Source organism: Coregonus lavaretus (genome assembly GCF_964263955.1).
Source record: "Coregonus lavaretus genome assembly, chromosome: 13".
Lineage (NCBI taxonomy): Eukaryota > Metazoa > Chordata > Actinopteri > Salmoniformes > Salmonidae > Coregonus > Coregonus lavaretus.
Genome location: NC_140000.1, coordinates 41326785 through 41387732, shown reverse-complemented (window position 1 = coordinate 41387732; position 60948 = coordinate 41326785). Strand labels below are relative to the sequence as shown.

General features: G+C 43.0%; 1 protein-coding gene across 2 annotated transcripts; it reads right to left on the bottom strand.

Moving 5' to 3' along the window:
• Nucleotides 1–9211: 9211 nt before the first annotated feature.
• On the bottom strand, nt 9212–18614 carry LOC311140310 (uncharacterized protein). 2 transcript variants are annotated; one of them, XM_084175316.1, is made up of 3 exons: nt 14016–18614; nt 13810–13875; nt 9212–10248 (listed from the first exon to the last, which is right to left on the bottom strand). In XM_084175316.1, exons 1-3 carry the CDS (start codon nt 18253–18255, stop codon nt 10064–10066), a joined length of 4491 nt encoding a protein of 1496 aa, XP_084031442.1. In that variant the 5' UTR covers nt 18256–18614; the 3' UTR covers nt 9212–10063. The 2 variants fall into 2 exon arrangements, with proteins under 2 accessions (XP_084031442.1, XP_084031443.1); XM_084175317.1 differs by having other exon boundaries at nt 14055–18614.
• Nucleotides 18615–60948: the final 42334 nt, after the last annotated feature.

The window sequence follows — 60948 nt, the reverse complement described above, 5'->3', positions numbered from 1 at the left end:
GATCACCTACACAACATCTACCTTGTTCCCACTCTTTCCCCACCTTGGCCTCCCCTTACCACCCCTACTCTGGGCCTACCTACTTTACACTGGGTGGGTGTGTGGGTGGGTGGGTGTGTGAGAGTGATCAGTGTGCATCAGTCCAGACCAGGGGTGTCAAAAATAAGGCCTGTGGCCCAGATCCGGCCCGCAAGCCCTTCAATCCGTCCCGCAGGAGGTTTGAATCTATAAAAATATATAAATACATTCGGGGAAAAACTCATTTGACATTCAAAATTACTAAAGCCAAATCAAAACTGTGTAGAAATGATCATGAACCTACATTTATATTCTTCACTCTTTCCAGTTTGCTAACAGTCATCGAAACAAAATCTAGACAGTCAGTGAGCATAGAAAAATCCAAAAGTGATTTAAAAACAATTTCTTTGCTAATTTTGATGGCAAGGAAATATAATCAATTTTAAGAGCGATCCTCCGGACCTCGGTGGAGACCGAATGTGGCCCACGGGGCAAAATGAATTTGGCACCTCTGGTCCAGACCATTACTCATGATCAATTCCTACAAGAAAGGGGAAAAACACATTTTCCAAATGGGCCTTTTCAACTGCGTAATATGGAAGGTGTTTGAGTTCAGGGGTTAGAGGTCATCATGAGACCTGAGTGACAGGGCACTGATCAGCCTCATCCAGGAAGAGTGTTTGGAACATGTGGTCGTAGAAGCCAGGGGTGATAGAGGCAGGCCCGGGCACAGTCTGGACTGAAGTTCACCTCCAGGATCTGAGGCTTCATCACACATTCACTTAATCCAGGAACAGATCATAGAGGGTTGGATCATACACTGGATATTATTAGCAGGGGTTAATAATGGATGACATATAATACAACTAAAATGAGATTTATGAGAAATTAAGAAATACAAATTAAGTGTGAGAAATTTGATTAAGTATATGGTATTTCGTGTACAACAGTCTACACTGGTAAAACTCTGCAATAATATCACTATTGGTTTATAGATGAACAGTGCTATTGTACCTATCCCCCTGGGGGAAACTATCACTAAGATATATAGCAGTTTTCCTACACGCTGAGGTGTTCGCAGTTTAGTGAAACTAAACCTATGTAGGGATCAATATCTGTGTTATACATCACTAATCAACTGTTAAGCCATCCAATCTTCCTCTGACAGATTTGAGAGCATAGCGTATGCTATTTAGCAGACACTTTCATCCAAAGTGACTTAGTCATGCGTGCATACATTTCACGTATGGGTGGCCCCGGCGGAGATCGAACCCATGACCCTTGGCATTCCAAGGGCTATGCTCTACCAACTGAGCCACACAGCACCACATTTGAAATAACAGAAGACAACTAACCTACTGCACTCTCACCCTCCTAGCCTGTTGAGTCCTAAATTCTTAATGCCCTCTAAATTGTTGTTGTAGCATCTGTGTGACCTCTGAGGTTAGGAGTACATAATGACTGGTTTGTCCTTCAGTTCTTCGGCAGATTGGTACAGACCTTGCAGGGAACGTGTCTGTCTCCCCATATGTGTATCTCTATTAAACCTTGAAACATATCAAACATGTTCACTTTATCCTTTAATCCAGCATTTCCCACACCTTGAACAAATATATTATTCCCAACAAGCCCCAGTAGCCATACATGAGTTTTAGGTCTGTAAATGTAGGGACCTAAAAAATACAGAGTAACAACCTTACGCCTATGCATGTTTTGCTGTTTCATGCAGCTGCTGCTGGTCCTCCGCTGCTTCCCCTCCTTACCTTCTGCTCAAGTGGGGCACTGGGGACAGAGGTGAGGCCTGGGTGTATTAATACATACGTTTGTGTGTACGTTTGTGTACCTTTACGTGTGAGAGCTCTACATTCCTCACAGAGTTCCTCACACATTCACAAGATAGGCTAATTGTATACACTGTGGGAACAGGAGGACAGCTGGTCTGGCCTTGAACTGGCTACAGTCTCAGAAACAATAGATCAAATCAAATGTATTTGTCACATTCACCGAATAATGCTTACTTACAAGGCCTTATTGATCAATAATGCGTAAGCACAAATCTGTGTGTAAACCATGCGTGGGATCATTTCCATGCAAAGTGTGAGATTATCAATAAGAATGTGGACAATAACAGTTGGCCTATCTATTGTTTCTGAGACTGTAGCCAGTTCAAGGCCAGACCAACAACACAATTAGACCCAACCAAATCATGAGAAAACAAAAAGAGAATTACTTGACACATTGGAAAGAACAAACAAAAAACAGAGCAAACTAGAATGCTATTTGGCCCTAAACAGAGAGTACACAGTGGCAGAATACCTGACCCCTGTGACTGACCCAAACTTAAGGAAAGCTTTGACTATGTACAGACTCCGTGAGCATAGCCTTGCTATTGAGAAAGGCCGCCGTAGGCAGACCTGGCTCTCAAGAGAAGACAGGCTATGTGCACACTGCCCACAAAATGAGGTGGAAACTGAGCTGCACTTCCTAACCTCCTGCCAAATGTATGACCATATTAGAGACACATATTTCCCTCAGATTACAGCGATCCACAAAGAATTCGAAAACAAACCCAATTTTGATAAACTCCCTTATCTACTGGGTGAAAAACCACAGTGTGCCATCACAGCTGCAAGATTTGTGACCTGTTGCCACAAGAAAAGGGCAACCAGTGAAGAACAAACACCATTGTAAATACAACCCATATTAATGTTTATTTATTTTCCCATTTGTACTTTAACTATTTGCACATTGTTACAACACTGTATATATACATAATATGACATTTGAAATGTCTTTATTCTTTTGGAACTTCTGAGTGTAATGTTTACTCTTAATATTTATTGTTTATTTCACTTTTGTTTACTATCTACTTCACTTGCTTTGGCAATGTTAACATACGTTTCCCATGCCAATAAAGCCCTTAAATTGAATTGAATTGAAATAAACAAGGGGAGGAGGTAGACAGAGAAAGATAAGAGAGAGAGGTGGAGATATAAGGGATAGAGAGAGAGAGAGAAAGAGATAGAGGAGGGGCTAGAGAGAGAACGATAATACAACTGTATTATGTACTTACAAAAGTTTCAAGTTTTATTAGTTGTATGTACCTGATACACATGGTCTATACCGTCCAACTAAATGCTTACTTACAGGTTCCTTTGACAATACAACGATAAGAAATAATAAAAGATAAGAGTACAAACATAAAGTAAATGGCTCAGTAGAATAGAATAAACATTTTAGCATCAGTATAATACAGGAAGGCACAATTTATAGTCCAATATTTATACGTGTTTGAAAAAAGTAAGGTGTTACGTAATCAGATTACTTTTATGATTAACAGAGTAAAGTTTCTTTTTCAAATTGGGTAATATTATTACAGTTACTTTGTCAAACAACGCGTTACTTTCATTATCATCTCTCTACCGGGAGAGTGTTTACATAATCCGATCTCGACTCATTTCCTCAATTAGTTCTCCAGCGAGCGGAGAAAGGCTGTTTGGAGAAATGTCATGACAGCTACATTAATTAAGAACACCTTCCTAATATTGAGGTTCGGGGCATCTCCCCCTTTTGCCCTCAGAACAGCCTCAATTCGTCAGGGCATGGACTCTACAAGGTGTCAAAAGCGTTCCACAGGGATGCTGGCCCATGTTGACTCCAATGCTTAATCCTTCTTTAACCGGTCTCCTCCCCTTCATCTACACTGACTGAAGTGGATTTAACAAGTGACATCAATAAGGGATCATAGCTTTCAGCTGGATTCACCTGGTCAGTTTGTCATGGAAAGAGCAGGTTTTCTTAAATGTTGTATATGGCTTGTACGTTATGATATTCAGCTGAAGCATCCAGTTTGGTGAATAAATCTGGTTTGAGCTTTTACCGGTGTCTGTCTGGTCTGTACCTTGAGTAGAACCTAACAGTAAACAATGTTGTTTAATCAACCTTTATTAACTTTATGTAATAAACATGTTGGATTCAAAACAAAAAGAATACAGACGTCTTGCTGTTGCGCCAGATAGCATATGTCGGGTCTCCGGTCACAAGGAGTACACTTCCCCAAACATTCTCACTAACATGCAGCAACCCTTTTCTCTTCTCATACTATGACTTTATACATCAAAACATCCCAAAGGCTTAAAGCATAACTGCACTTAAAGTTAAATCACACTAAAGCAATTATTTACAATCTATCAGTATATATGGCAAAGTAAGCATCCCATATATAGTGTAGCACTTTTACATTTTTATATTTACGTCATTTAGCAGACGCTCTTATCCAGAGCGACTTACAAATTGGTGCATTCAACTTATGAAAGCCAGTGGGACAACCACTTTTCTTTTTTAATGGGGGGGGGGTGGGTAGGATTACTTCTACCCCCACTTGTAGACTAGCACAAGAAAGCAGCGCCACAGATGAAAGGAGAAACGAGTGATCATGTCGTGGAAATTCTAATCAATAATGAGGAGAGACAAGGTCAATCACCAATCAGGATATTACTTTATTCAAAACGAATTAATAAGGCAGCAGGTCACACCACCCACACACGTAAATGGAGTGAGTGCTCTGAAATGTTGAGGCTGGTCGACATACAAAGATCTGACATACAAAGAATACAAATATATTTCATAGCAAAGATACACCCTCTCAGTCTACATGACAAACAGCAGATGTGTGGAATGAGTCAAAAGGTGAGACTTGATATATGAGAAAGGAGTATCCCCCAGCCAGATAGCATTTGCTGTGAAGACTGTTCTTATTGTATGGAAACCAGAGTTTGGCCCCTAAGACAAGGTTCCTCTCATCATTATCCATACCTGAGCCATCCCTCCCTGGTATCTTACATTACACTAACACCAACTCATTCTATGGAATGCATGCTGTAGGTTTTATCACCAAACCATTCATAAATCAATTGTCAGCTCCAGATACCACTATCTCGAGTAAAACCCATGTCCTTGACCACACGCCTAGACTAGCTGCAGGGAGCTGGAGTAGAAACCATCCCTTTACAAAAACACAGCATTAGTAGAACAATTGTTAACTATTAATATTAAACAAAGCAGGTAAACATGTTACATGTTAATTTCTCTATCACAATCATCAAACCTGAGTTAGTAGTACTGCATTCTGACGCCACACACACACTCACCACATACACTGCTGCTACTGTCTAATATCTATCCTGTTGCCTAGTCACTTTACCCCCTACCTATATGTAGATAGCTACCTCAAAATATAGCCATGTTATTTTCTACTGCCTGTATATAGCCATGTTATTTTCTACTGCCTGTATATAGCCATGTTATTTTCTACTCCCTGTATATAGCCATGTTATTTTCTACTCCCTGTATATAGCCATGTTATTTTCTACTCCCTATACATAGCCATGTTATTTTTACTCTTTATTTTTATTTGTTATTCACTGTTTATTTCTTCCTTGTGTCACTATTTATATTTGTATATTATTTTATCTTATCTTTAACTCTGCTTTGTTGGAAAATGATCCATAAGTAAGCATTTCACTGTTAGTCTACAAGTTGTCTATGAAGCATGTGACAAATAAAATTAGATTTGAGTAAGTAGCCTCTCTTTCGTAGTGTCTCGCCTCGCCTGTAAACACAGCACATAATTTATTACCTTAAGAGACTGTAAAATATGTTCCAAATAAATGATATGCATTGATAGTGTCACTAAGATTAATGTGTATTAGTTTAAAATGAAATCCGTTGTTTTCTTATAGGTACCTCACAGGGAAAAGGTTAATTTAAATAAATAGAAAGTATGTAAGTAATCTTACCGGCTAATTCGTCCGGTTCCAGCCCAGTTTCGGTGTCTATTCCGCATATCACAAAGTAGTGAGCGAAGCCGCAGGGCGCCGCTCCAGACAACGCGTTGGTCCCACTCATCTTGGTTCACAGATCAGCGTCTTCCCGTTCCTAGTTTTCCAACAGAGACATCTACATAGCGAGAATAAACCTGGTTTAAAAACATTTCTTTAGTCTTTGTAAATGGCAGAATGACAGTGTTCCCGACGCACAATTAAAATAGTTTCCTGTTCTTCAAAGACATATTTAACTGTACTGAAATATCGAAGAGAATACTTGCTGGTTGTCGGCTCTTGGTCGCACTGACAATACAGAATCGAACAGTGTGGGAAGCGCGAGCTCGGGTGGGTGGGGTGTGTGTGCTTGCTTCCATGCCACGCTCGTCGCGTGGCAGGGCGGGACATTCAAATCTGATGCATAAATTAAGTGAATTGGGTGCATAATGTGCACTGTATGTAGTCTACATGTTAATCAATATTTTGCATGCTGCAGGCTATGTTTAATTTTCTCTGAATTTATTAAGTTAATTAAAATGTTTATGTAGACATTATCTCATGAGATAGGCCTAACATACAGCATCTAGTCTGTTATTTCCCCAATATTCCTATCCTATGCAACAGACACAATTGACTTCCTCAGGTTAATGACTGGTGAGGTGAGGTTAATGACCATGAGAGTTTAAGCACTGTGTTGGGAAGGGCCTTCCCTCCACAGCCCAGTGCCTCTCATCTGACACCTGTGCTGCTGAGATCAAAACACACACAGCTCATTTACAGCCATTCAGAGGACAGTGTGATATTATGACCCCTTGCTGAGAACCTGCCTTCCTGTCACAGAGACCGAGGAATAAGAGGGGAGAACAGGGAGGAGGATGGAGGAGAAAGGCTCCTATTACATTGGCTGACTCCATAATTCTCTCTCATGGATTGCTTGAATACTGGCTGGATATTAATCCTCCGATCCCCCAGGCAAGGTCAGTCATGTACAGAATCCTATATGCTATTAAGTAAAAAACTGGGGTTGAGGAAAGCGATAACAGAAACAAAAGCAAGCTGACCTCAAGTATGTAAGGTTAGGACTTTTCAACTCGTGATGAGATACATCAGTCCTGAATGCTGATTGGCTGACAGCCATGGTATATCACACTGAATATCAGGGGTATGACAAAACATTTATTTTTACTGCTATAATTACGTTGGTAACCAGTTTATAATAGCAATAAGGCACCTCAGTGTTTGTGGTATATGGCCAATACACCACAGCTAAGGGCTGTATCCTGGCACTCCGTGTTGCGTCATGCTTAAGAACAGCCTTTAGCCGTGGTATATTGACCATATACCACACCCCTCGTGCCTTATTGCTTAACTATACATTCTCAACAGGCCTCCACCACTCTTGTCCTTGTAGGCAGCAGTTTCTGCTTGGCTTTCTCCAATAAATATACAATAAATGTTGTGTAGAAACAGAAAACATGACTGAAGATCCCCCTCTGTTATCTGTTCTTATCCATTCACCTATGTGAGTCTCTCAAGTCTCAACAAATAGGAGAACCTAGAAGCCTTGCACAAGTGAGCGACTGAAATGATATGAACATTAACATTGTACTTTGCTTCCCTCTGGTGGTATAACTGTGTGTGTCTCAAATAATGTCTGCCTGGTGGTGTAATACCACAACTCTCTTCATTGGATGCTGTGTAGTCTGAGAGGACATTTCCTGTATTGATATTAGTTCAGTGCCATAACAATACAGTAAACATCAGAGGTAAAAAACAATACAGCATCAAAACTGACAAAAACGGACAGATATTAAAAACAAAACATGGCATTTCGACCAATTTTTAAGACAAGGTATAAAACCAGTGACCTGTGAAGTACAGTTGAAGTCTGAAGTTTACTTACACCTTAGCCAAATACATTTAAACTCAGTTTTTCACAATTCCTGACATTTAATCCTAGTAAAAATTCCCTGTCTTAGGTCAGTTAGGATCACCACTTTATTTTAAGAATGTGAAATGTCAGAGTAATAGTAGAGAGAATGATTTATTTCAGCTTTTATTTATTTCATCACATTCCCAGTGGGTCAGATGTTTGCATACACTCAATTAGTATTTGGTAGCATTGCCTTTAAATTGTTTAACTTGGGTCAAAAGTTTCGGGTAGCCTTCCACAAGCTTCCCACAATAAGTTGGGGGAATTTTGGCCCATTCCTCCTGACAGAGCTGGTGTCACTGAGTCAGGTTTGTAGGCCTCCTTGCTTGCACACGCTTTTTCAGTTCTGCCCTCAAATGTTCTATAGGATTGAGATCAGGGCTTTGTGATGGCCACTCCAATACCTTGACTTTGTTGTCCTTAAGCCATTTTGCCACAACTTTGGAAATATGCTTGGTGTCATTGTCCATTTAGAAGACCCATTTGCGACCAAGCTTTAACTTCCTGACTGATGTCTTGAGATGTTGCTCAATATATCCACATAATTTTCCTTCCTCATGATGCCATCTATTTTGTGAAGTGCACCAGTCCCTCCTGCAGCAAAGCACCCCCACAGCATGATGCTGCCACCCCCCTGCTTCACGGTTGGGATGGTGTTCTTAAGCTTGCAAGCATCCCCCTTTTTCCTCCAAACAGTTCAGTTTTGTTTCATCAGACCAGAGGACATTTCTCCAAAAAGTACAATCTTTGTCCCCATGTGCAGTTGCAAACCGTAGTCTGGCTTTTTATGGCGGTTTTGGAGCAGTGGCTTCTTCCTTGCTGAGCGGCCTTTCAGGTTATGTCGATATAGGACTTGTTTTACTGTGGATATAGATACTTTTGTACCTGTTTCCTCCAGCATCTTCACAAGGTCCTTTGCTGTTGTTTTGGGATTGATTTTCACTTTTCGCACCAAAGTACGTTCATCTCTAGGAGACAGAACGTCTCCTTCCTGAGCGGTATGACGGCTGCGTGGTCCCATGGTGTTTATACTTGCGTACGATTGTTTGTACAGATGAACGTGGTACCTTCAGGCGTTTGGGAATTGCTCCCAAGGACGAACCAGACTTGTGGAGGTCTACAATTATTCTTGTGAGGTCTTGGCTGATTTCTTATGATTTTCCCATGATGACAAGCAAAGAGGCACTGAGTTTGAAGGTAGGCCTTGAAATGCATCCACAGGTACACCTCCAATTGACTCAAATGAAGTCAATTAGCCTATCAGAAGCTTCTAAAGCATGACATCATTTTCTGGAATTTTCCAAGCTGTTTAAAGGCACAGTCAACTTAGTGTATGTAAACTTCTGACCCACTGGAATTGTGATACAGTGAATTATAAGTGAAATAATCTGTCTGTAAACAATTGTTGGAAAATTTATTTGTATCATGCACAAAATAGATGTCCTAACCGACTTGCCAAAACTATAGTTTGTTAACAAGAAATTTGTGGAGTGGTTGAAAAACAAGTTTTAATGACTCCAACCTAAGTGTATGTAAACTTCCAACTTCAACTGTACATACATTCCTCAATACCTGAAACATTAGCAGTATCAGTTGAATATAACTACAAACAACATCTATGGCCACAGATAACTATAAACCCATTGCAAGGAACCACATCAAACAAAGTGACATAATGGCTTTCAAACATCATTTGATGTCGGATATCCATGATACATTTACCTACTTTACCACCAGTGTTAAAAAACACAATTGAAACATTTTTGTGTGTATTGTACAGCAGAATCTCATTAAACAATAAGTTCAGTCTGGTTTCTCCCCTTTAGCTTTGGTTCTGGCTGCAATAGAAATAGTCTATAAAAAAATACCGTAAACAAACAAAATCCAATTTCCAATACATCACTATGATTCAAACACTATGATGCCCTAACAATGTAGGCAAACAATACTATAGGAATACGGGTAACCAAACACCAATCACCCTTAGATGTCAAGAGTTACAATAACACATATACATAGTATATAAAACACACTTCTGACTGTTTCAAGCACAGCTAAAGAACCTGTTATAGAGAGAGAAATCAGACATTTATTTATTTAAAAACTTGTAGAAAAGTAAACTTCATAATGTAGCCAAAATATGGCTTTATAGGCACAGTCTGTAGTGTTTCAAGTTTAAAAAAAGAACAGCATATGCACAATGTCAGGTTTGAGGGAAAAGTATTGTCTTTGCTAGTTGCCATCAACTACTGTTTTGTCTGGTGTATCCTGTCAGGGCCGACTGATTGGCTTACGAATCAGTTCTGTCTCCTGACCACCGCTCGTTCCATTCGTTCATGGGAGAGCTATGGTGCCTGGCTGTTGGCTCAACTCTTCTCAATTGGCTGGAGGATGAATGGTGACCCCGAGGGGGGCTTACATTCTGAGAGGAAGCTGGATGGTTACTGTGAGTGGGCCTTGCATTCGGAGAGGAACCTAAGAGGCAAACATAAGCAAGCAGGTGAGAAATATTTACATTAGCACTGTAGGAAATAGCCGTCCCCCAGCTACTGGCTTTCCAAGTGGAGATGAAGGATCAGTAAGGCAACTTTTCAGTTCAGAAGTCTATTTATTCACCGTACACAGGATCCTGGGAACACTGCCTCAGAATATACTCAGAGCATGGCTAGAACATGTTCCAACCCAGTCAAAACAAGTTGCACTTATATAGGTTTCAGTTACCTAACAAGTTGGTTATCATCGATAAGGTACAAAAAGTCACTTTCTGACATCTTCTACCATGGCCAATATGTATGGGAAGTTTTTGTACACTCTGAACAAGTACATCAATATTTTCCCCAAGCTTTCTCATTTACTTTATGGGTCATTCCATTTCACTTTTTGACTGCACCCCATTTGATTGGAACGAAACTTTCCATACATATTTGCCCATGGTAGAAGGGGTCAGAAAGTGGCTTTTTGGACCTGAATGCAAAAACATTCAAAGTTGACCCATTTTGCATATCCCATTCAGGATACGCACAAACGTGTAAACTATTTATACAAATTTATGTTTTTTTAACTTCAACATCACTTATCAAAAACGTGTAAACAATATTTTTTTTAGCATATGTTGTATCTTAAACCCTCATTTACATAATCTGAGGTGTATGTGTTGTGCCAGCCATCAGTTGAGACACAGCATAATCTTGCCAATATTTCTTTGTAAGCTTTTAAATGATATCAAACTCAACCGTTAATCTTTTCCAGTGATGAAGATATGGATGTATGGTAGGGTATGCAAAATGGGTCAACTTTGGGCACCTCTATCTCCTGAATGTTTTGGCATTCTGGTCCAAAAAGTCACTTTCTGACATCTTCTACCATGGGCAAATATGTATGGGAAGTTTTGTTCAAATCAAAAGGGGTGCGGTCAAAAAGTGATTGAAATCAAATGGAATGACCCTCATCAATTACATATGGTAATGAATTGAGTCACATCCTGTGTGAGTTGGGAAAAACACCTGTCTGCCCACCCCTATTCTGTGTCATCCCTCTCACTTTGACTCCCAACTTTACTTAGGTCATATTGACCCAGGCTCAAAGGCCTGTGTACAATAGCATGATACATTTGCATTCACTACTCAGCTCCTATAAATAACATAATAACCTGATATGATGTGACACAATATTCATTAATGTGTGTAAACTCCTAAGCTGAATGAGTGACAATTAACAGGGACACACCATGTGTTAGTGGTATCACAAGTGAGGAAAAGAAGGTCAGTGTGCCAAGATAGATTGGGGGCCACTGGTGCTAATCTTAGGATGGGTACGTGATGGAATGGCCTGGCTAGAGTGCCACATGACACCAAGGAGAGGAATGATATGTAGGAAGTGAGTGGCAGTTGAGTAATAGTTAGCAACTGGGTATGACAAAAGTAGGTTGGAAGGGCATTATATACAGTGAGGGAAAAAAGTATTTGATCCCCTGCTGATTTTGTACGTTTGCCCACTGACAAAGAAATTATCAGTCTATAATTTTAATGGTAGGTTTATTTGAACAGTGAGAGACAGAATAACAACAAAAAAATCCAGAAAAACACATGTCAAAAATGTTATAAATTGATTTGCATTTTAATGAGGGATATAAGTATTTGACCCCCTCTCAATCAGAAAGATTTCTGGCTCCCAGGTGTCTTTTATACAGGTAACGAGCTGAGATTAAGAGCACACTCTTAAAGGGAGTGCTCCTAATCTCAGCTTGTTACCTGTATAAAAGACACCTGTCCACAGAAGCAATCAATCAATCAGATTCCAAACTCTCCACCATGGCCAAGACCAAAGAGCTCTCTAAGGATGTCAGGGACAAGATTGTAGACCTACACAAGGCTGGAATGGGCTACAAGACCATCGCCAAGCAGCTTGGTGAGAAGGTGACAACAGTTGGTGCGATTATTCACAAATGGAAGAATCTCCCTCGGCCTGGGGCTCCATGCAAGATCTCACCTTGTGGAGTTGCAATGATCATGAAAACGGTGAGGAATCGGCCCAGAACTACACGGGAGGATCTTGTCAATGATCTCAAGGCAGCTGGGACCATAGTCACCAAGAAAACAATTGGTAACACACTACGCCGTGAAGGACTGAAATCCTGCAGGGCCCGCAAGGTCCCCCTGCTCAAGAAAGCACATATACATGCCCGTCTGAAGTTTGCCGATGAATATCTGAATGATTCAGAGGAGAACTGGGTGAAAGTGTTGTGGTCAGATGAGACCAAAATGGAGCTCTTTGGCATCAACTCAACTCGCTGTGTTTGGTGGAGGAGGAATGCTGCCTATGACCCCAAGAACACCATCCCCACCGTCAAACATGGAGGTGGAAACATTATGCTTTGGGGGTGTTTTTCTGCTAAGGGGACAGGACAACTTCACCGCATCAAAGGGACGATGGATGGGGCCATGTACTGTCAAATCTTGTGTGAGAACCTCCTTCCCTCAGCCAGGGCATTGAAAATGGGTCGTGGGTGGGTATTCCAGCGTGACAATGACCCAAAACACACAGCCAAGGCAACAAAGGAGTGGCTCAAGAAGAAGCACATTAAGGTCCTGGAGTGGCCTAGCCAGTCTCCAGACCTTAATCCCATAGAAAATCTGTGGAGGGAGCTGAAGGTTCGAGTTGCCAAACGTCAGCCTCGAAACCTTAATGACTTGGAGAAGATCTGCAAAGAGGAGTGGGACAAAATCCCTCCTTAGATGTGTGCAAACCTGGTGGCCAACTACAATAAATGTTTTTGCAACCAAGTACTAAGTCATGTTTTGCAGAGGGGTCAAATACTTATTTCCCTCATTAAAATGCAAATCAATTTATAACATCTTTGACATGCGTTTTTCTGGATTTTGTTGTTGTTATTCTGTCTCTCACGGTTCAAATAAACCTACCATTAAAATTATAGACTGATAATTTCTTTGTCAGTGGGCAAACGTACAAAATCAGCAAGGGATCTAATACCTTTTTCCCTCACTGTAAGTTGAAAGATGTGGTAAGGAAGTCAGTCATATGATAAGAGGCAAAGTACGTTCGTCTTATTATATGATCCAGTACTGAAATAAATGTAAATCAAACTTCCAGCTGAGTGTCGACTGCTCTCTTGCATCCTGAACTTCTCAATACCAGAAACTCATCATAACATAACCTTTCATCCAGATCAGGGATTACCAAAGTCCGTCCAAGGGCTCTCGCTGGGTGCACGTTTTGTTTTTGGCTTGAGTACTACACAGCTGATTCAAATAACCAACTCATCAACAAGCTTTGGTTATTTGAATCAGCTGTGTAGTGCAAGGGCAAAAACCAAAACGTGCACCCGGGGGGCCCAGTCCTGACTTTGGGAGACCCTGATCTAGTTGTTTCCAATCAGAACCCAACATTAAACTGTCTACGTCTGACATTTTTCTAAAAGGAAAAATACATATACAACTTTGTTTGAAATACTGGGAAATCATTGGCGCAATTGTAAAAGTAGCCTACCATGTGAGGCTAGCATAGCCTGCAACTTACCTTCAATTTCATTTGGCCTCTTTGTCTGCTTCTCTGACCACTTGTAACCAACTCCATTTTTTTTTGCTGTAACCAGAAGAACTTGTCAATGACTGGAAATCCAATAAAATGTAACTAAATATTGACCTGTAGGGTGTTATACTGTGTGTTCGTTTTTCATGCCAATGCTAGCTATACATATACACAAAAACTGAGGGAATACATACCATATTTGTTTGCCAGTGGCTTGTGATCGGTGTCCTTACCCGAGTGTCTGGAGTCTTTTGGAGGTTCACGATGGAGAGACTTCATCCAATGGTTTGCCTGAACAATGCTCTTCTTCATCAAAATGGCAGTGGGCTCCTGCATTTCACGCTTCCTTTTGAAGCTCTTTTCACATGCACCGCTTGGTCCAGGCTTCAGCTCCCCTATATCTTGCCGCTTCTCTTCCCTAACAGGGGGCTGTTCCTTCGTGTTCTGGCAGTTCACAGGAGCATCTTCCTCATCCTCGTCAGAACGCTGTGCATCTTCAGGATCCATGTAAGACCTGTTGAACATGACGTAATTTTCAGATTCACGGGGCATGAAGTAGTGCACCGTCCTTGGATTCAAAGCGAAGCTGATGTTCTGCTTGGGTTTTGGCGGAGCATCGACACGTTTTAGAATGGGTCGGATGATCCTGGTCTCCAAGCTGGACCTGGGACTGGCCTGTGGACGTTCCACTTCCTCTGGAGGACACCCTGATCGTCTGCGAGTCCGGGGGGTTGGAGTCGGGACAAAGCTGCTCTCCCAATCAGAGAACACCTGCTGCCTCGCAGAGACTTTTTCCCCAAAATGTCCATTGCCATATGGCGGCGATACCCTAGCCGGATTAGGGCAAGCATGACTACCTGGGCTATTACCATTGGAACTGGCAGGCTTGATAAAAGGTTTCGGCTTGTGTGCCACTCTTGCAGGTTTGTTCAGCGTTTGTGATTCAGGTGAAGCACTGGGAGATGTCTCTTCTCTGTTCTCTCCCTCATTCCCATCCTTTGAAACCTCTGGAGTCCTCGGAAGCTTGGGAATCCTTGGCAGCTTTGGCTTGGGGGGCGGCGAGTCGTTCTCACACTCGTTTTTTGAAAACCATCCTTTCTCATTCCTATTCAACTCCTTCGGAATCTTTGTCAACGTCTGTTGGGATGTCAAGTCGCTCTCTGCCTTACGTTTTAGTTTCATGGACGAGTCAGCATTCTTAGAAACCTTTACCCCTAAACCCCCAGGGTCTCCTCTATCCTCCACCCTCTTCCGGCTTGGTGGAGAACCTTTCCTGACAAGATGTTTGGAAAAGGACAGCTTTTCCAATCTGACTTCCAGGCGTTGCATTTTTTGCTTGTGTTTGACGCCATTCCTCTGCCTCTCTTTGACAACAGGAGACACTGACTTTGCAGGGGAGCGGTGCCTGCTAGTTTTGTTCTGGGATTTATTCTTTGGATGTTCCTTTGTCATTTTGGGGACTTCCTCAGTATGTTTGGATGGTGAGCCATTTGTGGAAGGCTTTTTGGGGACATTTATGGAGAGTTTGAGAGGAACGGTGGTAGTTGATGATTGCTGCACATGGAGGGTTTTCACCCCAGGGCACAGCGGTGCGTTTCCACTGCCGCTGTCCCGCTCTCTTTCCACCAACTGGCACTGCAACTCTTTGGAGTCACCAGAGTTCCTGCCTTCAGTTTCAGTTGAAGTTCTCCTCATCTGTGACATATTGTCCCTAGATTGACTGCCCTCACCCACATTTTCAATTGAAGGTCTCCTCTTCTTGTCCCTACTTTGATTGTTCTCGCTCTCTTTCTCAGTTGATGATCCCCTCTTCTTGTCTGTGCATTGATTTTCATCACTCTTTGTCAAATGTCTCCTCTTGCGTGACGCATGTGGCTTCTTGTCCCTGCGTTGATTATTCACAGTTGCCTTCACCCCAGAGCTCTTAGGGGGTTGGGATAGTGACTGTCCCCTCTCTGCTTTCCCATGGATTTTCTTGGGCTTTTGTCTATCAGATGACTTTGGATGGAGGGTTTTCTCCTTTTCCATATATATAATTTTTTTTTTCTTTGACTTGCAGGTTTTGTATTGGGTGACAAAGTCAGCAACTTTGTCATACTTATATACAGGTGAACCACAGTCCTCTATAGGTGAACACCAGTTGTCTGCTATGATGTTAGATCTTAACTTAGAGGGGGTTTCAACCTTGGGAAGTGGTGATGTACTCATCCTACAGTCTTGGTCCTTCTCTTGCCGTCTTTCCCTATCCTCAGAACCAAGACTGACTTTGCTTTGGGTATTATGTTCTTGGGCTGACTCACATGGTGCTTTGGCATCAGTTTCAGGCTCTGTCCTTTTAACATTAGAAGCATGAGCCTCAATCTGAGCATGTAGTTCATTAGGGTTCTCCTCTGTCTCCTGATCTGAATCCTCACTTGTATCTGACCAGAAAAAAAAGTCAGTGATCGGTACGACGCTTGTACATTTCTGCATTTCTCCCTCTGTTTTATTGTCACTGGATTGATTGTCATCACCCTCTTCTTCAGTTGATTGTATCTGCTTCTTGTCCCTGCATTGATTGTCCACAGTCGCCTTCCCCCCAGAGTCTGTTTCAGCAAGCAGTCTCACAGCATCCTCTGATGTGAGGACGGTCAAAATCATTGGGGAAAGGGGTTCTCTCTCTGAGAATGCATCTGTTGGGAGGTCTGTGTCTGTTGGGGGGTCTGCGTCCATCATGAGGGCTGTGTTTGTTGTGAGGTCCGAGTCTGTTGCTTCTGTCTCCTGATCTGAATTTTCGCTTGTATCTGACACGGTAAAGCAGTGAGCGATTGTTATACATCTTGTACCTTGCTGCAATCCTTTCTCTCTCTGACAACTGGAGCATAGGCCACTTTCAAACCCATTGTCAGTTTCAATAATACAAGGACAGTAGCAGGACTTATCTAAGCTGCCACTTACTATATTCTCTAGTTGCTTTGTCTGTGTCTTATCTTGGTTTTCAGAGCATGGTTCAGGGGACCCGAGTTGGAGGTCAGAGCCATTTTCGATCTGGCAAAACAGTCTCATGTTATCCTCAGATGTCAGGATGGTCAAATTCATTGGGGAAAGGGAGTCTGTGTCCGAGTCTGTTGTGAGGTCTGTGACGGTTTTGAGGTCTGCATCTGTTGGGCAGTTTGAGTCTGTTGTGAGGTCTGCATCTGGTGCCTCTGATTCAGCAAGCAGTCTCACAGCATCCTCTGATGTGAGGACGGTCAAAATCATTGGGGAAAGGGGTTCTGTCTCTGAGTCTGCGTCTGTTAGGGGGTCTGCGTCCATCATGAGGGCTGTGTTTGTTGCGAGGTCAGAGTCTGTTACTTCTGCTTCAACAGGTTGTCGGGCAGGCAAGTCCACAGTCTCCAACTTGCTGTGGAAGGTGTCATCCATTTTTACTCCCCCAACCACTTTGGAACTCTCCTCTGCTTTATCTGGTATAAACCACAGAGACCAAGCTCTTCCAGATTCTTTGTCAATGTCATACAGCTTCTCGTTGACATTTAACCATGATGACCTGTAACCCAACTGGGAAGAGCTGTCAACATGTGCTGGAATGGGAAAGTTCTCGACGACTTCTCCCAGTGATATACCACTGACTGCAAAGACAACCACTGTCTTCTCATCCTCTGCAGCCCAGGCAGACACATCCTGCATTATTTTCTCATCCCTTTTGTCTTTTAAAGCTTTTACCAGGTTAGAGGTATCCCCGCCCCAATACATCTCCAATATGGCCTCTAGACAACCATCCTTTGCCTCTGTGATTGTTGCTGCACTCTCCAGATAACTAACCAGTTGTTGCAGCGTACTTAACTTAAACTGAACTTCATCAATTGTGGACAAATCAAGAGTTCTCTCATCTGCGCCATTAGCGCTAACGTCCACAATTGTCTGGGTACCACAAATGCGTACAATATCAGTTGCCTGAGGGTTGGTGTGGACAAATGGTGAAGGTGAACTCTTGTCCATCTGTGGATTGACCTGAAGGACCTCATCAATGTCCTCTCCAGTAGATGCCAGTGAACATGTTGCAGATGCATCTACAGGCTTATCATACTCCATAACACTCTCAACTTGAACCGTCTCATTTAGGACAGTTAGAGAACTTGCATAATCTTTAGCTCTTTCCCAAAGGCTTTCTGCCTGTTGTTCGTTGATGGACCAGGCATGTAAAACCTTAAATGGCACCTCATTGCCTTTATTCTCTGTCTCCATGGGCTCTGGGGACTGCTGTGGACTCATTGGAGGGACGATAGCCACGGGGGGCGGAGCGGTGGCGACTGCCGTCAGGGTCATACACCTGGGGGTGGACGTAATCTCTAGCCGTACAGTGGAGTCCTCAGCATTAAATCTCTCAGTGGGCCTCGCCTGGTCGTTTTTGGTGTTTAGATGTCGGTGCGTATTGCCTGCTTGTAAAACATCCATCTTCTCTGTGCTGGATTGTTGGGACTGAGAGAGGTCTTGTGTAGAGTTGTTTCCATTTACGGGTCCATTTTTAGATCTTAAAACATTCTGGAGCCAGTCCTGTATTTCATTGAGTGAGATCTTATGTTTATGAGGTGGTTTGTCCTGATGTGTCTCAGTGAGAGGTTTGGGAGAAGGAAAGAGAGCATGTTGCTGTTCAGGGGTGGCAGAGGTCTGGGTGTGAGAAACCAGAGCAGCATTGCCAGGAAGATTATCGGTTTGTTGTGTTATGGCTTGGGAAGGAACACTACGTCCTAGTATACCATGGGTGTTTGCATTTGTTACCTGGGCTGCTTTTAGGTAAATGACACCAGATTCTCTACCTCCCGTGGAAGGGAGATCCATAGAAACACACTGTCTGCTGTGCAGACGCAGTGAAGGCCTGCACAAGTGATGTAGAATCTCTCACAGGACCTGCTGTTCGTCCTGATGTTATTTCACTGTGTTCATTGTTGACCACAGGAACAGTTGGAGTGATGTTGGCGTTCTGAATGTGTGGAGAACTGTTGGTCGTAGTTTGAGAAGGGTTGACATGCTTAGCCTGGATGTCCAGCCTGGGAGACTTGCTGGAATGGGCCCTAGAACATCCACTAGACCCACCCCTCGAACATCCACTAGACCCACCCCTAGAACGTCTACTAGAACCATCCCTAGAACGTTCACTAGAGCCACCCCTTGACCGTACACTAGAGCCACCCCTAGAACATCCTCTTGAGTATTCATTAGAATGTCCCCTTGAATGTTCATTGGAATGGGTGGGATTGAACATCTGCCATTTGCTTTCCAAGTAATGGAGATTGTTATGATTCACTGTCCGACCAACCATATAATCACGGTCAGCGTTATGGTGAAGAGAAATGTCCTCATGCCCTCTTTCGACAAAGATTGGGGGTAAAAACTCATAGCTGGGGAAGTGGGGTTCATACTTAGTCCATGCTTCTGTTCTTTCTCCACTGCGGAGTAAGGTTACATTAGGGGGTGACTGGCCTCTTAAGGGTCCAGAGAGATTGGGCCAATCCCTTATGTTCTGACTCTGAGCCATTCTGTGATGGCCCTGATGATACAGAGGAGGCGGCTGGATCTCTTGTGCCCCATGTCCACGGAAGTCCATTTGAGATATTTGTCTATGGGAGTTGTAGTGGGCCCGCATGGCAGCTTCTTCCTCATGGTTCAGCCACTGGCGTTCCCTTTCCCAGTGGGTGAGGTACTGTCTTTCACCAGCAGGTGGAGCACTTTCCCAGTGAGCCATATTATGGCGGCTGCATCCGTCACCATCGCTCCAAGTGTTATCCATGTAGTGTCAGTTCTATCTGACCCAGCACATTGAGCTGGGCAGCATTTCAAGCATATGGGGCACCATCCTCAATAGTTGAATTGTGAGAGGTCAATTCTGCAGAAAAAAAAGAGAGAAACAGTTGTGAAAACTATGCAATTGTTATCAATCAACCAAGTTATAGATTTTTCTAACATACACTGCAACTCTGAAACATGTTTAGGACATGTGACTGCCAGTTCAGACATTATGGGTTGAAAGTTAGAGTTAGAGAGCCGCACACAATTCACAGTCAACTAACACCATCAACATAGTACACACTCATATAGGAGGAGCCTGTGCTCCACAAATAGCAGTCTGGGCAGGAGGAGAGTTCGAACTCAGGTCAGGTTGACTCTCCAGAGGAATCAGGGAGGGTGTTGGACCCTTCACATCTGTTTGGTGTATAATATGGCATTGTTGATATCCAAGGCCCTTTCTCAGGATTAAACCAAGGTAACTTGTATCAGGCTAATCATTATTATGACAATTGACCACACAACAACTGTCTCCAGCCTTGAAGTGATGCAGAGATGCAACCTTGAAGTGAATGAATCACAATGGTTAAACGGTTAGCATAACAATGGAGCCTATTCATTCCATTGTTCAGAACCTAATAGTATAAACAGTGTAACTAAAATGCAATGTACAGTAGTAGAGATATTAGAATGAGCCATATCAAGAATACAGTATTTAAATACAGTGTGAAACGGGAAGTGTCCAGTGTTTTAATGTCTCTATAAAATGGAACAGCAGCATTGGTTGTGTGTGTTGGTGTGTGTGTGATAGCATGTGTTTTTTTTCTTCTGTGAGTTAGAATCACTTCGTAGACGGTTAGTGATGGCTGTTCAAGAGTCTGATAGCCTGGCGATAGGCCTGAAAAAAGGACATGATGGCGCATTTCCATTGAGGATTTACCCCAGTGTTCTACCCAAAAGACTCTGACTTTTCTGTTTCCATCTACATAAGCTGGTGTGGTGTCTAAGCAATTTATGACTTTGCTAATGTTTGCAGATGGTGTTTTAGAGGATGTTGACTCAGCTTAAGGAAGCATCAGAAGAGCAGTTCTATAGGGGCACCCTAAAACAGAGGAAGTCTGTAATATGGCGTCCTGGGATTGGTCTGTAGGGGAAACCACCCATATCATGTCACAGATTATAAATACCTTGGTTGGGACAAAGGAGGACAGAACAACATATTAAGAGATTGGGTTGGTTGTTCTCCAGATGCCTGCAGATGTCTGTAAATTGACGCTGAAATCTTTTGATATAATAAACCTTTATAATCAAAGTACAGCGTCAGCGGATTCCTTGTTCTCACAGTATAATTAGCATCATATGTTTAGATACCACACTGGCACCCGTGTCTCACTGGGCCATGGCTCCAGTGGACCTGCTCTGACTTGGAGCCAAGGTTAGGCCACTGGTACTTTCCAGCTTCAACTACATAACAATGGCTAACTGTGGAAATTGGTTTACACCTTCGACGGTTAACACCTTCTCACAAAGCAACTGTCTTAATTATGCATAGGTTGTTGATTATTCTCTTCACAAGTCTACACTCTCAGCCCTAACTATGGAAACACAATTTTCCTAGTATAACATCAGGATGTATACAGTAGGGTAACACTGGTGTTACAGTTGGAAGAAAAAAACATTTAGATTACAATAATATTAGTAGTTATAAGCAGGAAACACTGAGATTGGAACCGTGAGAGGGACGAGTTAATCAAGTGGTGTGGAGTCACAGGGGGGTTGGGATGTAGAGTAGAAACTGTGTTTCCTATCTAAGATCACAGGTAGGTCTAAAGGCCATCAGCTCTGCAGAGGAGAACCTTGAGACTGACAGGCCAACCATTGTGCATATGCCAACATATTGCTCCACCGTGCCACGCAGCCAGTAGGGTGCATTAAGCATCATATGATGCTAAATGCATCATCCAGCTGTATTTTGAAAGTTATATAATCTTGAAAACCTGATGCCTGACATATCAACAATCGACTAATGAAACAAATACCAATATATCGTTTTTGGGTGGAATTTTTCTTGAAGTGTATGAAGAAAACCACACTATTATAATACTCAACAAAATGTGCTTAACATCCTTACTGGAGAAGTCATTAATAATTATTGTAACTGTAGGGGTAATGGCATTAATATTAAAAACACCACTAAAATATGAGGATCTCAGACTGGGAAAATACGTTTTGAACGGTCTTCCAACTCGGGAACTCTGGACTCTTTCTAGAGCTCCGACCCAAAGATCACTGACATCATGATTCAACTAGTTTTTACCCAAAGTTCCCAGTTGTCTTGAAAGAACCATAAATCCAGACAATGCCAGACTTTGATGACAAAGTTTCATGACAAATTCTGCCCACAATAAGGACCGCCGAGCCACCTTCCTGTTCAAGTGAGCACAGCACAACTGTGAGTCCAAAAACGTCTTGTATGCTGTTGCAAAAATGATGTAATATGCCAGGGAGATATGCAGGGGCACAGATTTCTCTGGGCATCAGTTTTATCATTGGAATGTGATACAAGACTAGGCAATGGTGTGCTTTAGGACCATGCGGATGGCTCCGAGTGGTTGGGTAGGCTGTTTGGAGTGTTTATCTGACTAGATAGATAGAGATATATATAGATAGATCTATCTATTGTATTATTATGTCCCCCCCACTTCTAAAACCAAAGTTGCGCCCCTGGAGATATGTATACTGTAGCTAAGAAAGTATTACTAAGTGTATGTTGTGTAGTAAGCTGTTAGTAGCCTATGTGTCTCACCCTAATAATCTGGTCCCTTTCCCCCTCATAACTTAGCCTACTGTTCTGACTTGGTGATGAAATGTCTTCTTCAAATATTGTAAGAGCTTTTATTGTCTGCTTATATGCCCCCTTTATTTATCCTACAGTTCCGACTTGGTGTCCGAGGAGAATACTGTTCTGAATTCTGTCGCTGTACATTTCAAAAGTGCTTAACAAATAGTTATATTGACTACGTCCATCTTAGCTCGCTTATTAATGTCTTAATACAAATTACGGAGTGCCTCTTATCTGCTCATCATTCCATAGTTTGTACATCTCAATTGTCAGTAGAAACCACATTTGTTTAAGCAAGTGAGCCATATCAGGCAGTACATGAGGATGAATTAACTGTTTCGCTGCCAGACAAGGCTCCGCTGATAGCCAGGTGTAGCGTTGGTAAGGATTCACTCCATGGTGCTGAAAAGAAAGCTCTGCTGTTGGGACAGTTTTATGTAGGCCCTAACAGTTTGCGGGACAGAGGTAAAGACAGTTTCAGGTTGGATATTGTGGGGAATTTTTGGTTAACTACTCTATCTCACTTAGGGGCGCAACATAAAAACCAATTATATGAATTATGCATGTTGTAGAATGAAACGCCTATATGCCTTGAATTCTTATGGATTAAGAACCAATTAAAGGGTTAAAACAGAGCAGAGACATTTCTTTAGTGCAAATGCTGTGTTTCTGATAATGGATGGTTCCCTCTAGCTCCCTGCAGCTGGTCTGGGTATGTCAATGACATGTGATGGAGATAAAACTTCAGGAACAGATAAAGACCTGTATAGACCCATGTTGTTTCTCGTTGCAGCTGTGTGGAGATTGGAGTAACAATGGAACTAGTGTTATCACTTGTTTGTGCTTATGCCCTGACACACATAGCCACATGCACATAGTCACAAGGAAAAACCATAGTGGCTCAAGGTCCAGGGAGGATGGCTGTTGGGAAAGGCTTAAATGTATGTTATGGACATGACATGTGTAAACCATGTTTAAGAATTAATTAATATGTTTTATAATGTGTTATGAAATGATAAGGGTAAAACAGAATGAACATGATTGATACTTTGTACACCAGATGCATGCCTGGATAGTGAATATAGTCAATACAGAGTCTGATTGTTCTTTAACGTACGTATGTATATAATTCTTTTGAGTCACGCCACCAATTTAATGAGATAAGAGACAGAGGCCCCATTTAGAGAAACGCACGTAGCCCTCGTGACTAAACAACATGTGACACCGAAGGATGTTAATCATGTACATATAATGGAGTAACTGTGTAGATTGTATAAGCATGACTATGCATTGAGTCTGTATAAAAGGAGAGCTCAGAGTCAGGGCAGGCAGTTGCTCCATGGACCAGCTCGGCTTTGTTGCGCTTTAATAAAGTCTATATTTGAATTCATAAGCTCCGTTTTTTTTAGAGATACTTTTGAGTTAAGTATTTCTACCACAATATTTGCGCTTTCAAACCTCAATAGTTTTCAAACCACAGACTCCAAATAAGTGTCATGATGTTGGAAAAATTGCGCACAACATTGCACAGGTCTTATTTTCACGATTTGGACATTAATTTGCTTTCCAAAGCTAATAAACGTGGAAATGTGAGCAGCTTTCCATATTCCTAGTTGAATTAGTTAGGGAGCGTAAACATTTACATTTGAATTTCAATAGCTCCTTGGTCATGTGACCTACTGACCTCAACCAAGGTTCAGAATGTCTGGCAGTCTGACAAAAGTGCCAGAGGTATGAGGAGAGACATCCTCCTTTCCATTTATGGGAACAAATATTTCCTAACACTTTGGATCCTCTTCTTGGACAGTTAGTAGACAATGTGTGATATAACGTATTTTTATACAGTATTGGTTAATGTCGTTGATCTCATATAGAGAGGATAAGGACACTCCATGTGTTCGTTATGTCACTGGTGGGTGACAGAAGGTCTGCATGCCAAGATAGATTGGGGGCCACTGGTGCTAATCTTAGAAGGAGTATGTGACGGAATGGCCTGGCTAGGGTGCCACACGATACCATGTAGGGGGATCCTATTGTAGGAGATGAGTGACACTCAATAATGGTTGGCAACTGTTGGATGGAAGTAGCTCGGAAAGCATTATATAAACAGAGAGATTTTCTATGTAAGTCATTCGGATGACAATAGGCTACGCCCGTACCGCTTGTCATACGAATCCAGCACTGTAACTATTAAATAACTATGAATCAACTCTCCATCTACAGTGAGGGACAAAATTATTTGATCCCCTGCTGATTTTGTACGTTTGCCCACTGACAAAGAAATGATCAGTCTATAATTTTAATGGTAGGTTTATTTGAACAGTGAGAGACAGAATAACAACAAAAAAATCCTAAAAAACGCATGTACAAAAATGGTATCAATTGATTTGCATTTTAATCAGGGAAATAAGTATTTGACCCCCTCTCAATCAGAAAGATTTCTGGCTCTCAGGTGTATTTTATACAGGTAATGAGCTGAGATTAGTAGCACACTCTTAAAGGGAGTGCTCCTAATCTCAGTTTGTTACCTGTATAAAAGACACCTGTCCACAGAAGCAATCAATCAATCAGATTCCAAACTCTCCACCATGGCCAAGACCAAAGAGCTCTCCAATGACGTCAGGGACAAGATTGTAGACCTACACAAGGCTGGAATGGGCTACAAGACCATCGCCAAGCAGCTTGGTGAGAAGGTGACAACAGTTGGTGCGATTATTCGCAAATGGAAGAAACACAAAAGAACTGTCAATCTCCCTCGGCCTGGGGCTCCATGCAATATCTCACCTCGTGGAGTTGCAATGATCATGAAAACGGTGAGGAATCAGCCCAGAACTACACGGGAGGATCTTGTCATTGATTTCAAGGCAGCTGGGACCATAGTCACCAAGAAAACAATTGGTAACACACTACGCCGTGAAGGACTGAAATCCTGCAGCGCCCGCAAGGTCCCCCTGCTCAAGAAAGCACATATACAGGCCCGTCTGAAGTTTGCCAATGAACATCTGAATGATTCAGAGGAGAACTGGGTGAAAGTGTTGTGGTCAGATGAGACCAAAATCGAGTTCTTTGGCATCAACTCAACTCGCCGTGTTTGGAGGAGGAGGAATGCTGCCTATGACCCCAAGAACACCATCCCCACCGTCAAACATGGAGGTGGAAACATTATGCTTTGGGGGTGTTTTTCTACTAAGGGGACAGGACAACTTCACCGCATCAAAGGGACGATGGACGGGGCCATGTACCGTCAAATCTTGGGTGAGAACCTCCTTCCCTCAGCCAGGGCATTGAAAATGGGTCATGGATGGGTATTCCAGCATGACAATGACCCAAAACACACGGCCAAGGCAACAAAGGAGTGGCTCAAGAAGAAGCACATTAAGGTCCTGGAGTGGCCTAGCCAGTCTCCAGACCTTAATCCCATAGAAAATCTGTGGAGGGAGCTGAAGGTTCGAGTTGCCAAACGTCAGCCTCGAAACCTTAATGACTTGGAGAAGATCTGCAAAGAGGAGTTGAACAAAATCCCTCCTGAGATGTGTGTAAACCTGGTGGCCAACTACAAGAAACGTTTGACCTCTGTGATTGCCAACAAGGGTTTTGCCACCAAGTACTAAGTCATGTTTTGCAAAGGGGTCAAATACTTATTTCCCTCATTAAAATGCAAATCAATTTATAACATTTTTGACATGCGTTTTTCTGGATTTTTTTGTTGTTATTCTGTCTCTCACTGTTCAAATAAACCTACCATTAAAATTATAGACTGATCATTTCTTTGTCAGTGGGCAAACGTACAAAATCAGCAGGGGATCAAATACTTTTTTCCCTCACTGTAAGTGGTCAACTATTCTCTTACATCCTGAAGTATGAGATACCAGAGAAACTCGTCATCATTACTGTCCATGAGTGACCTCAACCTTGTGGGTCTGTGTGTGGTTGGACCAATAAAGTGCCAACTCAATTCTACCACTGACTAGTCTCTCATGTCCCTCTGACCAGAGGCAATAGTTTCTCTTCTAAACCAGCCCTTTTTTACTGGAGTACACTAACCCCTAATTGGGGCTCCTTTCTTGACACACAGTAGCAGTTTACCAGATAAGAAGTCAAAAGAGTAGATTGTTGTAAGGGCTTATTAGGTCCTGTTCTGGCCCCATTGTTATATCCGTTCTGGATTCTGAGAGGTAAAAACGTAGCTGAAAAGTGCCTCTTTGTATGTGTATACTGTATGTGGGAATGTCCATCCTACATGTAGTGTTGGTACATGGATTATTCATCAACTGCATATATCATAAATTGCTATGGCAAATAGAAGTATTATGTTCAACAACTGACATTTTCAGATCGTATTTTGACAAAACACACTTTAAATTGGTGCTTACAATTAATTATATATTGTCATAGACTTGGTGGGCACTGTCATCTGTGATCTTTGTGATATTACTTTCTTTAAGCACGTTCTGATGAAACTGTCACTTAATATTGTTTTCTTAAAGTCTACAAACGCTCTACATTTATTAACTCTGTGATAGGGTTGGATCCTATATGCTACTTTTATTATTTTCCTGTAAATGGTTCAGTGCCTATAATTTAGGCTGTGTGTAGAATGGGGCATAAAGGAATTTACCTCTACTATATTATGCGGATAAGGAAAACAGCATACAGTTTTGGCCTGTGTATTCATTTGCCTATAACTAATCAGAATTCCATTATGTTTACATAAAAAAGAGAATACTTCAACATAATAAGATCCTGCCATGGAAAAGACGACTGGGTGGACATCGTGGAAAGGAGGGGAAATAACTCACACCATGCAGCAGGACACCTTCAGCTGCGGGTTCTTTGTAATGCAGGTTTGATAGTTATATTTTCAATAATGAATGGTGTCCTGTTATTGTCGTAGAAATATTTGACTCAAAAGTAGTCAACTCAAAAATATCTCTCAAGACACTGGAGCTTGTGAATCCAAAAATTAGACTTTATTATTGCATAACAAAGCCGAGCTGCTCCATGGAACACCTGCCTCTCATTGGCTCAAAGATCTCCTTTTATACAAATACAAATGCATAGTCATGCTTACATAGAATATACAGTTACCCCCTTAAGGCAAATTATTAACTTCTTTCAGTGCCACATTGCTTTACTCACGAAGGCTACTTGCGCTTCTCTAAATGGGGCCTCTGTATCTTATTAGTGGCGTGACTCAAAAAATGATGTACGTACGTTAAAGAACAATCACACTCTGTATTGACTATATTCACTATCCAGACATGCATCTGGAGTACAAAGTATCAATCATGTTCATTCTGTTTTACCCTTAAACTTTCATAACACATTATAAAACATATAAATTAATACTTAAACATGTCATGGCCATAACCCATTCTCAACCACATACATTTAAGCCAATCCCAAAAAGCATCCCCCCAGGACCCTTGAGATTATGTGTATGTGGCTATGTGTCAGGTCATAAGCACAAACAAATGATAACACTAGTTCCATTGTTACTCCAATCTCCACACAGCCACCACGAGGAGTTGTATCTCCATCACATGTCATTGACATACCCAGACCAGCTGCAGGGAGTTATCAAAAGCACAGCGTTTGCACTAAAGAAATGTCTCTGCTCTGTTTTAACCCTTTAATTGGTTCTTAATCCATAAGCATTTAAGGCATACAGTGGGGAAAAAAGTATTTAGTCAGCCACCAATTGTGCAAGTTCTCCCACTTAAAAAGATGAGAGAGGCCTGTAATTTTCATCATAGGTACACGTCAACGATGACAGACAAATTGAGAAAAAAAAATCCAGAAAATCACATTGTAGGATTTTTAATGAATTTATTTGCAAATTATGGTGGAAAATAAGTATTTGGTCACCTACAAACAAGCAAGATTTCTTGCTCTCACAGACCTGTAACAACTTCTTTAAGAGGCTCCTCTGTCCTCGACTCATTACCTGTATTAATAGCACCTGTTTGAACTTGTTATCAGTATAAAAGACACCTGTCCACAACCTCAAACAGTCACACTCCAAACTCCACTATGGCCAAGACCAAAGAGCTGTCAAAGGACACCAGAAACAAAATTGTAGACCTGCACCAGGCTGGGAAGACTGAATCTGCAATAGGTAAGCAGCTTGGTTTGAAGAAATCAACTGTGGGAGCAATTATTAGGAAATGGAAGACATACAAGACCACTGATAATCTCCCTCGATCTGGGGCTCCACGCAAGATCTCACCCTGTGGGGTCAAAATGATCACAAGAACGGTGAGCAAAAATCCCAGAACCACACGGGGGGACCTAGTGAATGACCTGCAGAGAGCTGGGACCAAAGTAACAAAGCCTACCATCAGTAACACACTACGCCGCCAGGGACTCAAATCCTGCAGTGCAAGACGTGTCCCCCTGCTTAAGCCAGTACATGTCCAGGCCCGTCTGAAGTTTGCCAGAGTGCATTTGGATGATCCAGAAGAGGATTGGGAGAATGTCATATGGTCAGATGAAACCAAAATAGAACTTTTTGGTAAAAACTCAACTCGTCGTGTTTGGAGGACGAAGAATGCTGAGTTGCATCCAAAGAACACCATACCTACTGTGAAGCATGGGGGTGGACACATCATGCTTTGGGGCTGTTTTTCTGCAAAGGGACCAGGACGACTGATCCGTGTAAAGGAAAGAATGAATGGAGCCATGTATCGTGAGATTTTGAGTGAAAACCTCCTTCCATCAGCAAGGGCATTGAAGATGAAACGTGGATGGGTCTTTCAGCATGACAATGATCCCAAACACACCGCCCGGGCAACGAAGGAGTGGCTTCGTAAGAAGCATTTCAAGGTCCTGGAGTGGCCTAGCCAGTCTCCAGATCTCAACCCCATAGAAAATCTTTGGAGGGAGTTGAAGGTCCGTGTTGCCCAGCGACAGCCCCAAAACATCACTGCTCTAGAGGAGATATGCATGGAGGAATGGGCCAAAATACCAGCAACAGTGTGTGAAAACCTTGTGAAGACTTACAGAAAACGTTTGACCTGTGTCATTGCCAACAAAGGGTATATAACAAAGTATTGAGAAACTTTTGTTATTGACCAAATACTTATTTTCCACCATAATTTGCAAATAAATTCATTAGAAATCCTACAATGTGATTTTCTGGATTTTTTTCCTCATTTTGTCTGTCATCGTTGACGTGTACCTATGATGAAAATTACAGGCCTCTCTCATCTTTTTAAGTGGGAGAACTTGCACAATTGGTGGCTGACTAAATACTTTTTTCCCCCACTTTATAGGTGTTTCATTCTACAACAAATGTACTAGAAAATCATCCATATTATGTGACCAATAGGTCAAAAACTCTATTTTCTTTTTTGGTGTAGATGGCCAAGGAAGTTGCACAGAATTTCCCCAATATCCCCTCCCAAATGGATATAGAACCTTCACAAAAACACATGGAGCAACTGAAAATAAATGGCTGAGGATATTCTAAAAATGTCTGGTATGTAATGGAATGTCATTCAAAGTAAATGTAAATGTCTTATTTTTATGTAGTTGTGTGGGACAACCATATGTTCAGTTCATGCCTATGATTTCAGAGTTCAACAAAGCCAACAACTGCTTAATGTGTGCCACTGATAAAGAACCTGGATGTGGACCAAAGACTGACTGGGTTAGTAACTTTATTTAACATGTTTATATAATCTTTTGGCAACAGTGACGGCATGTAAGAGCATGAAAAATGTATGCACTCACTAACCGTAAGTCGCTCTTGATAAGAGCGTCTGCTAAATGACTAAAATGTAAAATGTAAATGTAAGACAATTTATGATATAACACAATGGATGGCTAATTTGTCATACTGCATTGATATTGGATATTATTTATAACGTGTTACGCTTGCTTCTATTTTAGATTGAATATTTTGCATGCCAACGGTGGTTCCATGTGCTACAAAAGAGTTCAACAGAGTGAAGAACACAAACTGGAAGTGCTGTCTTTGTTGTTGAAATGGTACGCTATACCCCATCCACACTGAAGAGGCCCTGATGTTCAGAGAGAAAGAGAAAGTTAACACTGTGAAATGTTTTGTACTTATTTGAAGTAAAGTGTCTGTTGACATGTTGGAAAAAATTAAAGGTCTACAATTTATGTTTAATTTGTCAACATTCAATTCATTGATTATCTAGCCACCATTATTGTGGTTACATGTTCAGTATATGTATCGACCAGCAAACCCACTGCAGCCTACCTTACTGGCCGTGCAGTTCACTCTCCATCCATACTTTGGACAATTATTAACATGACTCTCATACTTTGCCCTTTTCCTTTAAGGTTGGCAACAGAGCCTCTTCAACCTCAGGAGGCTGAAGAAATTCGGCTTAGCACCTAAAACCCTCACAAACTTTTACAGACGCACAATTGAGAGCATCCTGTCGGGCTGTATCCCTGCCTGGTATCGCAACTGCACCGCCCGCAACTGCAGGGCTCTCCAGAGGGTGGTGCGGTCTGCCGAACGCATTACCGGGGGCAAACTACCCGCCCTCCAAGACACATTCAGCACCCGATGTCACAGGAAGGCCAAAAATATCATCAAGGACATCAACCACCCGAGCCACTGCCTCTTCACTCCGCTATCATCCAGAAGGCGAGGTCAGTACTGGTGCATCAAAGCTGGGACCGAGAGAATGAAAAACAGCTTCTATCTCAAGGCCATCAGACTGTTAAATAGCCATCACTAGCACATTAGAGGCTGTTGCTGCCTACTGAAATCACTGGCCACTTTAAGAAATGGAACACTAATCACTTTAATAATGTTTATATATCTTGCACTACTCATCTCATATGTATATACTGCATTCTATTCTATAATATTCTACTGTATCTTAGTCAATGCCGCTCTGTCATTGCTTACTAGTTTTGTGTGTTTTAGGTATATATTATGAAATTGTTAGATATTACTTGTTAGATATTACTGCACTGTCGGAGCTAGAAGCACAAGCATTTCGCTACACCCGCTATAACATCTGCTAAACACGTGTATGTGACAAATAACATTTGATTTGGATTTGATATTAACGATGAAAGGAGATATTCTCTTTCTCTCTCCTATTGTGTACCGCTAATAAATACTGTGGCAAAATAAAGACTTAAGGAAAGGGAAAATAAGTACTCAGAACTACCAATTATTAGATAAACATTAAAGAAAGGGGTAAAGAACACTGGACTGAACCCCCTAATTGTCAAACTAATATTAATGTACAACAATATGGCGTAGCAGGCAAGATGGCGTAGCAGTGCAGTCCTGTTCTTGTCGTGTGTCTGTAAATACCCTGTTTTTTTGTATTTTTCGTACATATTTCCCTATCAGACTTTTCATCCTTCTACAAAATATACTTTCCTGCAACCCGCCTCACTCAATGTGGAACGGATTCTATTATTGACTTACCTTTTATCTAGAATCTCCAGTTGAAACTAGCTAGCCAGCTAACTAGCTACTTGCTATTAGCCACAGTTAGCGGTATTTCCCCCAGAACATTGGATTTTTCTGCCGGAATAATTTAATCACTGGACATTAATCACCGGATCGCAACTAGCTAGCCACAACCGAATGGATGTTGCTGTTTGGCTAATCACCACTGCCCCAGATGCAAGCACCAGTTAGCCTCGAGCTAGCCTAGAGCCAGGCCCATATCCCGGCTATCTACCTCTCAGTCTACCGGACGGGAGTAGCCAGCTAACTAGCTAGTTGCTATTAGCTACCGTTAGTGGTTTTTCACCATTGTCCGTGGCCTGCACCACCTACCAGCCAGCTCTAGCCTGGACTATTATTCGGCCAGTCTGCACTGTCTGCACAGCGCGTTATCGACCCAGAACATATCAGTTTCTCTGCCGGAATCACTGAATCACTGGACCTTTAACACCGGATTCATCGCTACCAGCTAGCTGCAACAAAATGGACGTTGTGGTTTGGCTAATCAGCCTGAGCTAGGCCCATCTCCCGGCTATCTACCTCTCTGTCAACCGGACGGGACCACCTAGTGTTGACACGGAGCCCTGCCGATCCAACACGACTGGTCTGCCGACGAAATCGTCTGATGTGGTTACAACAGGCTTCCCGTTATGACGTCGACCACGAAGATTCCATCTGCTAGCCCCGGCCCGCTAGCACACACTAGCAGTGGCCTCTTGCTCGCTAGTGCTTTAGCAGCCCCCAAACTACCTCCGAACTATCCTATTGCTGTTCACCGGACCTTATGATAACTCAGCTATACAGCTGATGCCTGCTGGACTGTTCCTTTTTACGGTACCGCATCCTGTTTATGTTTAGCCTCAACCCAAACTGTGTCGCCATTACCAGCTGTTGTCTTAGCTCTCTCAAATTACACCTGTGATTGCTTTATGCCTCTCTCCCATGTCAATATGGTTTGCTTATTGCTGTTTCGGTTATTTCTTATTGTACTATTTCAATGTAGATCCCCCAGCCCAGCTAAACCTGCCTTAGATAGCTCCTTTGTCCCACCCCCCATACACGCGGAGACCGACTCAATCGGTGCCTCCAGTGATGCTATCTCTTTCATTGTTACCCAACGCTTAGGTTTACCTCCACTTTACTCATATCCTTCCATATCCTTGTCTGTACATAATGCCCTGAATCTTTTCTACAACGCCTGGAAATCTGCCCCCTTTATTCTATGTACCCAACGCACTAGAAGACCAGTTCTTAAAGCCTTTAGCCGTATCCTTATTCTAGTCCTCCTCTGTTCCTCTGGTGATGTAGAGGCTAACCCAGGCCCTGCAGCCCTCAGTATCACTCCTACTCCCCAGGCGCTATCGTTTGTTGACTTCTGTAACTGTAAAAACATTGGTTTCTTGCATGTTAATATCAGAAGTCTCCTTCCTAAGTTTGAGTTATTCACTGCGTTAGCACATTCCGCCAACCCTAATGTTCTAGCAGTGTCTGAATCCTGGCTTAGGAAGGCCACAAAAAATTCTGAAATTTCCATCCCCAACTATAACATTTTCCGTCTAGATAGAACTGCCAAAGGGGGTGGATTTGCAATCTACTGTAGAGATAGCCTGCAGAGCTCTATCATACTATCCAGGTCTGTGCCCAAACAGTTTGAGCTTCTACTTCTAAAAATCCACCTTTCCAGAAATAAGTCTCTCACTGTTGCCACTTGCTACAGACCCCCCTCAGCCCCCAGCTGTGCCCTGGACACCATATGTGAATTGATTGCCCCCCATTTATCCTCAGAGATGTACTGCTTGGTGACCTAAATTGGGATATGCTTAACACCCCGGCCATCCTACAATCCAAACTAGATGCCCTCAATCTCACACAAATTATCAACGAACCTACCAGGTACAACCCTAAATCCGTAAACATGGGTACCTGACTAACTTACCCTCTAAATACACCTCCGCTGTCTTCAACCAGGATCTCAGTGATCACTGCCTTATTGCCTGCGTCCGTAACGGGTCCACGGTCAAACGACCACCCCTCATCACTGTCAAACGCTCCCTAAAACACTTTAGCGAGCAGGTCTTCCTAATTGACCTGGCCCAGGTATCCTGGATGGATATAGATCTCATTCCGTCAGTAGAGGATGCCTGGTTGTTCTTTAAAAGTAATTTCCTCTCAATCTTAAATAAACATGCCCCATTCAAAAAATACAGAACTAAGAACAGATATAGCCCCTGGTTCTCCTCAGACTTGACTGCCCTTGACCAGCACAAAAACATCCTGTGGCGTACTGCATTAGCATCAAATAGCCCCCGCGATATGCAACTTCTCAGGGAAGTTAGGAACCAATATACACAAGCAGTCAGGAAAGCAAAGGCTAACTTTTTCAAACAGAAATTTGCATCCTGTAGCACTAACTCCAAAAAGTTTTGGGACACTGTAAAGTCCATGGAGAATAAGAGCACTTCCTCCCAGCTGCCCACTGCACTGAGGCTAGGAAACACTATTTAAATCTACAATAATCGAGAATTTCAACAAGCATTTTGCTACGGCTGGCCATGCGTTCCACCTGGCTACCACTACCCCGGCCACCAGCTCTGCACCCTCCGCTGCAACTTGTCCCTTCATTGGACACTGTGTTAACGAACCTCCAAACGAGCTTCAATGCCATACAACACTCCTTCAGTAGCCTCCAACTGCTCTTAAACACTAGTAAAACTAAATGCATGCTCTTCAATCGAACGCTGCTGGCACCCGCCCACCTGACCAGACTCACATTAAGAATCTCCAATCCAAAGTTAAATCTAGAATTGGCTTCCTATTTCGCAGCAAAGCCTCCTTCACTCATGCTGCCAAACATGCCCTCGTAAAACTGACTATCCTACCAATCCTTGACTTCGGCGATGTCATTTACAAAATAGCCTCCAACACTCTACTCAGCAAATTGGATGTAGTATATCACAGTGCCATCCGTTTTGTCTCCAAAGCCCCATACACTACCCACCTGTCAAGGGTTCTGATGCGACGGTGTGGTGGAATCAAGTGCAGGACACAGGAGCTCAGTCAAACTTGACTTTACTGGCAAAGCACAAAAATACACGGGTAAACTAACCCGGAGGTAAACAATACGCAACAGTGCGTAAAATACAAAACCCGACTACGCACGAACAACAGTGTGACGGTAAACTAGCGTCTGTCCCAAACAGTAGAACATCAACAGACAGGAAAACAATCACACACAACACCTGACAAACACAACGAGAACTTATAGGACACTAATGACACTAAACGATAACAGGTGTACAATACCAGACCAGAACAAACGAACATAGAAACATCCAACGGTGGCAGCTAGTATTCCGGAGACGACGAGCGCCGAAGCCTGCCCGAGCAAGGAAGAGAGGCAGCCTCGGCCGAAACCGTGACAGTACCCCCCCCTTGACGCGCGGCTCCAGACGTGCGCCGACTCCGGCCTCGGGGACGACCAGGAGGACGCGGAGCAGGGTGCGTCGGGTGACCACGATGGAATTCCGTCAGGAGAGACGGGTCCAAAATGTCTCTCCTCGGCACCCAGCACCGCTCCTCCGGGCCGTACCCCTCCCACTCCACTAGATATTGGAGACCCCCCATCCGACATCTCGAATCCAAGATGGACCGCACGGAGTACGCCGGTGCCCCCTCGATGTCCAATGGGGGCGGAGGAGTCTCCCTGATCTCATTTTCTTGGAGTGGGCCAGCTACCACCGGCCTGAGAAGAGACACATGGAACGAGGGGTTAATACTTTTATACTCAACAGGTAGTTGTAATCTGTAACACACCTCGTTCAATCTTCTCAGGACTTTAAATGGCCCTACAAACCGCCGACCCAGTTTCCGACAGGGCAGGCGGAGGGGCAGGTTTCTGGTAGAGAGCCAGACTCGATCACCAGGTGCGTACACCGGTCCCTCACTGCGGTGGAGATCGGCGCTCGCCTTTTGACGACGGAGGGCCAGCTGCAGGTGGACGTGTGCAGCGTTCCATGTCTCCTCCGAGCGCCGCACCCACTCATCCACCGCAGGAGCCTCGATCTGGCTCTGCTGCCAAGGTGCCAGAACCGGCTGGTAACCTAACACACAATGGAAAGGGGTTAGGTTAGTGGAGGAATGGCGTAGGGAATTCTGGGCCATTTCGGCCCAGGGAACGTACCTTGCCCACTCCTCCGGCCGGTCCTGGCAGTATGTTCTAAGAAACCTACCCACATCCTGGTTCACACGTTCCACCTGCCCATTACTCTCCGGGTGGTAACCCGAGGTGAGGCTCACCGAGACCCCCAACCGCTCCATAAAAGCTCTCTCGACTCTGGAGGTAAATTGGGGACCTCGATCAGACACAATATCCTCGGGTACCCCGTAGTGCCGGAACACATGGGTGAATAGCGCTTCGGCGGTCTGCAGGGCAGTAGGAAGGCCCGGCATAGGGAGCAAACGACAGGCCTTAGAAAACCGGTCCACAACGACCAGTATAGTGGTATTCCCCTGTGAAGGAGGAAGGTCAGTGATGAAATCCACCGAGAGGTGAGACCATGGTCGTTGTGGAACGGGCAGGGGTAGTAACTTACCCCTAGGCAGATGTCTAGGCGCCTTACACTGGGCGCACACCGAGCAGGAGGAAACATAAACCCTCACATCCCTCGCCAACGTGGGCCACCAGTACTTAGTACTAAGGCAGTGCACTGTCCGGCCGATACCAGGGTGTCCAGAGGAGGGTGACGTGTGAGCCCAATAGATCAATCGATCCCGAACCTCAAGCGGAACGTACCTCCGACCCTCCGGGCATTGAGGTGGACTAGGGTCGGTGCGTAACGCCCGCTCGAGTTCAGCATCGACCTCCCACACCACCGGTGCCACCAGACAAGACTCCGGCAGTATGGGAGTGGGCTCCACGGACCTCTCCTCCGTGTCATACCGCCGAGACAGTGCGTCTGCCTTACCGTTCTGTGACCCAGGGATGTACGTGATTTTAAATGTGAACCGGGTCAAAAACATATTCCACCGCGCCTGGCGAGGGTTCAGTCTCCTCGCTGCCCGGATGTACTCCAGGTTACGGTGGTCCGTCAAAATGAGGAAAGGGTGTTGAGCCCCCTCAAGCCAGTGCCTCCACACCTTTAGGGCCTGTACCACGGCTAACAGCTCCCTGTCCCCTACGTCATAATTTCGCTCCGCCGGACTGAGCTTCTTGGAATAAAAAGCACAGGGGCGGAGTTTAGGTGGCGTGCCGGACCGTTGCGAAAGCACGGCCCCTATACCGGCCTCTGACGCGTCCACCTCTACCTGAAATGGTAAAGAGGGATCCGGATGCGCCAGCACCGGAGCCGAGGTAAACAGGTCCTTCAGCCTCCCAAACGCCCTGTCCGCCTCGGCTGACCACTGCAGACGCACCGGACCCCCCTCCAAAAGAGACGTTATGGGAGCTGCCACCTGTCCAAAACCCCGGATAAACCTCCGGTAGTAATTCGCAAACCCCAAAAACTGCTGCACCTCCTTCACAGTGGTTGGCGTTTGCCAATTACGCACGGCTGACACCCGGTCTACCTCCATCTTCACCCCTGACGCAGACAACTGATAACCCAAAAAGGAGACCGACTCCTGGAAAAACAGACACTTCTCTGCCTTGACATACAGGTCGTGCTCCAATAGCCTCCGCAACACTCGGCGCACCAGGGCCACTTGCTCGACTCGGGTAGACGAGTACACGAGAATGTCATCTATGTACACGACCACCCCCTGCCCCTGCATGTCCCTGAAGATCTCATCCACGAATGATTGGAAAACTGAAGGAGCGTTCATCAACCCGTATGGCATGACAAGATACTCGTAATGGCCCGAGGTGGTACTAAAGGCTGTCTTCCATTCATCGCCCCCCTAATGCGCACCAAGTTGTACGCGCTCCTGAGATCTAATTTAGTGAAGAAACGCGCCCCGTGCAATGACTCCGTCATGGTCGCAATCAGCGGGAGTGGATAACTGTACTTCACCGTGATCTGATTGAGACCACGGTAATCAATGCACGGGCGTAACCCACCATCCTTTTTCTTCACAAAAAAGAAACTCGAGGACGCAGGGGAAGTGGAGGGCCGTATGTATCCTTGTCTCAGAGATTCGTCTATGTAAGTCTCCATAGCTCTCTTCTCCTCCTGAGACAGAGGATACACATGGCTCTGTGGGAGCGCAGCTCCTGCCTGGAGGTCTATCGCACAATCTCCCTGCCTATGGGGAGGCAACTGCGTCGCCCTCGACTTACTGAACACAATAGCCAAATCCCCATACTCAGGGGGAACGTGCAATGCGGGCACCTGGTTTGGACTCTCCACCGAGGTAGCCCCTACGGAAACGCCTAAACATCGACCCACACACTGGGCAGACCACTCCATCAGAGCCCTCTCCTGCCACGAAATAGACGGGTTATGGGTACTCAACCAGGGCATGCCCAGCACCACCGGATACGCAGGCGAGTCGATCAGAAATAGCTGGATCATCTCCTGATGACCCCCCTGCGCACACATCCTAAGTGGCGCCGTGACCTCCCTGATCAAGCCCGCACCCAACGGACGGCTATCTAGGGCATGAACGGGGAAGGGGACGTCAACAGGGAGAAGGGGAATCCCTAAGGCTGAACAAAATTTCTTATCAACAAAATTCCCAGCCGCGCCTGAATCTACCAGCGCCTTATGCTGGGAATTAGGTGCTACCTGTGGAAAACGCACATGTATACAGAAGTGTGCAACAGAGAGCTCTGGGTGAGTGGGGCGCCTACTCACCTGGAAGGACTCCCCAGTGCGGGGCCTGTCGTCCTCTCCCCTAGGAGGCCATCCCCAGCACCTAGCCGTGGTGTGTCCTCCCCGACCACAGTTGGTGCAGGAGATGGACCCCCTCGTACTCCGACCCCTCCTCTCTCTAGCGCCAGCGCCCCCGAGCTCCATGGGCCACGGCTCGGAGGCGCTGGAGGGTGAAATGGACGGACCCCCCTCGGGACGTCCGCGGGTAGCTAGCAGGGTATCCAGCCTGATGGACATGTCGACTAACTGGTCGAACGAGAGGCTGGTGTCCCGACAGGCCAGCTCCCTACGGACGTCCTCACGTAGACTACAGCGGTAGTGATCGATGAGGGCCCGCTCATTCCACCCTGCATCCGCTAGAGTACGGAATTCCAAAGCGAACTCCTGGGCACTCCTCTTCCCCTGCCGGAGGCAGAACAGACGCTCCCCCGCCGCTTTCCCGCCGGATGGTCAAACACCGCCCTGAAGCGGCGGGAGAACTCAGCATACGTGATGGTGGTAGCGTCTATTCTCCTCCACTCGGCGTTGGCCCATTCTAACGCCTTGCCGGAAAGGCAGGAGATCAGGGCGGACACGCTCTCGAGTCCCGAGGGCGCCGGGTGCACGGTGGCCAGGTAAAGCTCCACCTGGAGAAGGAAGCCCTGACACCCGGCAGCGGTCCCATCGTAGGCCCTCGGGAGCGAGAGTCGAACTCCTCTGGGTTCCGGAGCGGGAATGGGCTGACTTGCCGATGGTGAGGGCAGGGAAGATGGCGTTGGGGGTGTCCCTCGGGTCTCCCAGCGTTGGAGGGTGGTGATCACCTCCTGCAGGGCGGACCCCATCCGCAGGATCTGGTCATTCTGCTCCCGGACCCTGTCTTCCAACGTCTCCTGTGCTGCTGCGGCTCCTGCTGATTCCATTCGAATCGGTGTGTGATTCTGTCAAGGGTTCTGATGCGACGGTGTGGTGGAATCAAGTGCAGGACACAGGAGCTCAGTCAAACTTGACTTTACTGGCAAAGCACAAAAATACACGGGTAAACTAACCCGGAGGTAAACAATACGCAACAGTGCGTAAAATACAAAACCCGACTACGCACGAACAACAGTGCGACGGTAAACTAGCGTCTGTCCCAAACAGTAGAACATCAACAGACAGGAAAACAATCACACACAACACCTGACAAACACAACGAGAACTTATAGGACACTAATGACACTAAACGATAACAGGTGTACAATACCAGACCAGAACAAACGAACATAGAAACATCCAACGGTGGCAGCTAGTATTCCGGAGACGACGAACGCCGAAGCCTGCCCGAGCAAGGAAGAGAGGCAGCCTCGGCCGAAACCGTGACACCACCACTGTGACCTGTACGCTCTTGTTGGCTGGTCCTCACTACATGTTCGTCGTCAAACCCACTGGCTCCAGGTCATCTATAAATCACTGCTAGGCAAATCCCCGCCTTATCTTAGCTCATTGGTCACCATAGCAACACCCACCCGTAGTCTGCGCTCCAGCAGGTATATCTCACTGGTCATCCCCAAAGCCAACACCTCCTTTGGCCGCCATTCCTTCCAGTTCTCTGCTGCCAATGACTGGAACGAATTGCAAAAATCTCTGAAGCTGGAGACTCTTATCTCCCTCACTAACTTTAAGCATCAGTTGTCAGAGCACCTTACCGATCACTGCACCTGTACACAGTCCATCTGAAATTAGCCCACCCAACTACCTCATCCCTATATTGTTATTTATTTTGCTCATTTGCACCCCAGTATCTCTATTTGCACATAATCTCTTGCACATCTATCATTCCAGTGTTAATACTAATTGTAATTATTTTGCACTATAGCCTATTTATTGCCTTACCTCCATAACTTGCTACATTTGCACACAATGTATATATATTTTCTGTTGTATTTTTTGACTTTATGTTTTTTTTTTACCCCATATGTAACTCTGTGTTGTTGTTTTTATCGCACTGCTTTGCTTTATCTTGGCCAGGTCGCAGTTGTAAATGAGAACTTGTTCTCAACTGGCTTACCTGGTTAAATAAAGGTGAAATAAAAAATAAAAAAAAATAAAAATATAGAAGATACATAACTAGAGGTTATGCTATGACTTAGGCACACTTCTTAGGTGTGTAACTGACATGACCAAGGAGCTATTGAAAGTTTGAAAAATTCACGTAAAATCGCATGGGATGAAAATGGACAAACAAAAGGGTATGCAATATAGACGGGTAGTCAGTGGACATTCTGAACCTTGTTTAAGTCCAGTAGGTCACATGACCAAGGAGCTATTTAAATTCTAAAGTTTGACAAATGTATGTAAAATCATGTGAGATGATGTGGTGTCGAGACAATGCTGCTGAGATGCTGTGTTGACAAGGAATCCGCTGACACTGTACTTGATTATAACTTTTATTATATCAAGGATTTCAGCATCAATTTACAGATTTCTGCAGAATCTGGAGAACAACTAACCCAATCTCAAATATGATTATTCTCCCCGTCCTTTGTTCAAAACCTGGTATATATCCTATGTAACATAAGATGGGTGTTTTGGATAGACCAATCCCTGGCCTCCACATATCCCAGTGTCCTCTGTTTCAGGGGGCCCCTATAGTAATGCTTTCCAGATGTTTCAGCAAAGCAGAATAAAGTTCATCTAACACACCATTTGCTAACCTCAGCCAAAATTATAAATTGTTCAGATACTACAATGACAATGGACAAACTAAAGGGTGTGCAATATAGAAGGGTAGTCAGTGGACATTCTGACAGCAGTGTGAGGGTTGTAGGTCACATGACTAAGGAGCTAATGAAATTTGAAAAATTAGATATGTCACCATGTTGACGGTCCCTAACTGCTGTTGGTGGAAAACTACAGGCGAATATCCGTCGAATATCCAACCTGAATCTGACTTTTGTGGGAAATTATTCTCTTATATTTTAGATGTGCTGTTAGCTTAATAAGAAAGCATTAATGATTAAACATAAAAGGTTTGTACTGTACTGATATAAATTGTTTAACCTAACAAGCTGTGATTAATGTGAGGAGCTGTTAGGGAGTAGGGGGAGATAAGGCTTGTGACTCACACTGCCTCTTTGTTAGACCGCTCAAGGACATATGTACAAAGAGTACAGTTAGAGTGGGAAAGTACAGGGAAACTGTGTCTATGGGTGCTGACTCTCTGGACAAGCTGCAGATAACAACTTATGCCTGGCAACAGTGAAGCGCCAAGGGTCTGGGACCAGCCTGTGCGCCAACGATAGGCTGAGTAAGTCTAAACCACACTCAGTCTCTACTCTGATAGGCCAGCAGGGAGCATCTCTTTCAGAGTATTTAAAGAAGAACTCATAACAATGGACCAGTTCTCTGTCTGCCCTGCGTGGTATTTCAGTGAACCACGCTCAGTCTCTACTCTGATAGGCCAGCAGGGAGCATCTCTATCAGAGTATTTAAAGAAGAACTCATAACAATGGACCAGTTCTCTGTCTGCCCTGCGTGGTATTTCAGTGAGCCCGTATACGAACTCTCATACTTACCATTTAAGCATTTGCATTAATAAATACTAGACTAACTTGGATACTGTTGTAGTGTCCGAGACAACGATGCTGATTATGCTGTGATGACAAGAAATCCGCTGACGCTGTACTTTGATTATAAAGGTTTATTATATCAAAAGATTTCAGCGTCAATTTACAGACTTCTGCAGACATCTGGAGAACAACGGCCCAATCTCTTAATATGTTGTTCCTCCCTGTCCTTTGTTTAAAACATGGTATTTACAGTGGGGAGAACAAGTATTTGATACACTGCCGATTTTGCAGGTTTTCCTACTTACAAAGCATGTAGAGGTCTGTAATTTTTATCATAGGTACACTTCAACTGTGAGAGATGGAATCTAAAACAAAAATCCAGAAAATCACATTGTATGATTTTTAAGTAATTAATTTGCATTTTATTGCATGACATAAGTATTTGATACATCAGAAAAGCAGAACTTAATATTTGGTACAGAAACCTTTGTTTGCAATTACAGAGATCATACGTTTCCTGTAGGTCTTGACCAGGTTTGCACACACTGCAGCAGGGATTTTGGCCCACTCCTCCATACAGACCTTCTCCAGATCCTTCAGGTTTCGGGGCTGTCGCTGGGCAATACAGACTTTCAGCTCCCTTTAAAGATGTTCTATTGGGTTCAGGTCTGGAGACTGGCTAGGCCACTCCAGGACCTTGAGATGCTTCTTACGGAGCCACTCCTTAGTTGCCCTGGCTGTGTGTTTCGGGTCGTTGTCATGCTGGAAGACCCAGACACGACCCATCTTCAATGCTCTTACTGAGGGAAGGAGGTTGTTGGCCAAGATCTCGCGATACATGGCCCCATCCATCCTCCCCTCAATACGGTGCAGTCATCCTGTCCCCTTTGCAGAAAAGCATTCCCAAAGAATGATGTTTCCACCTCCATGCTTCACGGTTGGGATGGTGTTCTTGGGGTTGTACTCATCCTTCTTCTTCCTTCAAACACGGCGAGTGGAGTTTAGACCAAAAAGCTCTATTTTTGTCTCATCAGACCACATGACCTTCTCCCATTCCTCCTCTGGATCATCCAGATGGTCATTGGCAAACTTCAGACAGGCCTGGACATGCGCTGGCTTGAGCAGGGGGACCTTGCGTGCGCTGCAGGATTTTAATCCATGACGGCGTAGTGTGTTACTAATGGTTTTCTTTGAGACTGTGGTCCCAGCTCTCTTCAGGTCATTGACCAGGTCCTGCCGTGTAGTTCTGGGCTGATCCCTCACCTTCCTCATGATCATTGATGCCCCACGAGGTGAGATCTTGCATGGAGCCCCAGACCGAGGGTGATTGACCGTCATCTTGAACTTCTTCAATTTTCTAATAATTGCGCCAACAGTTGTTGCCTTCTCACCAAGCTGCTTGCCTATTGTCCTGTAGCCCATCCCAGCCTTGTGCAGGTCTACAATTTTATCCCTGATGTCCTTACACAGCTCTCTGGTCTTGGTCATTGTGGAGAGGTTGGAGTCTGTTTGATTGAGTGTGTGGACAGGTGTCTTTTATACAGGTAACGAGTTCAAACAGGTGCAGTTAATACAGGTAATGAGTGGAGAACAGGAGGGCTTCTTAAAGAAAAACTAACAGGTCTGTGAGAGCCGGAATTCTTACTGGTTGGTAGGTGATCAAATACTTATGTCATGCAATAAAATGTAAAAAAAATTACTTAAAAATCATACAATGTGATTTTCTGGATGTTTGTTTTAGATTCCGTCTCTCACAGTTGAAGTGTACCTATGATAAAAATTACAGACCTCTACATGCTTTGTAAGTAGGAAACCCTGCAAAATCGGCAGTGTATCAAATACTTGTTCTCCCCACTGTATATCCTATGTAACATAAGATGGGTGGTTTTTGATAGACCAATCCCTGGCCTCCCCACATCTCCAAATGTCCTCTATTCCAAGAAGCCTATGTAGCAATGCTTTCCAGATGCTTCAGCAAAGCAGAGTAAAGTTAATCTATTACACCATTTGCAAATGTCAGCAAAATCATAGACTTTCAGATACTACACTGTGTAATGACCTCTTTTGTTCCCAATACCAGATTTGAATTTACGCAATTTATCACTTTACCTCGGTGTTTGTGGGCACCGTTTGTCACCATTATAGTGCAACTAATGTGTTGTTTAGTGTTGTGTCTTTGCTGTCATGTATAAACAACAACAAAAGTTGTTTGCCCCACCAAGATGTACATGCTAAAATCGCCACTGACTATATAGCCTCAAAGCATGGTTAAAACTATAATTTTGATAGCATGGATGGTCATTCCTTGCATCCATAACGCTGTATATGAATTTTAGAGTGGTTACATTTCCTAGGATACTTACATAAAGCCTGCGTCGCTCCTCTCTCTTTCACATACGGCAGATCAGCGATAAACATGCATGTCTCTGTTGTGGAAAATCGTCCTTATCCTTTTTTTAAATAAAGTACTTCCAGAGTTTTTGTAGAATCAAGACATACTCTATTACACAAGCAATAGAGCCGAGCTGCCCTGCAGAGCAACTAACTCTCCAACCCTCAGTTCTCAGTTTATATACAGTTTCATTCTTGCTTATAGTACACTCCTTTTTAGCTTAATCCCTCCCTGGTTAGTTCCTCCACCATTGTTTCCAATCTTAACATCTTGACCGTCCCGCCCATCATGTTTAATAATAATAATAATAATATGCCATTTAGCAGACGCTTTTACCCAAAGCGACTTACAGTCATGCGTGCATACATTTTTGTGTATGGGTGGTCACGGGGATCGAATCCACTACCCTGGCGTTACAAGCGCCGTGCTCTATCAGCTGAGCTACAGAGGACCACCATTCTTTAATAGTGGCGCAATCTGACTTCTCCTCCTTCTATTCATTCAGTTTTTACTCCTTCTATTCATTCCCTCCCCTACCGTGGTCCTCTGTAGCTCAGCTGGTAGAGCACGGCGCTTGTTACGCTAAGGTTGTGGGTTCGATCCCCGGGACCACCCATACACAAAAGAAAAAATGTATGCACGCATGACTGTAAGTATCCAAAGCGTCTGCTAAATGGCATATTATTATTATTTACAAACAATAGTGGCGCGACCAAACCTTATTATGTAAAAAATAACAGAGCCATTTCCAAGGACGTGCTTCCCACAGTTGTGTCAAGTTGGCTGGATGTCCTTTAGGTGGTGGACCATTCTTGATACACACTGGAAACTGTTGAGCGTGAAAAACCCAGCAGTGTTGCAGCTCTTGACACACTCAAACCGGTGTGCCTGGCACCTACTACCATACCGCGTTCAAAGGCATTTAAATATTTTGTCTTGCCCATTCACCCTCTGAATGGCACACATACAAAATCCATGTCTTAATTGTCTCAAGGTTTAATAATCCTTATTTAACCGTCTCCTCCCCTTCATCTACACTAATTGAAGTGGATTTAACAAGTGACATCAATAAGGAATCATAGGTTTCAGCTGGATTCACCTGGTCAGTCTGTCATGGAAAGAGCAGGTTTTCTTAAATGTTTTGTATACTCAGTGTATATGCTTGTGTGACTAGTATGTTGTGCTATTCAGCTGAAACATCCAGTTGGGTGAATACATCTGGTTTGAACTTTTATCGGTGTCTGTCTGGTCTGTACCTTGAATAGAACCTAACAGTAAATAATGTTGTTTAATCAACCTTTAATAACTTTATGTAATAAACATGTTGGACTCAAAACAAAAAAATACAGAAGTCTTGCTGTTGCGCCAGATAGCATATCGTGGGTCTCCGGTCACAAGGAGTACACTTCCCCAAACATGCTCACTAACATGCAGCCACCCTTTTCTCTTCTCATACTATGACTTTATACATCAAAACATCCTAAAGGCTTAAAGCATAGCTGCACTTAAACTTAAATCACACTAAAGCAATTATTTACAATCTATCGGTATATAAGGCTAAGTAAGCATCCCGTATATAGTGCAGCACCTGTAGACTAGCACAGGAAAGCAGCGCCTCAGATGAAAAGAGAAAGTAGTGATCATCAAACCTGAGTTAGTAGTACTGCATACTGACGCCACACAGACACACTCACCACATACACTGCTGCTACTGTCTAATATCTATCCTGTTGCCTAGTCACTTTACCACTACCTATTTGTACAATACATAGCTACCTCAATTACCGTACCTCGTGCCCCTGCACATCGACTAGGTACTGGTACTCCCTGTATATACAGCGCCTTCGGACCCCTTGACTTTTTCCACATTTTGTTACGTTATAGCCTGATATGACGTGTTTATACAGGGTTTTAGGAATGAGGTCAATCCATTAGTATAGGTCACTCTTGGTGCCACAGAGTCTGAATGATATAGCAATATTTTTATGTATCAAAGGTAAAATATACATTTTAGTCATTTCCTCCCCTACCCTGGACCAATTGTGCACCGCCCCATGGGTCTCCCGGTTGCCGCCGGCTGCGACAGAGCCTGGTTTCGAACCAGGATCTCTAGTGGCACAGCTAGCACTGCGATGCAGTGCCTTAGACCACTGTGCCACTCGGGAGTCTATAGTAAACATGGTTGATATTTTATCATCCAGATGCATGCCTAAATAAGGAATATAGCCAATGCAGTGTGTAACCATGCTTTAATGAATGTATGTATATTATTTTTTAAGAAAGTGTCTGAGTCACGCCACCAATATAATGACATAAGGAAAAGAGGCCTCATCTGGAAAAGCGCACATAGCCTTTTTGGAGTAAACGACATGTGACATCTGGATGTTAAAAGATAAGGGTGGCATGGCACTGAAATAAGTTATTCATTTGCCTTAAGGGGAGTAACTGTATATGCTACAGTATGTAAGCATGACTATGCATTTGTATTTGTATAAAAGGAGATCTTTGAGCCAAGGAGAGCCAGTTGTTCCATGGAGCAGCTTGGCTTTTTTTACGCAATAATAAAGTCTAATTTTTTGATTCACAAGCTCCAGTTTCTTGAGAGATATTTTTGAGTTGACTACTCTTGAGTCAAATATTTCTACGACAATGCCAAGGAGGTCCAGGAGGTCTAGGGAGCCCACTGGTGCTAATCTTAGAATTAGTTTGTGATGGAATGTCCTGACTAGGGTGCAAGATGATACCATTGTAGTTGGAAGTGACACCCAATAATGGTTGGCAACTGTTGGCTAGAACTGAATTGGTTCCTCTCACGGGGTTAGGTGTGTGTGTGACATAGGAATGTTGCTTCTATCTTCATCTGACCTGACTTCGAATTCCTCGCTCCTACCTAATCCAAGGCTGTCCTGATTTATCAGTGACTGAAACTAGTTTTTTTTTTTTTTTCTTGTTTTGTTTAGGGGGTAGATCAGCTTTAATATTGCAGATAGATTGTAACTTCTAGCAATGTAATTTTCTGCATCACTTCCAATCACCCATATGTTTTTGTTTTGTTTTTCTCTTGCATATACAGTGAGGGAAAAAAGTTTTTGATCCCCTGCTGATTTTGTACGTTTGCCCACTGTCAAAGAAATGATCAGTCTATAATTTTAATGGTAGGTTTATTTGAACAGTGAGAGACAGAATAACAACAAAAAAATCCAGAAAAACGCATGTCAAAAATGTTATAACTTGATTCGCATCTTAATGAGGTAAATAAGTATGACCCCTCTGCAAAACATGACTTAGTACTTGGTGGCAAAACCCTTGTTGGCAATCACAGAGGTCAGACGTTTCTTGTAGTTGGCCACCAGGTTTGCACACATCTCTCTGGCTAGGCCACTCCAGGACCTTAATGTGCTTCTTCTTGAGCCACTCCTTTGTTGCCTTGGCCGTGTGTTTTGGGTCATTGTCATGCCATCCACGACCCATTTTCAATGCCCTGGCTGAGGGAAGGAGGTTCTCACCCAAGATTTGACGGTACATGGCCCCGTCCATCGTCCCTTTTGATGCGGTGAAGTTGTCCTGTCCCCTTAGTAGAAAAACACCCCCAAAGCATAATGTTTCCACCTCCATGTTTGACGGTGGGGATGGTGTTCTTGGGGTCATAGGCAGCATTCCTCCTCCTCCAAACACGGCGAGTTGAGTTGATGCCAAAGAGCTCCATATTCTCATCTGTCTCATCTGACCACAACACTTTCACCCAGTTTTCCTCTGAATCATTCAGATGTTCATTGGCAAACCTCAGACGGCCCTGTATATGTGCTTTCTTGAGCAGGGGAACCTTGTGGGCGCTGCAGGATTTCAGTCCTTCATGGCGTAGTGTGTTACCAATTGTTTTCTTGGTGACTATGGTCCCAGCTGCCTTGAGATCATTGACAAGATCCTCCCGTGTAGTTCTGGGCTGATTCCTCACCGTTCTCATGATCATTGCAACTCCACGAGGTGAGATCTTGCATGGAGCCCCAGGCCGAGGGAGATTGACAGTTATTTTGTGTTTCTTCCATTTGCGAATAATCACACCAACTGTTGTCACCTTCTCACCAAGCTGCTTGGCAATGGTCTTGTAACCCATTCCAGCCTTGTGTAGGTCTACAATCTTGTCCATGACATACTTGGAGAGCTCTTTGGTCTTGGCCATGGTGGAGAGTTTGGAATCTGATTGATTGATTGCTTCTGTGGACAGGTGTCTTTTATTCAGGTAACAAACTGAGATTAGGAGCACTCCTTTTAAGAGTGTGCTCCTAATCTCAGCTTGTTACCTGTATAAAAGACACCTGGGAGCCAGACATCTTTCTGATTGAGTGGGGGTCAAATACTTATTTCCCTCATTAAAATGCAAATCAATTTATAATATTTTTGTACATGCGTTTTTCTGGATTTTTTTGTTGTTATTCTGTCTCTCACTGTTCAAAGAAACCTACCATTAAAATGATAGACTGATCATTTCTTTGTCAGTGAGCAAACGTACAAAAATAGGCAGGGGATCAAATAATTTTTTCCCTATATATATACATATACACATACACACACATATATATATACACATACATACATATATACAAACATACATGTCCTTTAAAAATATATATATTTCCCTTTATTACTTTCCAACCCCACCATCCCCTCCCTAATTGGAGTAAACTAGTGAACAACAATGCTTAGGCCTCTACTTCATGCTTATACATACTATATACATTTTATGGACACAGTCACTAATTATATTTTGTTTGTTTTTACTCCTGAACTTCCTCCGATCATTTTCACGATGTCCATCTGGTATGCTTCTATATGCCATATCTTTCTAACTGTGCTCTTTCACAAAAGCTCACAATATATAACCTATATACTTATTATGGACACAGCATGCTTTACATTATTAGTTATCTTGTTGTTATTAGTTGTTGTTATTCGTCCCATCCTTCAGCTCCATTCAACACCTCCCATCTATCTCTTAACACCATCCATATTGGATTTCTATTTGCCATATATTTTTCAACTGTACTGTGATGTTTTACAAAAGTTCTGAACCTTTCTATTCTCATTGTTTCTACAGTTTGTGAATTGAAAATAAACATCTTTGCTAAAAGTATTATTATATTATTGATCGATTGACTATGACTTTTCAGATCACCCAGTAGTGCTATCTGCAGGGTTAGCTCCATGCAAATATTGCAATCCTTCAGCCATTCCTGGACCTGTGTCCAGAAACAAGCTACAAATGGACAGTACCAAAACAAATTATCTAATGATTCTGTCTCTTTACAGCCAAATCTGCAGAGCTGAGAAGATTGTACCCCCATACAAATAACATTGTATTGGTATCAAGAATTGTATATAATAATTTAAGTTGAAAAATTCTAAAATTTGAATCCGCCGTTGTTTTGCGTATCGATTCATAAACACTATGCCATGGAATCGGTACGTAAAAAAAAAAAAAAAAAGTGGGTTTAACAAGATTGGACGTAGGATCTTTGTATGACATTATAAAGATAGAGAGTTGTGAGGTTTGAGTCCTTTAATGTGAAAAATAATTATAAAGTTGTTAAGATGTTCAAGTCCTCAACAAGACAATATTATAAAGATAGAGAGTTGTGAGGTTTGAGTCCTTTGGTGTTGAATCATCATAAAGTGTTATAAAGTTAGGTTTGAGTCCTTTGGTGTGTAAGAATCTTCATGAAGTGTTAGTTTTGAGTAAAGGTTTGAGTCCTTTGTAAAAGCCCTATGAGAAAATTAGTCCTTTGTGAAATTACTCAAAATGGTCAGGAAAGAGTAAGAACAATAACTCATACTGCATAAAGAATCAGAGCAGATACAATTAAGCTATTTGAATCATGGCATCAATAACGAAATAGAAAAAAAAATCAGGGTGATTCAAATATTTCATTACTAATATTGTATGAACTAATAATACTTTTACATTTTTACAGAAGCTCTTATCCAGAGCGACTTACAGTTAATGAACACATATTTTATTTTATACTGGCCCCCGTGGGAATCGAACCCACAACCCTGGCGTTGCAAACGCCATGCTCTATCAACTGAGCTACATCCCTGCCGGCCATTCCCTCCCCTACCCTGGAAGACGCTGGGCCAATTGTGCGCCGCCCATGAGTCTCCGGGTCGCGGCCGGCTGCGACAGAGCCTGGATTCGAACCAGGATCTCTAGTGGCACAGTTTGCACTGCAGTGCCTTAGACCACTGCGCCACTCAGGAGGTTACAAGAACATGTGGAGCCAACTCAGTACACCGGTTTCTGTCAAGACAGTGACAATTAAGAATAAATCAGAGCTACCTCGAAGGGAATGAAAGGTAATGATGAAATTGTTGCAGACAAATCCGCATCTAAAACATATCAGTTTTAAAAGTATCGAAAATCAGACACCGCGCGACTGGATGTTAATTAAATTAGGGTTTTTCTATGTGGAACCATATCTTAGTGATTTATCAGCATGGACAGATAATGACTATCTGATTCTTTGAACTGGAGCTTTACAACCTTCAGGACTCAGACAGAGATATTGAAGTAGTTGAATTCAACCATTGAGATAGAAATTCTCGTGACAGAGAGGCAGGTCCAATGGTAATTCCAGAGGAGGAAGAAGGAGGTTTAACAGAGACATGGATACTTGCAATTATTGTAAACAATGGGGACATTGGGTTCGAGATTGTAACGTGAGAGTACAGGATGAGGAGAGACGGCGATATGGAGATAGAGAGAGGGGGAATTGGAATCCTGCCAAACCGCACCCTAATTCCCAGAATAAACCTAGAGAGGAGACGCCGGGTAATCTATTATGGGGACAATGACATACAACACCGATAGGCAGGGAGAAGCCTAAATACATGATCAATGCACCACAATTGCATATTCCGGATAGCCCATTAGAAATACCAGAGTTAAGTTTATGTGTATCTGGTAAAATAATTCAATTTCTAATAGATACAGGGGCAACTATGTCATGTTTAAGGCAACTAGATTTAAAGTGACCTTTAAGTAATCAGAAGGTCCAGTCTATCTGAATTAGTGGAACTATGCAAATTGATCCTATATCTCTCCCATTACAAATTGATTGGGACTATATTAATTTTCAACATTCATTTATAGTAAGCGCTACAACTCCTATGGCGTTAATGGGAAGAGACCTTTTAAGTAAACTCAATGCGACCATTTTTTGTTCACCAGATGGCATCGAGGTACACATTCTGCCGAATTGTGCATATCAATTGTTTTCTAATGGCAATCAACGTACATACAGGGCGAAAACTACATTGTTTAAGGCAGAGATAGCGGCAAAATGATTTACTATGGATGGGATAAAAAGATTAGCGTCTTGCCATGCCGCAGCTGCAGCAATGATAATTCACATGAAAATTGTAAATATGCCTTTTTCGGATAAAGTAATTGAGGTAGACACAATGCAGGAAATTCCACAAAATCTTTTCATATCACCACACTGACTTTTATTATTATGAAAGATACTTCTAATAATATTGTGACTTTTGTATGTGCAGTGAGGAATGATTTTAATGATATTGATGCTTTGATTCATTATTTTAATCAATATATAACGTTATCACCGACAGGCGAGGAACGAAACCAGAGTTGTATTATCTGGTCTCATGGTTTGGAGCCAAAGCATTTTTTTGTAAAGGATTTACAGATTGACATTAAACCATTGATTTGTATAGACAAGGAAAATGAAATAATTGTATGTCCTCCATATGTGTTAAGTGGAGTACCATCATCATTATGGGCCTTGCTTGCTAATCATGTGGGGTTAATTGATGTTCCACCTTATGAGGCAAAGATTAATCCAAATAAGTTTCCAGTCTTTATTAAACAATATCCTTTATCTAAGGAAAAAGAAGAAGGCATTAGTCCGATTATTGAAAGTCTACTACAACAAGGAGTGGTTTACAAAGGCATGTCACAGAATATTACCCATATAAACCCAATTTTAAAACCAGGCAGTAAGAAATATCGATTTACACAGGATTTCAGGAAAATTAAGGAGGCCATAATACCGATATCACCGATTGTGCCAGATGTTAATTCAATATTAATGGCATTGCCTGTGTAGTGTCTGAAGGTCTATTGATTTTGCTGATGTTTGCAAATGGTGTAATAGATGAACTTTACTCTGCTTTGCTGAAGCATTTGGAAAAGCATTGCTACATAGGTTTCTTGGAATAGAGGACATTTGGAGATATGTGAAAGCCGGGGATTGGTTTATTAAAATCACGCCATATTATGTTACACAGGATATAAATACCAGGTTCTGAACAAAGGGAGGGGGAGAGACAACATATTGGATCAACAGATTGGCCGTTTCTCTCCAGATATAACTGCAGACATCTGTAAATTAATACTGTGAACTTTGATACAATAAATATTTATAATCAAAGAACAATGTAAGCGGACTTCTTATCATCACAGCATAATTAGCAACGTTGACTTGGACACCACACCAGCTAATTCTAAATGGTATACTGTTGTTGATTTATGCTCGGCATATTTCTCCTGTACATGAAACACACAGACCTTGTTTGCTTTTACATTTCGAAGGGAACAATATATTTGGCGTCGTCTACCAATAGGATTTATTGATTCAGCAGCAGTCTATGTGGTCCTCTGTAGCTCAGCTGGTAGAGCACGGCGCTTGTAACGCCGTGCTCTACCAGTCGCTTTGGATAAAAGCGTCTGGTAAGTCGCTTTGGATAAAAGCGTCTGCTAAATGGCATATTATTATTATTATTATAGTTCAGCCAGGGACGGCCTGTTCAATAGGGCGATATGGGCGACGCACTGCCAAACGGGAAAAGGAAGGGATTTTTTTTCTAATCAATTATATCACGGCAACAGTAGTTATCAGTGTTGTAATCTATACGTCTGATCTGCCACAGTGCCACACTGCCACTAAATGTCGAATCAGGCTAAAGTCGTGCTTCAAATGGCTCCACCCCCTTTTGGGGCGATTTCAGTCAGATTGAAAATCGCCCAGAACTTCTGTCATAGACTCCCATGTAAAATCTATTTTTTTCAAATTTCAGAGCCTTCAATACAATCTCAATGGGTGTCTGTGGGCTTGCACTTACGCGCTTTCGTCATACGTTACGTAACCATGAACGTAACTGAGAAAAGAGTGGATTGTTTGAAAGAAGTTCCTTTTTGTCGGCGAACAAATGAAGATAAATTGGCAACGAAACAATTAGGACCTCCCAGACCAAATTTAATAATTCAACAGGTTTCTACTAAAGGCGGAAAGTCCTACACCCGAGGATTTTCCAAAAATTGGTACGAACGAAAAAAGACATTGCCACTCACTCAACTGGATGACGAGGGATACAGGCTAGCTGTCCGCCGCCACAACGATGAGGTTAGTGTTGATAATCACAAGTTTACTGGATGTGGATATGGTGTAATAAAGGCAGTTTATTCAGAGGTAAATATATCTGGAATCGCGTTCACGGACCCGTTCGTCAAACTCTTAGGGAGCTATAAATTAAGCCCCATTACTTACCATATCAGATAAGAGAAATTGCTGCAGCTACATATATTTTACATCCTGGCCCTACATAGTTCACTATTTGCATCACTTACCAAAATATTACATGTGGTCATATATGCTTGGAAATTGGAGATGCCATAGAACGTCAAAAAAGTAAACATTGCTGGAGACACATTGCCGTTTTGGAGAAGACATCGCGTTTGCTAGCGAAGAGATTTGTTGTGGCAAATGAACTTGGGCTGGGAATTGCCAGGAACCTCACGATAAGATATATGCATCAGCATTGCGAGTCTCATGATTCTATACGTATTGCGATTCGATACTGTGATTTTATTGCGCACCATATGTCTGTTGCAGAGGGATCAGAAAGCCATGAGAACGAGTTTTGATCAGTCATGGAAATAAAAGTGCTGAAAACAAATTGGCTCCCAATGTGAAAAGATTGAGAACAAGCTATGAAGGAACAATAATGGTGTTTTGGTGCAGGTACAGCCAACTAGCGCTAAAATATTGCGATATTGTCAATACAGTATATCGTAAAGTATCACTATGTAACTCGATTTCTTTCACCCCAATCCCTCAAATTAACGGTAAATAACTGAATTGTTTGCCCCACATTTAGCTAAGATGATTAGCTAGCCAGCTAAAATGTTTTATTTAGTTAGCAGTCGCATCTACAATAGTTTACTGTCAATAACATGTCTCCAAAAATGACGTGGTGTCTCCAATTGTGTTGACATTTTACAATTGCAATGCGCATCCATGAGTATCCACTTTCTGTAGCTCAGCTGGTAGAGCATGGTGCTTGTAACGCCAAGGTAGTGGGTTCGATCCCCGGGACCACCCATACACAAAAATGTATGCACGCATGACTGTAAGTCGCTTTGGATAAAAGCGTCTGCTAAATGGCATATTATTATTATTATTATCTGAAGAGAGCCCCGAAACATTGTGTGCAGACATTTTATGCAATAAATGAAGTAGGTTCAATCTAGTAGTTCTGATCTTCTGATTGGTCCTGATGAGTTGGGCGAGGTCCCCTGCAGGCTACTGTCACTGTTGCATTGGCTCTGAGTCGGGTTCTCTGTCTTCAAATGTTCAGCCTAAGAGAGGGGATTTTTGTGTGTGTGTGTGTGTTTAACAGTGATGATGTGTGTGTGTGTGTGTGTGTTTAACAGTGATGATGTGTGTGTGTGTGTGTGTTTGTGTGTGTGTGTGTCCTCAGAGCAAGAACTCGTGAGTTGGAAGAACTGAGAGGCCTATGGCGTGGGTGTTGTCCTTGGCCACCTGCTGACAAGGCTGACAAGATAGGACCCTTTTGTCCATTGTTATTGGATAGGAACAGAACTTATAACCAGCTCCTGACCTAAATAGATCTTAGCACAACATTTTACTCAACATATCATATTCCATATTCACTATAACAAATATATTTACTACGACATTAGCAAGAACCGCCACATCCTCAGCCGGCTAATCCAGTGTGTGAAGTTTTGCGGAGTGTTTGAGTTAGCTTTGCGAGGCAAAGATGAAACTGAGGGCTCCACCAACCCTGGTAAGCCAACACTTTTGAGATCAGTCAATAAATGCTTCTGGTATTGACTTATATGCTGCCCCTGTCTTCATGTTGTTGCTGGACATATCTTTTTTTAAATGTGTGTAGGTCACCTAAATCATCAGAAAAATTGCCCCTCCTGAGAATTTTTTCAGGAGCCGCCACTGAGTTCAGCTGTAAATAGGCACTTGGCTCAATTGTCTCTCCCATGCAATTCGATGCTTTTACAGTACGTTGATGACATACTGATTGCTTCTATATGCGAGGAAGAGTGTGTGAAGGATTCAATAGCACTACTCACGCATCTGGCTAATGCGGATCACAGAGCGTCACTCGCCAAGCTACAGTTTTGTAAGGAGGCTGTCAATTATCTGGGATACATACTACGCAATGGATGTAGATTTTTGTCACCGGAGAGGGTGCAAGCGATCAAAGACATTCAAAGGCCAAGAAATAAGACTGGAATGTTGTCTTTTTTGGAACAGGTGAATTATTGCAGACCTTGGTTGGCAGTGTATGATTCGATGCTGTGCAGTGCAACGAAGAAGGATGCTCCGGAGGATATTGTGTGGACTGATGAAATGAAACACTCTTTTCGTCACATCAAGTATCTTTTATGCAATTCTCCAACACTGGGTTTACTGGATCACAATCTGACCTACCATCTACAGTGGGGAAAAAAGTATTTAGTCAGCCACCAATTATGCAAGTTCTCCCACTTAAAAAGATGAGAGAGGCCTGTAATTTCCATCATATGTACACGTCAACTATGACAGACAAAATGAGAAAAAAAAATCACATTGTAGGATATTTTATGAATTTATTTGCAAATTATGGTGGAAAATAAGTATTTGGTCAATAACAAAAGTTTCTCAATACTTTGATATATACCCTTTGTTGGCAATGACACAGGTCAAACGTTTTCTGTAAGTCTTCACAAAGTTTTCACACACTGTTGCTGGTATTTTGGCCCATTCCTCCATGCAGATCTCCTCTAGAGCAGTGATGTTTTGGGGCTGTCGCTGGGCAACACGGACTTTCAACTCCCTCCAAAGATTTTCTATGGGGTTGAGATCTGGAGACTGGCTAGGCCACTCCAGGACCTTGAAATGCTTCTTATGAAGCCACTCCTTCGTTGCACGGGCGGTGTGTTTGGGATCATTGTCATGCTGAAAGACCCAGCCACGTTTCATCTTCAATGCCCTTGCTGATGGAAGGAGGTTTTCACTCAAAATCTCACGATACATGGCCCCATTCATTCTTTCCTTTACACGGATCAGTCGTCCTGGTCCCTTTGCAGAAAAACAGCCCCAAAGCATGATGTTTCCACCCCCATGCCTCACAGTAGGTATGGTGTTCTTTGGATGCAACTCAGCATTATTTGTCCTCCAAACACGACGAGTTGAGTTTTTACCCAAAAGTTATATTTTGGTTTCATCTGACCATATGACATTCTCCCAATCCTCTTCTGGATCATCCAAATGCACTCTAGCAAACTTCAGACGGGCCTGGACATGTACTGGCTTTAGCAGGGGGACACGTCTGGCACTGCGGGATTTGAGTCCCTGGCGGCGTAGTGTGTTACTGATGGTAGGCTTTGTTACTTTGGTCCCAGCTCTCTGCAGGTCATTCACTAGGTCCCCCCGTGTGGTTCTGGGATTTTTGCTCACCGTTCTTGTGATCATTTTGACCCCACAGGGTGAGATCTTGCGTGGAGCCCCAGATCGAGGGAGATTATCAGTGGTCTTGTATGTCTTCCATTTCCTAATAATTGCTCCCACAGTTGATTTCTTCAAACCAAGCTGCTTACCTATTGCAGATTCAGTGTTCCCAGCCTGGTGCAGGTCTACAATTTTGTTTCTGGTGTCCTTTGACAGCTCTTTGGTCTTGGCCATAGTGGAGTTTGGAGTGTGACTGTTTGAGGTTGTGGACAGGTGTCTTTTATACTGATAACAAGTTCAAACAGGTGCCATTAATACAGGTAACGAGTGGAGGACAGAGGAGCCTCTTAAAGAAGAAGTTACAGGTCTGTGAGAGGCAGAAATCTTTCTTGTTTGTAGGTGACCAAATACTTATTTTCCACCATAATTTGCAAAGAAATTCATAAAAAATCCTACAATGTGATTTTCTGGAAAAAAAATTCTCAATTTGTCTGTCATAATTGACGTGTACCTATGATGAAAATTACAGGCCTCTCTCATCTTTTTAAGTGGGAGAACTTGCACAATTGGTGGCTGACTAAATACTTTTTCCCCCCACTGTATCTGTGCTGTCTGTGGTTGTCACAGCTAGGGGTAGACGTAAGATATTGGTTGTGGTGAAGTGAGCCGTGATCTTACTAAGACGACACTGTGGTGTCAGCCAAAGGCAACAGACTCAGAGAGCACACCAAAAAGCCCACATCTAGTGAAAACCCCACAGTTGTAGAAGTGAAAACTATCAGTTATGAAATAAGAATGCAGTTTGACATGGCTTGATATGTTGGGTAGATTCTCATAGGAAGTCAGTGTAATTCAATTATGGAATAGTGTTTTGGGTACTTGTTGAAAGTGTGTGTCCGTGTGTTGACCTGTAGTCTCTGATGTGGGAGAAGGTCCAAAGAATATCAGCCTCCTCTTCAGTCTCTGGAAACATGAACCGTGGGTGATGGAGATTGTTTATAACTTGCCCCATCTCTGTGTATACCCTGCAAGGCATGCACACAAAGGGGTTTTGTGAGCATGATTATATGTCATATCTCATTAATGGTAATGAAATAAAAATGGACTTGGACTGACTTGAGCACTTTGTCTTTGGGGACAGTATGGGGCCAAATGTCCAGAGGAAGAATCTCCTTGTTCTCCTGTGAAATGGTCTGAGGAGAGAAATGCAGGGGGAGAGAGAAAAAGAGGGGAGAGGTGTTGGCAGTTTAAAATGGCGCTCCAGTCTGTTTTTCACTCCATTTAACACCGGATTTTCTTAACAAAAGGCACATCTCAATAACTGGTGAGAACTTTCCTCTTTTGTTCTCTACTTGATAGAAGAATTTGGTAATGACTAATTATTACACTCCACTTTGTGAAATGTGTTAGAATCATGAGACTATTATCTAGTAATGTGTGTGCGTAGGACAAGTTAAGATTATGACATTGTGTTACTATTAAGCGATATAAGTAGGAGTTAGGTCAGACAATAAAGGAGAAGGAGAACTGTCGACAGACAACCTGAGACAACTGTTAAACCAAGATTAGGAAATAGGCCTCCCAACTCAGACAGGGGAGAAACCGTTAGGCTTGGAGAAGATTATGAAACATGTTAAAGATTGATATGTGTACAGTCGAAAAATACAGCATGCATTTTTGGGCCAGAGCGCTCTCATGAATAAAGGCTAACCATTGCCGAAAAGGGTCTTTGTTTAATTTATTTAAACTAGAGATTTACAACCTCTGGGAATTATTCAAAGATTTAAGATGTAGTTGACTTCAACCATTGAGATAACAAAATTCTTGTGACACTACTGCTCCTCAAGCAACAGATTCCCATCAGATCAACTCCTTGAATGCCCTACTCCTTGCAGTTCGCAGTTGTGTCTATAAAACACTATTTTGTTGAAAACATTTTTTTTCTTCAGTGTGTGTACTGTATTTATACTTGGGATATCGCTTTTCATCAGGAAGTAAAAAAATTCTAATACAAATAAAAAATCACTGGAGGACATCTTTCACCATAGTTCAAAATGTCATTCATTTGACCTCTGCAGGTTTCATGTGTAGACTTTTTATTATACTTTATACTTATGAACTTCCTCAAAACATTGAGTGAGTAACTAATTGGCTGACTGTATTGAAACTAGAAACATGTTTCCGGTCTCCCTAACCCATAGTAGAGATCAGAGGGTTCAGGGGTCAGAGTGCTGACCCCTACCAAGTCAGCTGGTATCCACGGCAACAATCGACATCTCCTCACCAGAGGGTCGCTCTCGCCATAAGCATAGTCTCGTGTCACTTCCTCTGGAAGAGAGGAGGGAAACTTAGTTAAAAGAGAGACACTGAAAAAAAAGGTTCTGGGGACATAGGGGGAAAACGCATGTGAGAAAGAAAGAGAGACGCACTGACCGGTTCATTAGACCTAGCCTATAGATTACGTGGATAATTGTTGGCCAGGCTTTGAAGGCATGAAAGTGTGAATATAGGCCTGGGGAAGAGGGAAAGCTTTTGTCACTGATGGCCCACTCCAATGGCATCTCCATGTATTCACCAGTGAGAAGCCTGGGAGCCTACCCTACCAAAGCTAAAGCACCTCCCCCAATGGTGTGTCTGTGTGGTAAACATTATTAGTTCAGCCATTTAAATGTAGGTATTGTGATCTGAGGGCTATGGCCAAATAGTATGTTTAAACCCTGTAGTGTTAACCATACAATATAAACACTGCTCTCTTGAAGGCTTACAAGCGGATTACATTGTACAAGGCCCCCTTTGCTCGAGAAGAACATCTGGCGTACCTCCAATAGACTTGAATGGCCATGACATAAAAACACGAGGTGTGGACTATACAATGCCTTCAGAAAGTATGTTTTGGAATATTTGTATTTTGTACAGACTTCCTTCTTTTCACTCTGTCATTTAGGACACCTGTATCTTTGTAGTGACTGGGTGTATTGATACACCATCCAAAGTGTAATTAATAACATCACCATACTCAAATGCTGTAATGCTTTGCACACCGAGTGAGTCCATGCAACTTACTATGTGACTTGTTAAGCAATTCTGTACTCCTAAATGTATTTAAGCTTCCCATAACAAACGGGTTGAATACTTATTGACAAGACATTTCTGCTTTTCATTTTATTTTATTGTTTAAAACATTATGGGGTATTGTGTGTATGCCTGTGACCCAAAATCTTTTTTAAGTTCAGGTTGTAACAACAAAATGTGGAAAAAGTCAAGGGGTGTAAATACTTTCTGAAGGCACTAACATCCTAACACACACATAACAAGCACACAAATGCATACTGACGCCACACACACACACACATTTTCACTTACGCTGCTGGCACAGTCTTATCTATTCTGTTGCCTAGTCACTTTACTCCTACCTATACAGTGGGGAGAACAAGCATTTGACACAGGTTATTTTTTTATTTAATTTTTGCAGGGTTTTCTACTTACAAAGCATGTAGAAGTCTGTACTTTTTATCATAGGTACACTTCAACTGTGAGAGACGGAATCTAAAACAAAAATCCAGAAAATCACATTGT

Coding starts and splice junctions, on each gene's coding strand:
- LOC311140310 (XM_084175316.1), bottom strand. CDS start 18,255: ATGGATGTTTTACAAGCAGGCAATACGCACCGACATCTAAACACCAAA. Junction 13,876..14,015: donor GCCACTGGCAAACAAATATG/GTATGTATTCCC, acceptor TTCTGGTTACAG/CAAAAAAAAATGGAGTTGGT. Junction 10,249..13,809: donor GAGGCCAAATGAAATTGAAG/GTAAGTTGCAGG, acceptor TTTGCCTCTTAG/GTTCCTCTCCGAATGCAAGG.